General features: G+C 30.0%; 4 protein-coding genes across 4 annotated transcripts; 2 read left to right on the top strand and 2 right to left on the bottom strand.

The window, feature by feature from the left end:
- Positions 1-8,068: 8,068 nt before the first annotated feature.
- On the bottom strand, positions 8,069-9,211 carry LOC7462521 ((-)-isopiperitenol/(-)-carveol dehydrogenase, mitochondrial). Its single transcript, XM_002321495.4, has one exon. It carries the CDS (start codon positions 9,054-9,056, stop codon positions 8,262-8,264), a length of 795 nt encoding a protein of 264 aa, XP_002321531.2. The 5' UTR covers positions 9,057-9,211; the 3' UTR covers positions 8,069-8,261.
- Positions 9,212-15,844: 6,633 nt separating this feature from the next.
- Positions 15,845-16,810, top strand: LOC7462520 ((-)-isopiperitenol/(-)-carveol dehydrogenase, mitochondrial). Its single transcript, XM_002322090.4, has one exon. It carries the CDS (start codon positions 15,915-15,917, stop codon positions 16,710-16,712), a length of 798 nt encoding a protein of 265 aa, XP_002322126.1. The 5' UTR covers positions 15,845-15,914; the 3' UTR covers positions 16,713-16,810.
- Positions 16,811-20,043: 3,233 nt separating this feature from the next.
- LOC7474840 (uncharacterized) lies at positions 20,044-22,623 on the top strand. The gene is made up of 5 exons (XM_002322089.4): positions 20,044-20,499; positions 20,647-20,780; positions 21,264-21,411; positions 21,510-21,616; positions 22,072-22,623. Exons 1-5 carry the CDS (start codon positions 20,190-20,192, stop codon positions 22,111-22,113), a joined length of 741 nt encoding a protein of 246 aa, XP_002322125.2. The 5' UTR covers positions 20,044-20,189; the 3' UTR covers positions 22,114-22,623.
- Positions 22,624-32,439: 9,816 nt separating this feature from the next.
- Positions 32,440-34,830, bottom strand: LOC7474839 (homeobox-leucine zipper protein HAT5). The gene is made up of 3 exons (XM_002321494.4): positions 34,172-34,830; positions 33,329-33,723; positions 32,440-33,222 (listed from the first exon to the last, which is right to left on the bottom strand). Exons 1-3 carry the CDS (start codon positions 34,296-34,298, stop codon positions 32,800-32,802), a joined length of 945 nt encoding a protein of 314 aa, XP_002321530.2. The 5' UTR covers positions 34,299-34,830; the 3' UTR covers positions 32,440-32,799.
- Between the last annotated feature and the right edge of the window lie 34,518 nt (positions 34,831-69,348).

Genomic DNA, 69,348 nt, shown 5'->3' with positions numbered 1-69,348 from the left:
CTCAAAATAAGTTGATCCTGTCGCTTCCAACGAAGAAAGGAAGGGCCGATGGTAGAGGAAGAACCAGCAGAGCTGTCAAAAATATAAGATGGAGGACACGACACTGAGCCGTCAACGAAGTGAAAAACACATTGACCAAGGAGATATGGCTTCATCTGCATTCTCCAATAGAGATAATTTGTGTTCGTAAGTTTTAGCGAAACAACTTGGTGAGTGTTCGCTAAAGGAACAATAGTTGTAGTGTGGGCTCCCATGAGAGGCAAAGGAACGACAGGGACTTGGGAGGAAGAATCAGAGACAAACTCTGCAAGTGGAGGCTGCTGTGGGGGAGAAAAGGCACCAGCGGCAGCAACCTGGGGATGGCTGGCTGGCTGTGCTGCACCACCAGTGGAGAGGGAGAAGTCGGCGGTAACAATAGAATCCATGTAGAGAAAGTAAAGAGAGGGTCGGCTGCAAAGGGAGGAAGGGAGAAAAGAGTTCTGACGGCAGCAGGCTCAGATACCAAGTTGAGAATAATTGGGAGGCTTAACCTAATGGTTAGCAAACCTTTCTATATATATGTGTAGGGCAATATACAATAGCAATGGTGGAGGTTACCACACAAGAGTATGTAGACAATATTTCCTATACAATATTTTCGATATAAGTACATTCTATAATACCTTCCAACTAGCAATCAAAGAAAAGATCGATTTACTTGGGAAAATCTTAGCAACCATAGCCACAAAGAGGGGGGTCATTGACTTTCTTCTCCCTTTATTCTTCATAATAGGAATTTTTTTCTGTTGCACTTGTTTAATTTCCAAGCATATAAACCACAAATTTATTAGCCCTTATCAAGATCGTAGGCACCATTTGTTTGATGTGGTGCCATTAATCAATCAATTGTTCTTTTTATTTTTGAATAATGGCAATAGTTTCACTTTTGACTATGAAGATTGATCATATGACAGCCTGCATTATCAAAAATAGGCGTTGAGGAACTTTTCCTGGCAATGAAAAGTTTGAGGGTTTATTGTCTGCATAACCTTTTAGAAATAGTCTGCATCAAAATCTTTACAGTACACATTGTATGGGGATCTATGAAAACACTACAGTACACATGATCGTGGGTATATTGTGTTTTTTGCTAACTAGTTAATTATTTAGATGAATTTCTAGGCCAAATTGAGAAGAGGATATTGTTCTATATAGTAGAACTTTGGGTTAATATACTATTGTTTCTCAAGGAAACAAATCAAAGAGAGGATGTATTGCATTTGTTCATTAACAAAAACAGTAGGTTTTTCTTCAGGTATCACAGTGACAGTAGGAACAACAGATCCAAGTTGATGTATAAAAGTTTTCAAAGACAAATGTATTTGTATGCATCATGTTATAGTACTATGTATTTGTATGCTTGATCTTACACTAAAAAATACTGGTATTATGAACACCACTTTTGTGTGCTTCCAATTGTAATGCTTCAATGTTGTAGCACTGCATGTTGTTCTTCAAATTTTTTTTTTTTAGTAAAGTGAATTAGTGAAAGAGATTTACATTATTTATTTTTCTTGATCCTGAGAGGATATTAGAGTGATTTATAGTAAATTTTTTATTTATTTTTATATTTTCGAGTTATTCCATGTAATCTAAAATTTGGTTTTTTTTTTATTAAATCAGTTTTTGGATTGGGTTTAATAACTATATTTATATTTAGAGAAGGGTGTTTTCAGTTTTTTATTTTTTTTTATTTTTGTTCATGGAAACGTGGATCAATATCTGCCAAGTTTATTTTCGCTCTTGTCCTCTCCTTCTTTTCACCAGAGAGAGCGCGCTCAGAGAGAACAAATCTACAAAGAAGATAAAAGAAATCACAGAACAGATAGACGATATAGGAGAGGAGTGAGGCGTTTCTGAGGTATGGATTGGCTTAGCGAGAGATGGTTTTGTCGGAGATGATTTGAAGAGCTAAGCCTTTATTTTTCGCTCTCTGCTTATGTTCTCTCCATTCTTTTTTTACTATGAGTTTCTTTTATCTAAAAAAACCCCAATTACTATGATTTCTTTATGATTTGCTCTTCTGTTTTGATTTCTTTCGAGGTTTTAGATAAATGGGTTAGCCCAGGTTTACTTAAAAAATAACTGGACTGTTTAGGACAAGGGCCTGGTATTTGGTCTGTGGTTTTTCTAGGGGCTTCGAATCTTGATACGTTGGGAGTTTTGTCATGTCTGCTCTGTATTCGTGTGGCTGCAGCTATGTTTTTTATCAGGATACATGGTTTTGGTTGATTTTTCATTTATTTATAGAGGGTTGCGTTGATGTTGTTTGGTTTTGCTGTTCTGGGGTTGTGTATGTGGATGAGATTGGGTTTGTGTTTTGTGAAGTGATGTACTTAGCTATCCCACAAAAAAAATAGACATTTTGTTCCTTTAGAAGAAAATTCAATTTCATATAGTTGAGATTACTTTTGTTGATATTGATATTTATGAGTTAAATAATATTTTAAGAATCAACAAACATACACAAGTAAGTGAAGATGATGATAAAGACGACATTAATGTAGAAGATTGTGATAGATATGACAATGATGAAATTGAAGAAGAAAACAATGTTGATTAGTTTACACAACATGAATGTGTAATGCCATAAACTATAATGTAATATTTTTGAACGAAATTAACTTTAATGTAATGACAATGACATTTATTTATTATTAAATCACAATGAAACATTTATTTTATGTGATTTTATTATTATACAAAGAAGTGGTGTTATTGTGTTGTGTCACTTGTGTGTGCTGCTGTGATTTTAAGTATCTACAAGATGGATACATAAGGAAAACAAATACAATTTGGCAACATAAATTGTTTTTCACCAATGAAAATACCGACGACCCTAGAAAATACAAACAAACACGCCGATGAATTAAGGTCGTCGGTATATTCCTGAGAGCATTGGAGCTTTTTCCCTCTCAATTGCATTGTTCATTGTATTTAATGCATGCGAGGTTACCGACAACAAATATTTATTGGTATTTTCTTGTGAGTTAAGGTACAATTCATTTAACACTTGCAGTGTTTATTATTATTGAGTACAAAAGTAAGCGAAGATAATGATAGCGACGAAATCAACGTAGAAGATAGTGATGGATATAACGATGATGAAATTGAAGAAGAAAACAATTTTGATAAGTTTGCACAACACAAATGTGTAATGCAATAAACTATAATGTAATATTTCTAGATGAAATTAACTTTAATGTAATGACAATATTTATTATTAAATTACAATGAAACATTTATTTTATGTGATTTTATTATTCTACAAAGAAGTGATGTTATTGTGCCGTGTGCTGTTGTGATTTTAAGTATTCGTAGGATGGATATATAAGGAATACGAATACAATCTGGCAACATAAATTGTTTTTTATCAATGGAAATACCAACGACCCTAGAAAACACTAATAGACACATCGATGAATTAAGGTCACCAGTATATTCTTGAGAGTATTGGAGCTTTTCACCTCTCAATTGCATTGTTCATTGTGTTCAATGCATACAGGGTCACCGATAACAAATATTTGTCGGTATTTTCCCAAGAGTTAAGGTATAATTCACTTAACACTTGCACTATTTATTATTATTCAGTGCATACGGGATCACCGATGGTTAACATATGTTGGTATTTTTCTGAGAGTTAAGGTACTGTTCACTTTTCACTTGCATTGTTTATTATTGTTCTTTGCAGATAAAATCACTAAGAGACTGAAAAGTAGGCGGTGATAGTTGGTGGGTTTCTAAAAATTTTGGATTAAATTGAAAATTTCAATTAGACTTGACAGACATAATTGCAAGCAGAAGAATTAAAATATTAATTTTTAATTTACCATCAGTAACGGCATCGGTGATAGTTTATGTGTTTATGAAATTTTATAAATTAAATCAAAATTTTCAATTAGACTTTACAGACGATTACAAACAAATACACCTACAGAAAAATTAAAAATGTTAATATTTTAAAAAACTCTAAATTAAAGACCAGAATCTCTAAAATCAGAATAGACAGACACATCTCTTCTTCTTTCTTCCCTTGTAGCTTCTTTTCTTCTCCTCCCAAATCTTCATCTTTCTTTCTCTTCTCTCTCTCCTTCTCTCCTCAACCCATTCTCTTTTCTTCTGTTCCACACACAAGTATGTCTTCTCCCTCTTTTATTTCTCTTATTATTTAATGATTTGTTTAGATTTTTCTTCTTTTGGGCTTGGGAAAACTCAAAATTAAGGTAAGATTCTTCTTTTTCCTTTTATTTTTCTTGTGTTTTTTTTTACATTTTTTAGATTTTTTTGTTATTAATAATTGTATAAATGTCAATGGGAATTTTTTTATTTTTTATTTTTTCTGTTATAAATATTTTTTATAAATTTTGATGGCAATTTTTAATTTTTATCTAATAAATAATTGTATAAATGTTGATGGAAATTTTTATTTTATTTTATTTTTCTGTTATTAATAGTTGTATAAATGTTATTAGAAATTTTTTATTTTTTTTTATATTTTCTGCTCTTTAATGATTGTATATAGATTGTTAGAATGTTTTTAAATTTTATGCTATTAAATGATTGTATATAAATTGTTTTAATTTTTCATTAAATTTAATGATTGTATAAAAGTTGTTGGAATTGTTTTATTTTTTTTAATTTTTATGTTCTTTAATAATTGTATGTACATTGTTGGAATTTTTAATTTTTTTAATTGTTTGTTATTAATATGGTTAGCTAATTGATTTCCTTGTTACAAACTATTTTTAATTTCATGAAAAAAAACTTATTTAAAAATAAAAAAAATAACAAAATAGTAGTCATCATAAACATATATAAAAATAAAAATAGATAAGATAATAGCTAGGATAAATGAATAGTTTTTAATGTGAAATATTGATACTACAAATCCTATAATGTGTTTATATTAACCTCCTATGATCACTTCGTAAATGGTCATAACAAAGTTAATTGAAAATTTGATTAAATTAACATAATTGAAATTATTTGATTGACATAAATTGAAATAAAATAAATTTGTTTGTGGCAATCCAATTTAAATTATTGTATATTTGCAAGTTTAAAAAATTTGGGTAGTTTCTCATATATGGGAGGTGTTGTCGGATTTTCTTTTAATTATGAATGGTTTACGGTTCCTTAATCCTTTAATTTGTGTGGATGTTTAGGAAAAAGTCAATAACACATCGTACAAATATGATCGTTGTTAGTACTTCTAACTAGCAGCGCTTCTAACGACCATAAGTTGTGCGGTGTTGCCAAGAACAGGCACTTGACACATACGCAACCACACTTGACGCGTTCTCATCAAGTGCGATCCCGCCACGTCGAGGGGGGGTCTCTACACAGTAGGATATATTTACCCGGAAGCACTAAGCTCAGTGGAAGAACGACCTTTCAATGTAAGTTTGTTTTCGCTTCACAACAACATATTAATAATTTTTTTAAAAAATAATTTCAAGCAACATCATCAATTTTAGGTTTACAAACATTGAGGCTTCTAGAACCAAAACATCGACAATGAAATTGTCAATGAAAATTTCATTGTTTCAATAGAGTTAAGTTTCCAAACATCCTAAATGGAAACCTATGATTGATGCATTGTTCGAAAGGTTTAAGGTTAATATTAACTTAAATATTTTTTTATTATGTTAATTCATTTAATTTATTAATATTAATGAAATTTTCTCGTAAAAAATTTAACTGCAAGGAAAAAATTGAATGAGATAGAGTTGACAACGTTATTGCAATGAGGGTTTGAAAGAATCACGCTGCAACTAAATAAGATTGAGATCTAGATAATTTTTTAAAGCCTTTTATTCGGTTTTATTATTCATTTACTAACAAATAATTTATTTGTATCATATAGGTTGCATGCTTTTTAGTACAAGGCGCAAAAGAAAGCCAAGAAATATGTGAAAGAAAGAGAGCTTCTAGACTGTAAGGAGATGGCGGTTTTGGAAGGATTTCAGACCATCGTACGTCTTAGAGGCCGTGTGGGTGGAATATATTCAGCACCTGACATCCGATTGTTTTGTGCAACAATTACACTTCGGTGCAAAGAACTGGAACCAACATGTTCACAGTTTCGTTACCACGCATACCAATAACTCCATCCCATTCGATTTGCATGTGAAACGGATGATAAGATTGTTTTTTTAATTACATCTATTTTTTTATCTTCTTATAAATATATTTAACTAACAACAGTTTTCTGTTGCAGGCTACGGTTCTTGGACGTGAATCAAGCTTGATGAAGCTTTATGAGGAAACGCATGTGCGGATTGATAACCGCCAAAAAAAGGTGTAACAAATCATGGATAGCTGAGCTCAGCACTTTGTGGTGTGTTGTTTTTAATAATTTTTTTCTTAAGTTAATAATTTTTTGAATTTGCTGACTTTTTTTCTCATGATACATATAACACTTGGTTAAAGGAGAGATATGGTGACGATCCTTCAACCCATCCGGATCTCAATCTGGATTTATAGTTGGAGGCAGAATTGTCTGGTGGACCCGATAAAAATAGGATCTATTGTCTCTCTAACACTACATCCAAGGACTTGCGAATGGTCTGCAGTGTTTCAATCGTTGGATGCTTGCAATCAGTTCTAAGTACTCAGACTTCGAAGTTCGAGGTGATTTTAGACCAACAAGTTCAAGCTTGGATGACCCATCTTGCTGCTGATTATGAACGACTCAATGCTGAGACGGGTGAACTCTGTCGATTGGTAATGGAGATGAGATCATATATGGGTGGTACATGTGTTCCCTCTTATTCACCCCACGGTCCAGGCGAAGACCTGCCCCTCCTTGTCCTACAATGTCTTTATTCTAAATTAATTGTATTTGAACTTATAAATGTTTAAATTTGTAATAAATATTTGAATTTTATATTAATTTAATTTTTTAATTACTTTCTATTGAGGACAAAAATTAAGCAAGTTACTAATTTTTTAATTTAAAAAAAAACTCGCATGTTTATACAAAAATTAAGCAACTTATTAATTTTTTGAATTTGCTGACTTTTTTTCCTAGGATACATATAACACTTGGTTGAGGAGAGATACGGTGACGATCCTTCAACCCATCCAGATCTCAATCTGGATTTATAGTTGGAGGCATAATTGTTTGGTGGACCCGATAAAAATAGGATGTATTGTCTCTCTAGCACTACAACCGAGGACTTGCGAATGTTCTGCAATGTTTCAATCGTTGGATGCTTGCAATCAGTTCCGAGTACTCAGACTTTAGAGTTCAAGGCGATTTTAGACCAGCAAGTTCAAGCTTGGATGACCCATCTTGCTGCTGATTATAAACGACTCAATGCTGAGACGGGTGAACTCCGTCGATTGGTAATGGAGATGAGATCACATATGGATGGTACATGTGTTACCTCTTATTCACCCCACGGTCCAGGCGAAGACCCGCCTCCTCCTTGTCCTACAATGCCTTTATTCTAAATTAATTGTATTTGAACTTATAAATGCTTAAATTTGTAATAAATATTTGAATTTTATATTAATTTAATTTTTTAATTACTTTTTATTTATGTTTAATAGATTTTTAAAAAAAATATATTTCTAAATTATTACTGACGGGGTTATCGATGGACTTAGTTCGTTGGTAAATTACAAAAAGTTGGAAAAGAATTATTGCAAATATCACTACGACAGTTTACTCACTGACAAAATCATTAACAGTCTGATTGATGATTATATGTCAAATTTATTAATGGATACAAAAAATCACTGATGGAATGACATACGATTTTTCTATCGTATGTTATATTTAGCGATGAAAATACAAACGGAATAAAGCAAGTAATGTTTTTTGTGTGTTTTATCTGTTAGTAAATCCATCAATAAAATTATTATCGACAAACTACAAATCACCAACAAGAAATGGATTATTTCCGTTCATGAACTCATAGCTAAGTTTCATATCGACAAATTATGAGTAAATACTGACAGAAAATATTGTAATAAAATCTGAAAATTCTGGCAGTGTTTTCTTATAATTCGAACCGCGGCGTGAAGGGTAAACCACTAACACAGAATTTATTGCTCGTTCTCAATAATATTGTGGCAGTGAGGTGAGTCTTAAGCCCTTTGTTTTTCTACAAAATCGAAAAGAAAGCAACAAACGGACATGAACAGCCCCAGAACCATCTGGAAACAAAACGCATGGCTCTACCATTTGTCTATTTCCTTTTAATTTATTGTAGCTAAGAATTGAATTGGCTTGATTGAGGAAATGTAAATCCCCCATCTACAACCAAATTATGTCCTGTTACAAACTCAGAATCCTCAGAAGCAAGAAACAACACAGCATTAGCCACATGCTTCAGCTTCAACACCCCTTTCAAACACGAAGTCGACTCAAAAGTCTTCTCCACCTCCTCGACTCCCATGCCAAAGGCCTTACATATTAGAGGCGTCGCCACTGCCCCTGGCGACACACAATTCACTCGTATTCCATGCTCACCCAACTGATAACTGGCAGACTTTACCAGCCCCAGTACCGCACACTTGGACATTACATAATCTGTATGGATGCTTCCACCAGTATTGGCTGCGATGCTGGCTGTGCAAATGATGCTACCCTTTCTACCTCCTTCCACCATAGCACGCGCCGCATGCTTTACACTTGCTGCCACACCACGCACATTTACTGCAAAAAGTTTCTCGTACATGTCCAGGTCGAAGTCGACAACGGTCTGTTTATCGAAGCTGAGGGTTCCAGCGTTGCAAAACATGATGTCAAGGTGACCATAAAGCGCAACAGTGGATTCCACCAGGGATTTCACTTGCTTCTCATCGGTTACGTCGCAGTGGATAAAGGTGGAACGATCAGAACCAATTGATTCGGCAAGTTTTTTACCTCTTTCATCTTGGACATCGGCGATCACGACTGCGCGTGCACCGTTTTCAGCGAAAAGAAGTGCAGTGGCCTCGCCAATGCCACTAGCTCCTCCTGTGACTATGGCAACCTTGTCTTGAACTTTATGCTGGCATGCCATTTTAGCTGGAAATTAACGGTTTGTGAGTTGATTTATATAGAAACAGAAGGTCCATGATTATCATCAAACAATTAAACAGCATGGCTTTTTACGCTTTGGACTGCGCATTTTTCTGCAGATTCTTAAATGGCAGTCTTTGTCTTATTCATGTAGCCAAGTTGTTTTTGTGTTTGTTGTTATGGTTATTGACTTATTGTTGAATTTTATTTGAAAATTTATTAAAATAATATTTTTTTTAATATTAATATATTAAAATAATATAAAAATATAAAAAAATTAATTTAAATAAAAAATTAATTTTTTTTAAAATATTTTTAAATTACAAAAACAAACTAAAAGAATAATTAGAAGAGAATAAAAAATATCAAAATTAACTCTTCTACTTCACGGATGTTTTAATTCTACCAGGTGATAGGTCCCTAATATACAATAAATAAATAAACTAATTACAATGTTACATTTTTTTTATATCAAGTAACAATTTATTTAAATCTTCTAAAAATAATCAGAAGAATCTTTTTTTTTTCTTACAAGTTACCAATAAATCAATATTTTGAATCTTGTCATTGAATATAAATGTAACATTAATCCTTAAAAATAGAAAAATTTAATAATAAAAATTTTCTAAAATATTTGAAGTGATTAGCTATAAACATATTTTGAAATGAAATATTCTTTTTCCACTAAATTAAGTGAGTTATAATTAAGCAGATGTTTCTCATCGAGAAGATAGTTTATTAACAACATTTCATACAATATGTTTTCTAATTCTAAAACAGTTATGATATAATATATATTTGAAATATATATTATATCATAACGGTTTCAGAATTAAAAAAACATATATATTTATTATATCAATATTAAATATATATATATATATATATATATATATATATATATATATATATATATATATATATATATATATATATATAGGGTAAGTTCAGATCGAAGTTGACAATATCTATATTATATTTATTATTCATCGATAAGATAATTATCCAGAAAAAAAAATCAACTCATTTGGGTCTCTATTTAAATTAAATTTTTATTTTTATTTTTTATGTATCATGAAATGTATTTTCTCATCTTGTTTTTATATCCATTTTCTACTTTAAAATAGATTTAGAATTCCATTAATTACTCCATGTTAACTATAAAAATCCATAGAGTTTTAATGTATCAAGGAACCATCCCTAAAGTGATATGATTAAACTGTTAGATGAGGTCTCATAATATGATTTATATTATTCTCTAACACATCTCCTTAAGTGAAAGTCCTTTGGACTTGAAACTTACACAAACTTATATTATTTTGTGCTTAATTTTTATCAAATAAATAAAGATGGTGAGATTCGAACTCATGACCGCTTGGTTATCAAGGGTCTGATATCATGTCAAAAAACCATCTCAATTCAATAACTTCAATTATTAAATAAAATTTTAGAATATAATTTATATTATTCTCTAACAACATAATGATTCTTAACAAATGATTATGAACACTTGTGAGCAAAACCTAAAAATCAATGAAATTTGATATATATATATATTAATTAACATGAGTGTCCAGACTAGCTTGCATGTATCTCGACTAATCCTACAGGCTCTGAAGTTAATGATCATATAAGCCTCCAGTGACCATTATATTAGTAATTATAGGGTTCGAACCCGAGATCATAATGAAAAAAAATTCTTTAATTCCAAAATCTTACAACTTACCCCTAATTATGAAATTTGATATTATTAAATCTTACAAAAGTCATGACCATGTCAGCTGTTCTTCAGAATCTTAATGTCATGATGGTTAATTTCAAGGTCTGTGAGATTAGTTGAAGTACGTGTAAACTGACTCGGACATCCATATTAAACTAAAAAAAATAAAAAAAATCTTATATATTGCTGTCCAGCACGGTAGAAGCCATGCGTGATATGGTTGCCAAAGTAACCGGCCATGTCCTTTCAATTTTAAAATAGATTTTGACATTTTACCAACCTTGCCATACAATTTATTTCTCCTCCACGTAGACTTGTTCAACTTTACATGCATGCCGTATGGGCTTACGCCACTTTTAAGAATGCTTAAAAAATAGATAAGCATGCCGTCTTGTTCATTTGAATTTCCTTTTCAATTATTTTTAAATTGTCTTTCACGAGCTTCTTTTTTATCATTTCGAACTTGTTTTGAATTATTAGATGATGATTTGATATTTTAATAAATATAAATGTTTTTTTAAAATAAAAAATATAGGTGGACAATACTCATGCTTTTTGGGTGATGTGTGAAGTGTCGTTCCACCTTCAAACGCTACCTTTCATTACGGTGTTAGAAGCGTACCGTCATCATCTTTTAATGGTGTGACTCGTGTACTTGGCGATGCAATAATTAGGCTCTGTTGAACTTCTCATCTCTCTTTTCTCTATTTGTTTTCTTGCTAAAATATAAAAATATCATTGATTGCTATTTGTTTTGTTTTTCATCTTTTTTTTATTGATATTTTTCTTCAGATTCTTCTATCATCATTTGGTTTCATTTAATTCTTATATCAAATTTGGTCCTCATTCTTTTGATTTTTTTTTATTTTCTTAATTGAATTTTATTTTCAATTTCAACTCTCAACATTTAATTTTGAATAATTTTTATATCAAGTTTAGTCTCCATTATTTTAATTGTTATTTCATTTATTTTGGATCCTTTTTTTAATGTGTTTTTTTTTTCAGTTTCATCCCTAAATATTTTGTTAATTTAGAATTTTGGTTTGTTATTTTTAGGATTGCTTTTTATGAGATTAGTCTCGGACTCATTTCTCTCTTAGGTATTTTTTTTTAAATTGATTTTTTTCAACTTCATCCCTCAATATTTGAATTATTAGAAATTTATCTTCATAACTTTTTTTTAAATTTTTTTTTTATCTCTATTAGGTTATCCCAATCATGTGCTCATGGTTATAAGATTAGCAATTTAACCCAGATTGACTCAAATTTTTTTCTTTATTTTTTAATTAATTTCATTTTGTTTTCAATTTCGTCCTTCAACATTGAGTTGTTTGATAATTGAGTTTCATAGTTTTCTTCTATTTGCTTTCGATTGGGTAATCCTAGTGTCACGACCAGGTTGTAGATTTGGAATGCTAACTTGCATGGGCCTGGGTTGTTTTTTTTTTTAATTTTTTACACTGTTAATTTCTTTTGTCAGTTTATTTATTATTTCTGTATTTTTTTGTTCATACCATTTAAATTAATCAAACTTATTAAACATAGTTGAGTGAATGATCAAAGTCTCGAATTTTTTTAGGGTTTTTATAAACACTTACATCATTTTAACATATTTTTTTACATTGAAAAAAATTTGAGTTGGTCTGCTGGTAACTAGCTATAGATTGTTTCAAAGTTGTAGTTCCATTTGATTATTTGCTCTTTAATGGTAACTAGATGCAAAGCATAGTACAGTTTGAGTTTTCAAGCAGATTAAGAGTGTGTTTGGTATTGCGGTAGCTGTTGTGATTTGAAAAAAATTGTTTTTATAAAAAGTACTTTTAGTTGAGGTTAGTTTAAAAAAATAGGTGTTCGGTTAAAACTGTGGTTGAAATTGAGGTTGAAGAAAAAGTAGTTTTAATGTGTTTGGTTAAGAATGCTTTTGAAATTGAGGTTATAAAATAATTTAAAAATATATATATTAATATTGATGGTTTTTAATTTAAATATTGTGGATTTAACTATTGCTATTATATCATGAAATAAATCATACTTTATATAAAATATTTTTTATTATTCCATGAAACCATCTATAATTCCATTACGTACGAAATATATCCGACAAGAACTACAGTTTTCATAATTTTTTAGCGTGTAATAAAATTAGATAAAATATTATCATGTATAAAATTCACTCTAAACTAATTTTTTTTAAAATGTTAAAAAAATTAACACACTAAAAAAAAAGAACAAAAAATTAACACAATAAAAAAAGAAAAAAAAGTGTCCACGCAGTGCAAGTGAACAGTGCAAGAGAATTGCACTGTTCACTATTTTTTAAGTGAACAGTGCAATTCTCTTGCACTGTTCACATAAACAGTGCAAAAAAAAAAACAAGGAATTCTTGCTTTTCAAATACTGTGTTTCCAACGCAGAAAAGAGATGGGACCCAGTGAACAGTATGCCTCCTTTTTCTTTAACCAAACGGCTGCAACTACGTTTTAAATAAAACGCAGCCGCAGCCGCAGAGCCAAACGGGCTCAAGACAATGTAATTAATCGACATCATTTTTTTATTTATTTTATATATTTATACACTATAATTATTTTTCCGTGATGTATAAAATTAAACAATCACTTTACTAAGGTAGTAATTAATATAATATCATTGTTTGAATTTTTTACCCTCTATCTTTTATTTTTTTTATTTAAATAAATTATGGAGTATTTAATATAAATAAGAAAGGAAGTGGTTGGATAAAAAAAAAAATGTTAGCTATAAATCAGATAGTTTGACTCTATTATAATGGAGAATAGTGTTAGAGCATACCAACATGGAAAGATGAACAAATTATTTGGGACATAGAAAATATAATATAATTCTTTGGATAAAAAGTATAGCATAAATTTTATTTCAATTAAAACATATTTTTTATACCAAGGAGGATTTTTTTAAATAATTTTGGATGATTATATCCTTTTCGTTTACTAACAAACATAACTTTGTCGTTTAGGTAAAACACGTTCCAACGACTATTTAATGGACTTGAAAGACAATGTCTCCAAAATACAAAAATACAAAATAAAATAGACAAAATTACTAAAGTCAAAATACTCATAGGAAAAATAACCATAAAGTAAGGATATGATTCTCCGGTCCACATTTAGAAAATAATGGCCACATAATTTTTTTTTTCCCATAGCTATATATGTTGACCTATTAGAGGTGGAGATAGCCTTATCCTTTTACTATAAAACAGTGTTTGATATTGTGTTTCGGAAATATTTTTAAAAACATTTTATTTTTTTTACTTTAAATTAATATATTTTTAATATTTTTAAATTATTTTGATGTGTTGATGTTAAAAATAATTTTTTAAAAATAAAAAAAATTATTTTAATGTGTTTTGAAATAAAAATTATTTTAAAAAATAACCATTACCACACTTCCAATAATTCTTTTTTTTTGTTTAACGTGGGTGTCCGGATCAGCTTGCGCGCACCTCGACTAATCCCACGAACCCTGAAGTTAACGACCATGTAAGCCTCCAGTGGCCATCATATGAGCAATCACAGGGCTCGAACCTGAGATCACAGAAAGAGCAAACATCTTAGTCCCAAATTTTTACCACTAGACCACCATCTAGATGATTCAACCCTCCTAATCCTACTTGGAGTAGCACACGGAAAAACTAGTATACATGAGGGGGAAAGGTCTCTAGCTAGATCCTTAATTAGATCTTTGGAAGAGATATTATTAGTTTTTGTTGGTTAAGAAGTGGTCAGAAACCTAATATTAATTATTATAAAAAACTGATTAAATCCTCAAATTTATTAAAAAAACCAATGACATCGGAATATTTTATTCCTTAATTTTTAACCAATTAAGAACATTTAAATATTTCAACAAAACAATTATATTTTAATTGTCTGTGCAGTTGGGCTGTGATCTTCACATTAAAAATATGTGGTCAACATAGTGGTTGCAAGGCCGTACAATAAAACAGCAAGGAAAAAAGGGGCCAATATTGATTATTATTGATGCTTTGGAAACATCGGTGCCAGAGCAGATGAATCGATACCGTTCCGTTTTTTTTTTTTTTGGATTTTAAAATATTTTTAAAAAATTTAATTTTTTTTAATTTTAAATTAATATTTTTTTAATGGTTTTATATCATTTTAATGTTGATATCAAAAATAATTTTTAAAACATAAAAAAATATTATTTTAATATATTTTTAAATAAATTATTTTTAAAAAAATAACCATAATCACCGAATATATTTCTGAATGTAAGAAGTCCCAAACAACTGCGTGGATGCAAGAAGATGAATAAGAACAAATTAGCGGCTGAATTAACGTTTCTTTAATGTAATTAATTTGGATGCAAGAAGATTGCGCTATGATTTTGGGATAAAATAAAAAAGAAACACGAATTTTGTGTTTCTTTCACTTTTTTTTTTTTTCTGTCAAGAATGTCCGCTGAAATATAATTATTTTTGAGACTCCAATCATGTTTTTCACACAAGAAAACTGTAACATGAAGTCTCTAAATTTATTTACATGTATTTATTTTTACGTTTTAAAAATATTCTTAAAATATATTTGAAAAAAATAATTTTATTTTTAAATTAATTTTTTATTTTTAAATCTTTTTAATTTGTTAATCCCAAAAATAATTTTTTAAAAATATTATTTTAATTAATTTTTAAATAAAAATATTTTAAAAAGCAATCATTATTACATTCTCAAACATCCTTAACTAGATCTAAGTGTGATATCATTGGAAAATGACATTTCAATATTAAAATTAATTTAATTTATTGGATGAGATCTTATAATAATTTTATATTACGATATTAACCCATCTTTTTAAGCAAGAAATCCCTTGAATTTAAAATTTATATTAAGATTTGAATTTTTGAAAATCTATTTAACATTAATATTATATTTAAAATCCATATTACTTGTTTATACAAGGATTAAGAATAATTTTATATTAATGCCGTTATTCACAATTTACTTAGCATATACTGTATGGCATAATGATCTTTGAAGCATACCCCACTCTTGTTATATATGGAAGTACCTTCATCTTCTTGAAACAAATACAAACGAGTTGTTGCTTTCTTATCTCTATTGTGTGGCACATATATATTCAATGGCAGAAACCTCGTCGACACCGTCCGATAACAATAAGCTAGCAGGCAAAGTGGCAATAATCACAGGCGGCGCAAGTGGAATTGGCGAAGCCACTGCCCGTCTTTTTGCCCAGCACGGTGCTCTTATCGTGGTTATTGCTGATATCCAAGATGAATTAGGCCACCAAGTAGCTACATCAATTGGACAACAGAAGTGTAGCTACATGCACTGTGATGTTACTGATGAAGAGCAAGTGAAGTCATTAGTGGAGTGGACGGTCAAGAATTTTGGTCGGCTCGACATAATGTTCAGCAATGCCGGAATTCTTGGTAGCTCAGATCAGACCATCCTAAATCTTGATCTTTCAGGATTTGACCGTCTATTTGCAATCAATGCACGTGGAATGGCCACCTGCGTTAAGCATGCTGCTCGCGTAATGGTTGAGCACCGCCTGAGAGGAAGCATAGTGTGCACGGCTAGCGTGGCTGCTAGCAATGGAGGCAGAAGGCGAACTGACTACCACATGTCAAAGCACGCCGTGCTAGGGCTGGTAAGATCAGCAAGCATGCAGCTGGGGGTGCACGGCATTAGGGTGAACTGCGTCTCCCCATATGGGCTGGTGACGCCGATGACACTCCACGCGCACAGGAAGGGTGTGGAGGAGCTTGAGAACATGTATGAGACCAATATGAGCTTGAAAGGAGCGGCTTTGACAGCAAAACATGTGGCAGATGCTGTGCTTTTTCTTGCATGCAATGATTCAGAAATGGTCACTGGGCATGATCTTCTGGTTGATGGAGGATATCGAATTCAATGATTATATATATGTGTTCGCTGTTGATTGGCTGATGCAATCGAGTGTTCTCCTAGTCCAGCCAGTATTTTGTTTTAAGCATGGGTTGTGTTGGTGGTTAATTTGTTTTGGTAAGCATCGATTTAAATGGTTTAATTTAGAAGAAAAAAAAGTTCCAATCAAGCTGTTTTTTTTAAAAAAATTGAATCAAATAAAAAAGTTTGGTTTGGTTTAGTTTTGTTTTATATTTGTTAAAATCAAAAAATCTAATTTGAATTAATGAGCGTTTAGCTCTAGTACTATTCTTGAATGACTTTGAATTAATGCATCTTTAGTTTATAATTTATTTTTTCATTTTTGATCTGTTTAGTTTTTTTGTTTCTAAAATCTAAAACTAAAATCAAACCAAACTACATTTTAAAAATATTTTATAAGTTAATTCCCACTTGATTTAAATATTCATCACTTGGCAAAGTTCCACTTGATTTGAGTAGTTGTTAGCCAAATAAGTCTCTCTAGCACATGCTCGTTGTACATCCTTGTGTTTTATGCAGTTTATCTTTCTTAACAGACTAATGGAATACTTTTCTCGTCGTCTATGAGTCTGACCATAAATCCAATTCTTAATGTGACAATATCATTCAAGTATTACAATGCTATTAAGAGCTCACCATTCTTTCAAGAGCTTTCTCATCTAAGATGCCATGTTTATTTTTTGTTCCGACCTAAAAACTACATCTTATTACAGCATAAGTCATTTGCTCTTTGATCAAGAGTCCAACTAGTTATCCACTTTTACCATAGAGGCAACCCATGAACGTCTATCTGTATTTGTCTAATACTCTAAGAATTACAAAGTCATCATGAGCTCACTATTTTACAAGAGTTTGTTTACCTACGATCCTACGCATGCCCTCCACCCCTACTTAGGAGTCATGTCTTGTTACTCTATGAGTTATCTATTTTTCATCAAGAGTAGATGCTATTAATTCTTTACTTTATCATGGAGACAATATCTATAAAAATCAATTCGACATTTGTCTCCACACTCGTCCTAACCAATACTCCACCATTAGCTATACAAACATTGTTATATCCATTCATGTTAAGCCATAACATTGGTTATGGAGAGATTTTTGCTTGAGCTCACATCTGAGCCTTACACCTTTTTATTAAAGGTATCTACGTTCTTTATAATATAATGGTTGCATCCTTCTTCATCGAAGATATCTAAAAGTGACTCTAACACTCTCTCCAAACATGTGTATTATGAGAGAGATCATTGCCATTAATCACAAAGAAATAAAGAGTTGTGGTTTACACCCTTCATAACTTTTATCTTGATTTCTATATGTTCATAGCTTCTTTACCTTCCATTTTAGCACTTGTACCCTTTTACTCAGGATGCTTGGTGACTTTATTCATATTTTCAAACCAAGGTTTTTTCACTTTTTTTTATTAGGAAGTTGCAACTCTTTAACCAAGTGCTCTATAATATCTCATATTTTCATCTTTGCATATATTAGAAATGTCTTTGCTATCATCTTTATTTAGAGAGCATAAGATGCCCATGACTCATTAACTTAGTCTCTATTTTAAGCTTTTTTTGGGAACACATTCTTTTATTGTATTTTTCATGTCAAATGTACCTTTGACACACTTCTTACCTTGTTTTTCAAGTATTAATACTATATTGAATCCTATGAGTACTCCTGTACAATTTTCATGCCCTACAATAATCATAAAATGTCGCCTACTGGGATATGCAACCTATCAATCTAGTTAATTTTCCAATAATCTTTGGTGAATAGAAAATCAAAGCACAAGCTTTTGGATCTTAAAACCCCAATTTCAATTTATTTTTACTCGAAAACACCTCGAAAACATCATAGAAATCTTGATAAACCAATTGCCAACCCTAAAATCACTCCAAAAAACAAAACAAAAAATGAGTAAAAAAAAAACTAAAGGATCCTTATCTATTTTTCCAGTATGTTTATAGAAAAACACCATCTCCACTGAATTTGTCTTGAGAAGATGAACTCATTACACCAATATCAACATTTTAAGTGGTTGGAATGTGGTCATTCGATAATTTTCTTTCTCCTCGAAAATTTCTTGCGACTTTGTTTCTCCTCTCTCAACATTTAGAAATTTAAAAGTGAAGAAAATAAAATTTGATACTAGTATCGAAACGTGAATCTCCACAATAATAGGGACCAAATGATAGAAAATTTAAAATAAAGATTAAACTCAAGTTACATGCAACGAAATCGAAATAGAACATGTGTTTTTATTCTTTATCAAATATAATCCTTATTCTTTTAATTTGTATTTTCAACCCTACTTAAATTACAATTTTGCAAAATCAAAACAGAACCAGTTTTCGAATATCCCTCAAAACTTAGCACATGAGAGGTAATGCAAATTGAAAGGATTACACATAAAAGAAATCATGATACTATAATTAATGAGAATAAAATTGCAATAATTAAAAGTTAGAGGAGCAAAAGAAAAAATTCACATTGTTCATGTGAACAAATGAATCCACAATAAATTGTATCTAAGCGCAAATAGTGATTCATTGATTCATCTTAGTTTATATTCTTAGGAGGAATGGAATTGAATTCGTGTTGTTCTTTTTTGTTTTGTTTTGGAAGAATAAGTTATCATTAAGAACACATAGATAACAAAACTATAATTTAATATATTTATTAATGTAATTTCATAATAAATAAAACCAAATTATTCGCACATGTTATTATAAAAATAAATCTTAAAATAACATACATCTTTTTTAATTTTATTAATAAAGCAATATCAACCACACATGTTCATCAAACACGTATACTTGTAACCACTAGTACAATCATAATCACAACAACTTCAGTTAAAACACTAATTGCAAGGCAAGCTAGAAGCTGCCAGACCTCTTCCAATGGTGGATGTGAAGGCACAGGTCATAAAACAGCGATGGTGACGCTTTTGAACAGGGAATATGCTGCAATTTGCTTTGCGAAATGGACTCTCACTTGGCTTGAAAGTCGTCCAAGAAATTTAAACTGTTAAATGAGATAATAATATATAATTTATATTATTTTCTAATATCTTCTAAGAAATAATTTAATTAGGTAAATAAAAAAACTTGATATTCACTCCACAATAATGGTGTAATATGTCAGAGATTAAATTGTAATTACTTAAATGGAATTACATCGCACAAAGATTTAAATATAATTCCAATTCAATCATCCCATCAAAAGAAACTACTTGATTTCACTCACTGTCGTGAATATATATATATATATATAATCTCAAGTAGCTGGATGCCCCGCCCCTTATCTATTCGATGCCTTTTGGATGCCCCGAAAGGCAAAAGCCTAATATCTCAACGGGCAGCATTCGGCTCCTGAAAAATATAAAAAAGGAATAGTATCAATTTATTAAGGTAATCGGTGAGAGAACCCATCATCTAATCCAAGCAACATAGTACTAAAACAGATGGGAATGCAGGTCAGGGCTAGTTATCATCATCATCAAAATGCTTGTATGCCACCAACATTACCAGTACCATCAACAGCTTTGAGTTTGTGTTCTTCATCTCTCTCTCCCTTTATTCGAAGCAGCGGCAACAAGATTAATTTAGAGAGATTATCTCCTGGTTTAAGTTTTTTTAGTAGCAAAATCACAAGGACTAAACATGGGATTGCGGCATCTAGCAATGTGTCTGCACCACTTTGGGACTCCTGGAAACCTGACAACACCCCTGCGTCTTCACCGTCTTTCAGTGATATCTTTTGGCCCTCTGCAGGTCACTCGCTAATACCTCTTTCCTTTTCTATTTTCAGCCTACCTGATATGCTAATAACTATGTAGGTTTTTGCCCATTTCGTACATGTAATCTGCCAATGCTTCATCTTGTTTGTAAAAATGTACGTGTCTGTGTGAGCTTGAACAGGGGCATTTGCAGCCATGGCAATATTTGGAAAGATGGACCAAATACTGGCGCCAAAAGGGATTTCAATGACAATTGCACCCTTAGGAGCTGTTTCTGCTGTTCTATTTGTCACTCCCTCATCCCCTGGTGCACGGGTCTGTTTTATTTGTTCCTCATAATGCTGCTAATTTCTACTACATGTGTCTTATTTTTCCTGACCAGCAATTTTGCAACCCTAAGCTATACTGAATGAATGTAGGGAGTTCGAGTGACAATATTCTAAATTACCCTGCTTAAGATGATTAAGAAAGTTTGTGATTGAGCTTTAAGATCACCCAAAAGCTTCACCAACAAAAGCTCCATTTTTTACTTGTCCAAGATTGTGCTTTACTATCAATTTTGGAGGAGTCATGTTTTAGTTGTGTTCTTGGCAAATTCTTCAATTTTCCAAAAGATTCTAGAAATCCTTATAAACTAAACCTTCTTTTCTGTATCTATAGAATCAGATTAAAGCCAGAAAGTAGCCTAGCCATTCCATCGAAGATTTTGTAGTGCTGGCTTTATAACTGCTGTGAATGGCAGGGTTTTATGTCTTGAAATGAAAATTTCTAATTCACTTGTTCCTCTACAACTTGCAGAAGTATAATATGTTCATGGCTCAGATAGGTTGCGCAGCCATTGGTGTCATTGCATTCTCACTATTTGGGCCCAGTTGGCTAGCTAGAAGTGTTGCCCTTGCTGCTTCCATTGCTTTCATGGTCTATACACGTTCCACCCATCCACCAGGTAGAGTATAAACTCCATTGTTTTTGTTTTTTTTCATGGACCAAGTTTTCATTCCTTTGCCTGATACTAAAATGCAAGTAATACAAATTGATTTACAGCTGCAAGTTTGCCACTTTTGTTCATTGATGGAGCTAGGTTTCACCACTTGAATTTTTGGTATGCTTTGTTCCCTGGTGCTGCTGGATGCATCATCCTTTGTTTGATTGTAAGTTGCTCTCTTTACTACTCTTCCTCAAACACCGTGTTCTTGCATAAAATCCGGGAAAGAAAACAAAGGAAACAGAGAGAAAAGGGTGTTTGAAAATACTGCGATTACTCTTACAATCACTTACTCTTTAGATTCAAAACTTTCATCTTTTTGCTATTTTCTCCTGGCTATTAAAGCAACATAAATTTGCCATCTCTTGGAGAGCTATGCTTAAGTTTGACTGCACTGAAATACTGTGCCTTAGTTTGAAGGATATTTTAAAATAGATTATAGCTTGAAGGTTTTATCATCGCAATCTTCTTAGAGGCGTTTACAGCAGTAATATTTCTGACTTGAGAAAATATCCGTCATAAATCAATATGCCGATGCCAGTGTCGATTCCTAGTTCTTAATTTGCTGGTAGCTGATGACTTACAGTCCTCGATTTCTTCTGTTTTCATCAAATGTTACAGCAAGAGATTGTGTGCTATTTGAAGGACAACCTCAAATTTTAATCTCCGTATGTGCAACTTCAGTAAGATTCGAGGTGATTGATGATCTTTATCAGCAAAATCAATTCTTGAGAAGAGAGCTCTACACCCTTATGACCTCAAGCTCCAGCTTCTTGATGTCAAAGATTGACACAAGAGTGTGTAGTAAGCAACATCAGAACAGCTATCAGAACAACTTCTGAGAAAGATCAAGTGGGGAAAAAATTGGGAGATTAGCTCTTACAATGGTAATGGATTACACAACGAAGCATATAATTTAATTGCTCTCTTTTTAAGCTAACAAGAGCATAGTTTACAATGAACTGCTTGCTAGAAATGGTCAGCACACAGACATTTCCCTAAGATTTGTGTATGTCAGCATTCCTTCCCATTAAGTTCTATAGCCCTTTGGCCCCTACTAAATAACAGAAGAAAAGTTCCATCATTGGATCAAAACTATACTCAATTGAAGTTGATAACATGTAAAACGCAGTCTTGATCTTAAAAATAGAAGATTCCTTCTTGTTATATTCATTCCTTGCATGCCCGTTTTAGTTGAATGCTTGTCGATATTGTATAAAAAACAATCCATTTTAATTTCCCTCAAATTTTACTAGGTGTGCTAATTTTTGTTGTCACAATACAAGTTTTAAAAATTTCTAAATTCATTTTTCTGTTGTTTTGAGAAAAAAATGTAAAAATAAATGTAAAGGGAAAAAAGAAGAAGAGAAATAACTACAACTATTACTTCGTTTGGTATTGCGTTCCAATAGAGTTCGGGTAAAATTTAAATTTTTTTTGTTTTAATTTTTGTTTTAATATTTTTAGATTGTTTTGATATGCTAATATTAAAAAATAAAAAAATATATTATTATGATGTATTTTCAAGTAAAAAACACTTGAAAAAGCAAACGTTATCAAATTCTCAAACACCTCCATTGCTAAAATAAAATAAAATTCCTGCATTTGTTGAAATGTATTATTGAACTTTTTTTCTAAATTTGATTATTATGCACACATGCACATAACAAGTTATAAATAAATAGATTTATGTACCTTTAAAATGGTTGACTCTGTTGATGACCATTCACAATCAATTCTAACATAGCAAACATGGCATGTGCTTCTAAGCCCACTAGAACCACTGCTAAATGATTGTCATGCAACACATGGCTATAATAGATTGTCGGATGATCGGAGGTCAAACTACCACTTGCTGCAGATTTTGTTGGATAACATTTTCGAATTAAACTTTTTGAGAAATTAGAAGAAAAAACCACAGCATTAATAATAATAATAATAATAATAATACTATACGCTCACAATAGCATGACATATTCATGAAAATTGCTAATCTTGAATTTAAAAGGAAAAGATAATCAGTACAAGTTGGGTTTTTATTTGATTTGTTTGGCAAACCAAAGAATAATCATAAATTAATGTTACTCTTAGTTTTAAAATCCAGCTTGAATCATGATTGAACAAATCAATTGTTTTTAATTTTTTTTCAATTTAAAATAGCATCATTTTAGATATATATAAAAAAACAATATCATTTAAAAAAAATTAATTGAATCTCACATAAGTTTTGATCAGGTCACCTGGATCACGGGTTAACCTAATAGGTCTTTTAAGTTTGATAAGGTCAACTTCATGGATAGTTTTATAGTAAACTATGTCTAGTTCATGTCTTAAGTTTGTAGGTCAGCAAATTGATTTGCTAGGCCCTTTCTCGTCTTACAACTATAGTTTTACCAAGATCTAGTGTGAAGGCAATGAGGGGTTCATCCACCTCATCATCTTATCCAATATTTTCATTTGTAAAAGGGATTTCTATATATTTAGAAACCTTAAAATACAAATTTATTGTCATTCTCAAACACACTTAGTATTTTGTAATTATATTTTTCAATTTAATTCATATATTGAAATTTTAGGCTTTATTTTATGATTGCTATGGTTTTATTTAAGGAATTTATTTTATGATATTATGTTAGGGAATTTAGGACTAAGATTCAACACGCACTATCACGAACAATCCAATTCACTAAAAAAAAATAACAAAGATTAATAAAGAGATGACAAGATTTAACATAGTTTAACAATATTTTACCTATATCCACAACACGAGAGTAATTATTCCTTTCAACGAGAGAAATTAGTACATGAAAATGATAGTGATTTTAATATTCAAAATTCAATCCCAAATTCCCTTGTACACCAACCATAACACTCAAATAAAACATCTTATCCCTTGAGGTTTTTTATATCCTAAAACCATCCATTTATAATAGCAAAAACACTTGGTGAGCAAAAAAGGAACAATCTTGGTGAACAAATCTACAAAGCTCGGAGGCTACTCCACTCTTCCTTAGTCCTCATTCTATTTATTTGGCCATTACTCCGAGGAAAGAAAGATCTACATCACCAATAAATCTCCACCGTGGTGAAGTTTTAGCCTTGTAACTTCACCTACTTCCTTAGTCCTCATTATATTTATTTGAAAGATTTAGTGAGTTCACCTACTAGCTACACATTACTTGAATCAGTAAATAATCTTGAAAAAATATGGCCAATGCTTGTGTAAAATTATCACTAGTTAACTTTACCTTTTAACTTCATAAAGAGATCTCAATCAATCATATCTCTCAGTAGGAACTTTCTCCTCACACTATCCTGAAACCTAAGAATGCAAAATTCTTGTCTCTTTATCAATCATGAAATAACAAAGATGATTGTTAGGGAATACGAAACTAAGATTCAATACACACTACCATGAACAATCCAATTTAATGGAAAGAAAATTAACGAATATGAATAAAGAGTTGACATACAAGATTTTAACATAGTTCGGCAAAACTATATCTATATCCACAACCCAAATGTAATCCTTCTTTTCTCTCAGATAAATTAGTACAAGAATATAATTATGATCTTTATGTCTAATATTTATTCCCAAAATCCCTTATACATCCACTTTTATACTAAAAAGAACTCTCGATTTTTATATTTTTTACACCCTAAAACTACTCGTCTTCCCACTTATTTATAATGGCAAAAACACTTGGTGAGCAACGAAGTAACTACCTTGATGAACAAATTTAGAAAGCTTGAAGGCTACTCCACTCTTCATTGGTGTTTATTTTATTTACTTGGACATTACTTCAAGGAAGAAAAATGAGCCAAGTCACCAATAAATCTCTATCTTGGTGAGTTTTTAGCTTTTTAGAAATTTATTAACTCTACCAACTTGCAAATCTTGTAAAACAAAAAATAAAAATAACCATTGGTGTATTTTATTTACTCTCACCTCATTAAGTATACATCTAATCATTTGATATTTCATTTGAAAATGCATCAAAATAATTTTTTTTATTTTTTAAAATTTATTTTGATATCAGCACATTAAAATTATATAAAAAAATTAATTTAAAGCAAAAAATATCAAAATGTTTCAAAAATTTGATTCAACTACGAGGCCAAACACCCCTTTCATCTTCAAAAGTATAAACAGACTTATAAGTATGTGAAGTTTTTAGGTAAAAGGACTACTAAGAAATAACTTCTCATGATAGAATTAAAAGAAGTCGCCACTTAAATTTAAGGAAAAAGTTTCTTTAAGAAAATAGTTTCTCATATATATATATATATATATATATATATATATATATATATATATATATTGTTTATTGCAAGATTATAAAATACATTACTATAATTTATTTTTAAAAAAAAGTTTGTTTTATAGAAAAAGAAAACAATCGCAAAACCAAATCATTGTAAAAAAAAAAATACATAATTCATCAAAAAGTAGAAAATAATAATTAATGTTTATTTCTCATCCTATATATTTGAAGTTCTTAAGAGTATTTAACTAGAAAATACATACCTTTTATTCTATTATAATTTACAATCTTACCACTAATTATTTGGGAAAGGAAAATTTAAGAAAAAAGACATAAGAAGATATGAAAATAATTATTTGAGGATCGTGACCTTGTTCTCCCACTCTTTCTTCAAGGGGAAGGTTCTAGGCCACTAATTATTTGGTGGAGGTGGTCGGCTAGTAGTCATGCTGGTGGCTTATGGTGGAGTTGTCAGTGGAGAAGCTGCGACGAGGTGGTTGGTGGCTGTAGAAGCCGAGGTTGCGATGGTAAAGGAAGTGGCAGAAAAACTGGGGGAGAATGCTAGTTTTTCTCAAAGTTTGGCCTCTGATTTCTTGATGCTCATTGTCTGGAATCCACCCTTATTTATAGGAGGTGGAAGAGAGATATTTTGTCTTTATTGAGGACAAATCATGACCCTTGATTCAAACAGAAAGGATCTCAACCGTTGGCTTAAAGGTGTCATCATGACCTGTAAAAATTGTTGCAGAAAGGCATTTTGAGGCGGCGTCGTGGCGGCTGTAAGGGCAATCAACCAGTGAGATTTACATTGGGGTGTAGTACAATATTAGGTCATCATGGTGGTATATGGGTTGTTTGGTTTGGTTGAGAGATGAAGCATTAAATGCCCTTAAAAAGTAGCTACTCGAGCAGTTTTTTCAAGCAAAAAGAAAAAGATAAACAGTAACAGACGACACATCATCTAGTTTTTTTTTAATCTTCAAAACGACGCCATTTTAGTTTTATTTTAGGAATTTGATCAAAGTTCAATTTAGTTCTTTGACTCTTAAATGCGTATCTAATTGGCCTAAAACTTTTAATTTCATGCAATTTTGCCCCTGCTGAACTTCAATATCAACTCTGAATTTCAGCATCTTTTTCAAAAAGATCCCTGATTTTGGATATATGCAAATTGACCCTCAATTAACCATCAAACTTTCAATTTTTTTTTAATTTTACTCTTGCCTTCAATCAAATTAAGTCCCTAGAATTCGACACCTTTTCCAAAAAGGTTCTTGACTGTGAATTTTTTTCAATTTAACTCCTAATTGACCTTAAACTTTGAATTTCTTATAATTTTACCCTTTATTTGAACCAATTAAGTTTGATCTTCTAAAATTTTAATCTTCTCAATTAAATCAAAGTTAGACTCCCAAACTTAATTTTTCACCAATTAAGTCCTTAATAAAATTAATTTGACCCATTTAAAGTATAATTAAGTCTTTACACTTAATTAAATTCCTTAATTTTAACCCAAATTAATTCTTAAACATAATTAAACTTTTAATTTGGCCCATGATTAAATCAAATTTGTCCAATAATCATTTAATTTGACCTTGAATCTATATTGTCTCTCTAGTTTTTGGTACAATAAGGTAATTAAGCTTCTAATTCCATCCAAAATTGCATCTTGATTTTTTTGTATGTTTGAAATCCTCTTTAGCCTCCTTTTTTCAAATCACCAATCTTCTTTCTATTATCATTTTATTTTTTATTTTAAAAGAAAAAAGGGTCTTGGATGAGTGCTAAGATAATTCAGAAATTTTTTTAATACTCTTTGTTTTTGCTCGTAGATTCTTTTTACTCTAAAATATTAAGTGTTATTATCCTAAATTTATTGGACCTCGTTTAAAAGTGTAACTAGCCATGAAAAAGTTATTTAATTTCTATTAGCATCCTTCATTTTTATTTTAAACCTTTTTATTTCTAACCAAATGACTACTAAAATGAAATGAATTGTTGAATTACCATCTCCATCCGAATCACAACACAACACAACACAACGGAACGGAGTAGTGTAGACTGTGTAGCAGTAATTCATCGATCACCGGCGAATAAGTAACATTTTTATTCGATTTTTTATTTTTTAATTCACAAGTCTGAAATCGTCACACACAATGAGACAGCAACACCTGGTAGGCACGTGTGGTGTGGCCCCCAAAAAAGGAGGAGCTGTAATGTAACGTGTGGCGTTATCGTGGTAGTTAGAAAGAAAGGAGGAAAGAAAACCATAGACAGATGCGTGCTGTCACTGTCATGGACGCTTCTCCTCTCTCTCTGCCCCCATTAACCCAAGGGTCCCACTTCACATACATCCCTCCATGCACTCCCTGCTTATCTGTATTGTACTATTGCTATAACGTGCCTGGAGATCGGTATTATTTTCTTATATTAAAAATGTTCTTATTTAGTTTACATGTTAATTAATACAAAGTCTTTTTTAATTATTTTAAAGTTACATTATTCATTATTTATATCAATTTTATATAATTTAGAAGTCTATTTAAAAATATAATTATTATTACTTTTCACATAAAAATATATTAAAATAATATTTTTTTTATTTTTTAAAAATTATTATTAATATTAGAGAATCAAAATGATTTAAAAACATTAAAAAAATATTAATTTAAATAAAAAAATAAAATAAAAATTAAATTTTTTTAAAAATACTTTTAAAACATAAAATACAAAGAGAAACTCTCAAACATTAACCATGATTTTTGCACTAAATAAACTATAAAAAGTCCTTTAATTGCCGGAAAAATCAATAAAATTACCTGCCGAACAAAACTTTAGAAAAAAATATCAGTGATGGGTTCCTTTATTCTTTTGACCCTGATCATCAGCCAGTAGATCACACGCCACGTGTCCCCAAGATGTCCACGTCTGTGGGGACCAGCAGAGGGATGGTTCCAAACGCCAAATGGGGTTGTTGCTTAGTGGACGCTGTCTTTGATAGTGATGCTCCTGCTCAACGGCATCACAACCGTACATGTGGATGGAATCTGTCGAAAGCCCACCGGTGGGGGTCGTAGATGGTCGGTAGGAAACCTGGAAGGGGGGCCCACTCTTCGAGAGAATATAATAAATACACCTGGCAATCTGAAAGCTTTCGATAATGTTTTGAGATTTGGTTTTAAATATTTTATTTTCACTTTGTAATATAGAATTAATAAGTGCAATCTGTTGTATTGTATCCATGCCAAATTGACATTAAATTAACAACAGAAGTAAATAAATTTATCTGATTGGTTGGATTGCTGTTTATATATAATTTAATAAAACAAAAGCAAGTGGAACAAGCACCAATGCTTTGACTTTTCTAAACAAAGAAGTTGACGTCCAAAATCTGCCAACTCCTTGCTATCACTAGTGACTTTAAAGAAAACAAATTAATAATTTAATAAGTCACTAGTAATAAAAACTTGAAATTAGAAGATTTGTTTTTTTTTATAATTCCAAGTTTGAGCTTTATAATTACTAATATAATGGCTACTGAAAATTTACATAATCGTTAATTTTAAGACCTGTAAAATTAATTAAGATGCGCACAAACTAACCCAAACACTCACAATAATAATAATAATAATAATAATAATAATAATAATAAAGAAAAGTCAAGAGACTCATTTGCTATTTACAATTTGCATAGAAAATCCATTAACCCGTTTCTCATGTGGATAGAAAGATAAATACCTTAATCATTTTTTTATATAAATAAATAAATAGTGTATTTCAAGTAAGCTTACACGCATCATTAAATTAGAATTTTATATTTTAAATAAAATTTATACCCTGTATTTTGTGGCTATCAGTATTAATAAACAAAGAAAATTAAACTGAAAATTAAAATCACGTAAATAACATACCTTTTGATCCTAATTAATCTTTTGTTCTACCCCTATTATTTTCTCATCTCTCACCTCACAAATTGTTGCATACAAACTCACTCACTTTTTTCAAATATTCGAATATATCCTTTTATTTTAGATTAAAGATATTCCGGTTTTTATATAATAAATTTAATCTAATTATTCTATTGGATTTAAAACAGCTATCTTTATCAAAAAATTTTAAAAAATCATTGTATATATATATGCACAACTCGTCAAGAAATTTAAAATTCAAATAGTTAAAATGAAAATGCATCCTTTAATTATATTAAAATATGAATTAGTTCCTCTGTGATCTCATGTTCGAGTCATGTGGTTGCTCATATGATGGCCATTAGAGACTTACATGGTCGTTAACTTCAGGACCCGTGGAATTAATTGATGTGCACACAAACTGGTCTGGATACCCACATTAAACTAAAAAAAAATATGAATTAGTTGGTTGGAAAATAGTAGTAAAACACGTGCGCACTAAGTCCTTCCTCTCAAGAAATTTGAAGAAAAGTCTCGCTTTCTATGGATTCGACTTTAGTTGGTATCAAATTTTAAGGTGCTCAGCCCGAAGATAAGCGTGGATAAATAAATAAATAAATAAATAAAATATTGTTGAGTGACGCTGTTGAATTTCTCAATGAGGTGGCACGAAATTCTCCACCATGAAACTTAGACCTCCACGCAACTACTCCTCTACAGAAACTTTTCCGTTACTGATTCTCAAATAAAGATGCTCCGAATTTACGAAATTATATCATAGAGGTTACTTTTCCCTCAATTACGATCATGACCCGATCTTTAACGTCCTTTTTTTCTGACTAGAAAAAACAGGTAGGGCACTTTACACGTGCTAATGGCAAAGGTGAGACAAGCTATTTAGACCAGCACTCGTGTGAGTAGTCCCAAATCCACATGCCCTTATTTTCTTCCTCCATGCCCAAAGCCCTAGCCATTAAAATTAACCTGAAGAGTGTTGAGTTAGCTAGCAATTAATATACTTTTATTAATAGTTTAAATCTCTAAATTAAAATTAATAATAAAATGGTAGAGAATTCGATTTCTGCCACTTTATCGGGTAAAGCCTAAAGGTAAATAATTTCCATTCCTTTTACAAACACAATATCCATCCATGAAGACTTGGAAGTTTGTTAAAGATGATTTTTTTTAATTTTTTTTTATTTAGAAATGTATTAAAATAATATTTTTTATTTTTAAAAATTATTTTTTATATTAGTACATTAAAACGATCTAAAAATATATAAAAAAACACGTGTTTCTAATTGCTCAATCATCCAAGTTAAAAAGTTTTAGAACGTGTTTCAAAAGTGTTTTTGAAAAAAAATAATTTTTTTATTTACTTCAAATTATTTTTTTATATTTCTAAATCGTTTTAATATAATGATATTAAAAATAATTTTTTAAAAATAAAAAATATTATTTTAATAAATTTTTAAATAAAAAACACTTTAAATACCATACACATGAATATTTTTAAATAACAAACATTTTAAAGACCACACTATGAGGCATTACAGCTCTGATTAAGAGGGTGTTTGTTTACGCGATATTTTTATCTTTTAAAGCAAACCGCGTAAACTATGTGTTTGGTAACATGAAAAAAACAATTTACTGTTTGGTTGGACCCATAATTTTTTTTCTCAAACCGCCATTTCGCACACAGCAGCTGAGAGCTGCTTCTCGTGTAATTCACCTAGGCACTATTCACAGCAGCGCCCATTCCAGGTGAATTAATTCACCTGGCAACGCGAGAAGCATTTACCTGGCATTGTTCACGTGAACAGTGCCAGGTGAAAAAAAATTAATTTTTTTAAAATTCTGTTTTACTCGAAAAACTAGTGTTTAATATTATTTAATAACACTACATAAATTAGAAAAATATCGCATGATGACGTAACATTTGTGGAATTTGATTGCAATTCCAATTTTGTTTCTGATGATATTTTACCTAATTTTGTTGCACGCTCAAAAAACCATGAAAACTATAGTTATTATCAGATGAATTTCATATGAGATGAAATTGTAGATAAGTTAATGGAATAATAAAAAATATTTGATAAAAAATATTATTTATTTAATGATATAATAATGGTAGTTCAATCTACAATATTTAAATAAAAACCATCAATATTAATATATATCTTTTTTAGTTATTTTATAACCTCAATTTGAAAAGCATGTTTAACCAAATACATTAAACTACTTTTTATTCAACCTCAATTCCAACCACAGTTTTAACTAAACATATATAAATATCAAACCAACCTCAACCAAAAGTATTTTTTTATAAAATAATTTTTTTCAAACTACAACCACAAAAGCTATATTGCAGTTACTTTTCAAAGTACTTTTCACTCAAAAAATATTAAAAAAATATTTTTTTTATTTTTTAAAAATTATTTTTAATATCAGTGAATCAAAATATGTAAAAACACTAAAATAATATTAATTTAAAATAAAAAAATAAAAAAAATTAATTTTTTTTTAAATATTTTTAAAACATAAAAACAAATAATTCCTTAAACATGATGTCTTGATGCGGCAATAACTAAGATTTAATTAGAGTCTCGCGGGAACAGTATAAGCAGAGTTCAGGACGGGGAACAAGTACCGTATCCACTGACAGATTTGATTTGTTTTTCTGTTCATATCTTTTTGTGCATAAGATTTATATCCAAAAGAGAACAGAACAAAATAAAAAATAAAAATAAAAATCTTGCCAATTAAAGAGAATCATGTCTCTCTGCTGACTTGAACATGAACACAACACATTTAAGTTCTGTAAGGTCACCAGGAGTGGATTAATCAACGAGCTAAGCGTGGAAATCAAGGAACAGTTTTCGAATACAAGAGATGACCTTCCCATACAAACTTTTTAAGGAAATTTAGTTACAACAGGTTCTGAAAGTTCCATCTAGTTTAGGGGAAAAAAAAAAGGAAAAAAAAAAGGGACCCCAGACACAGCCAAGATTACAAACGGGGCAAAGATCATCATCATTTCCAATTACAACCAGGAGAACCCACCCCAGCACCACAGATCTGGGCTGGGGTGCCGTGAGTGGATTTATTGCTTTAATGCATAAGAAGCTGCAAGTAAACAAGAAGAATAACAAACGATGATATATACCAAGTGTAACTTAGTATGACCAGGACCAAAAGGCATGATCTTCAAAACTTGCAGGCGGGTCAGAGTAATCGTCATCTTCAAGCTTCGGAAAGACGTATGGAGGCAATAAGCTCTTGCTAAAGTTATCTTCTTCATCTTGTGACAAATCTGATTGATCGGGTTCGAAAACATATGAAGAATCTCCTGCCTCTAAGAGTGAGGAATGCACCCCATCAGCGTAATGTGGGCTGTCTGAATCAAATATGTCGCTTTTGGCTGAGCTGATATCTTCCTGCTTACAGGCCACTGTTGAGATTTTCGACACTTCACCCTCGGAAGCTGAATCAGCTATAGCCCTTTTAGGTGGCTCTTGCGATAATGCATCTTTATCAGACAATTCTGAGATTCCCTTCTCTTTCTCTTTGAGGAGCAACTTGTCGGTGAGAAGATTAACCTGAAAACAATTAAACCATTGCTCGATCTTATTTCCCTTCTATACTAGAGATACGTATGGCAGCAAGGATGTTGAATTCTCTAAAAAAAGGATGGTGTTTATTTACCTCAGCTTTTAGTTTCTCCTTCTCCTTGAGGAGGTTGTCATAGTCAGCCTTAAGGCTATTGTAGCTAGATTGCAAAACGTCATAATCCTTTTCCAGCTGTTTAGTCTTCCATCTTGCTCGGCGGTTTTGAAACCATATAGCAACCTGACGCGGCTGAAGGCCAAGATCCTTTGCAAGCTGGATTTTCCTTTCAGGTTCAAGCTTGTTCTCAAGCTCAAAACTCTTTTCAAGAAACTGAACTTGATCAACAGTAAGTCTCCTCTTCTTTTCAGGTTGATGAAAATATTCATCCAGATCATCGTCTCCATTGTCTTCGTGATCAAACGAGCGGAAAAAAGGCCTGGTTGATCCGTTTGCTTGATGAACATCTTCAAAACTCATCATGGATCTTGAACCTAAATTATTGACACACGATAATTAGAAGATCGTATTTCAATCAATCACAATAACAACACACACCAATTAGCAATCATTTCTGCGGCAGTATCACTTGCTTTCGATCTTACGGTTTGGTTGTTTTCATTTCGCTCTTATTGATCGATATTGAATAATTGCGACACATGGTTGAATGTGTTCTTATCTGATAATTTCTCAGGAAAAAGAAGAAGAAGAAGAAAGGTTCCATTGAATATATGTATATAGGAGATAAATTAGAGAAATCTGATTTGATAATTTGAGCAAATACAAAATTATCCTAGATAAAGAAAACCAATAATCAAATTACAAGTATAGACAGGATGGTTCAAAAGACCAGATTTTTTTACTTCACTAATTGTGTGATGATTTTTCCATTGAAAACAACTCAGCAGGAAAAAGAGATAGAACCAGGGTTAGAAAGAATACCAAGAAAAGAAGGAGAAGAGCCAGAAAGGAAAAAAGATTCAAGAGGTTGTGAAGCAGCACAAGGGCCTCTTTGGCTTTGAAGCAAAACAGACAAATTGGAATTAGAACCACCGGTACCACCCGCCATGCTTTTGTAAAACTGTTTCCTGCTGATACAGATTTGATCAAGCTGCCATCACAGCTATATGCTTATATATCTGGTCAAAAAAAGAAAAAACGAAAGACCCAGATTCCAGAACTGAATGATCTCTATCTCTTTTTTTCTTGTCTTTATATATCAGTCTTACGATTTGTGGCGAAAGAAACTGGTGATGATGATTTCTGTGATGTGGGAAGTGTGGGAGCACCGGGAGCAGCTCACACCCATCACTCAGAAGAAGGAAGTTTTGCTTCAGAAGGAGAGAGAGGGGGAGATATATCTATGTATATGTATGTATATATATAGAGAGAGAAAGAGAGAGGTTTGGGGTGTTTTTCAGAAGGAGAGGTGGTGACAGAGAGTGAAGAAGGAGAAGAAACGATCTGATGGGTTTTCTGTTTTAGGGAGGAGAACGAGAGCTCTGAGAAGAAGGAGAAATGAAATCTGAAAGAAATTCTTCTTTCTGTGCAGAGTTCGATGGGATTATAATAGTCCAGAGACAGGCACGGTGCGATTTTGTACTTACATGTTTGCCCCTCCTCCTTTGTCCAGTAAGCTACTGTTTGATTCAAGGTTGTGAATTCTATACTCTTACGCCTAAAAAAACCAGTATATCTTGTATTATTTTAAAAAATAAAACAATCTTGGAATAAATTTTATCTTATTTTAAATATTCTGAATTTCTTATCAAAATTATATCCCAGATATTCCAGTTTCATTTAATATGTTTTGTTATGTGAATAATATTTTTTGTTTATTTTAAATTGATATATTTTTTTAATTTTATCATTCAACACTTGATTTATTTAAAATTAAATTTTATAATTTATTGCGGTTATCTTAGTCTTATTATATAATTCACTAGTTGATAGGGATTTTTTATTTTTTAATTGATTTTTTTTCAAATTTTATTATTCAACATCTTCAACATTTGGTTAATTATGAATGAGGTTTTGTCATTTGTTTCGATTTGTTTTTTTATTAAGTTATCTCAATCTCATGATCCAGGTCATGAATTTTACGAGTTAATCCGAATAGACTTAGGTCGTTTTATTGTGTCCTTTTTTTAAATTGAATTTTTTATAATTTTATTATTCAAAAATGAGTTTATTAGAAATTGAGTTTTATAATTTATTTTTATTTGTTTTATACGGGGTTATCATGTTTTCATGACTTGGGTCATGGATTTGGAAGGTTAATCTTGGTTGATTTGGTTTAATCCAATATGTTGTCATCTCAATATTTGTTTTTTTTTTAAAAGGGATGTTGTCTTGAGTTTTTTTAGTTAAACTATATTTTTACCAATTGTCCAGGTTGTTTTTGGACCCGTAAAGTCAATCAGATCATATCAAGTCAACTCTCACACGGTTAAAGTTTTTTTTATACTAGAAAAATATTAGCTACACCTGGATTTTTTTTATATTAAAAAAATTGATCTTACTCGCAGCATAGCACGAGCTAATGATCTAGTAGTTACTAAATAAGAATGTTTAAATTTTGAAATTATGTTTAGATACTTGACATTATGTTTGGAATTTAAATTGTATAATTTCAAGTTAATTTATCTCTGGATTTAAATTTAAATTATATATGTTGAATTAATATTTTGAATTATATATATATAAAAACACTACAACCCTGAAATGACACACAAAAATGCTTTGAAACCAAAATGTATCATTTCAACTATTTATAAAAGCTAAAAGGACTTTGAAAAAACATTATAACTCCAGATTCATTTACAATGTTCATTGGAATAATATAATGATAATTTTGTTTCTCCACTAAAAAACCTTAACACTAGCTATCAAGAATATTAAAGTTTTTTTACATCACTCATTAGTTATTATCAAATTGACTAGGAACAAATAAGTCTTTTCACATATTAATTGCATGGTAAAACAATAAAAATACCATTGGAAACAAAAATATTAAAATTGGTGTCAACATGCATTTTTATATTTTCATAATGGTTTTTTTATTATTATAATATCAGCCGAGGGACAATTTGATAGTTGACCTAATATATAAATAATTAAAAAGCACAATGAAACTATTAAAATACCCTTAAAAACAAAATTTTTAAAATTAGAGTCAATAGGCCTTCTCTTCTTTTCACAATGTTTTTTTTTCCTGTTATTACCATGTTAGCTTATGGACAATTTGATATTTGACTATATATATATTCCAAAAAAAGATCAAGCACGTGTACACCACGAAGAGGTGTGTGGGCGATGCTTGAGCACTTCCGACGGTGCTTGTAGCGCCTCTTAGCATCCAAAAATACCCTTTTATCATGTCATTAGAAGCGACGCTGTGTTCTTGTCCATGTAAAGCGGCACATGTCAGCATTGATAGTCTGGTTTGTCACCGGTAGGCCTTTTTTTCTTCTTTTCTATCTCCTCCCTAAAAAATTACAACTTGATCATCTTTGTTGTTGATATTATAACTTCAGTTTTTATTTTTTTTATTTTTTTTAGTTTTTGTTCTTGACCTTTTTTGTAGAAGTTTAATTTGTTTTTGATTTCATAATTCAATTCCAATTTACCAAATATCATATTTTTTAATTTTATCTTTATTCTTTTTATTTCTATTTATTTCTTACTCCTTTTATAAAGGTTTTATTTGGTTTAATTTCATCCTTCAATTTAAATTGATGGTATTAAGTTTTTCAATTTGGTCATTGTTTTGATTTCTAATTATTTTTCTTGGTCCTTTTATAAAAGTTATTATTCTTTTCAATTTCACTCTTCAATCAATTTTTTTATATGAATTTTGATTCTCATTCTTTTGATTTCTTTGAGTCTTTTAGCTAAATTGATTTCTTTTTTCAATTTCACCCTTCAATCAAACATAAAATTACTACTTTTCTTTCAATTTTTATCCTTATTCTTTTATTTCTATTTTTTTTTAATTCTTTTATATAATTGAAATTTTTTTTTCAATTTTATCTTTCAATATTTGATTGATTAGAAATTGAACTTTATAGTTTTTTGAGATAGGGTGCCTTAGGTAATGACCCAATTACGAGTTTAAAAGGTAAACATTTTTTTAAAAAAGAGCTTTCTAATTCTCTTTATTTTTTAATGGGTTTTCAAAACTCATGATCTGGATCGCGGGTTCGGCGGGATATCCCAGGATGGCTCAACCCTGATTACTGTTAATATAGGTTTGTTATGCTAACTTGGATTGACCAATACCAATTTGTTTCTGTCCTTTTCTACCCCATTTTATTATTTTATATTTACTGGGATGTGAATTGAGATATATTGTTTGTATTTTTTTTGAAAAAAAATATTTTTTTTTCCGGATTATTCTAATCACTTTTTTTTTTAAACTTGATTTATCTATTATAGTTTTTTTTTCTTTTTATTTTTTTATCTAATTAAAATAAAATCAGTTTGTTCGACCTAATAAGATTTATGACCTAAGTCACATATTATTATTTTTTTAAATTACACTTGTGATACCTAAATATTATTTTTTTATACAAAAAAAAAAAAATAGTTCGTCACGGGCACCAACGATATTACACAACAAAAGATGAAGACAAAGTTTTGTATGATAATTTTATATGTTACAGAAGAAATATTTATGTATTATATTTAATTGACTAGAGACAAGACAAAATAAATTGTAGAAAAATTTATTTTACTCTTTATATTTATCATCAAATTTAAAATGTTCCAAACAATAAATAAACATTATTATTGTCACTTTAGTTTATAACAAATATTACTTTTTTATTAACTAACTTAAAATAGTAATCTCTCAACTCATCAAAATAATGTTGTAAAAAGATTTGTAATCATCTTAAAAAACATAATCCATTTTTAACATGATAATATAATTAAATTATGATTTACTCCTTCATTAAATTTTTTTTTAATATATTTAATAATAAAATAAATAAACCAATCATATATAAAATAAAATATTTTCAGCAATACAAAGTTAAAATTTAACATATTTGAAAATACAAGATAATAATTTCATCATAAATACACATTTTTTTATTATTATAAAGTTATTTTTTTATGTAATTGATTTTTTATATTAATTTGATTAAATAAAAAAAAACCAAACTTTTAATACAATTACATTCTTAAAAAGTGTATTTAAAAATTAAAGTATTGATGTATATGAGAGAGAGAGGAAACATATTTGAAATTTAGTAAACCAAGAAAAAAAATTGAAATTATGAAATGTTTAAAGGGATTTTTATTGAAAAAATAAATTAACTTGGTTTTGCAACGTAACTATCAAATGATTTTTTTTCTTGAGATAATAATCAAATATTATCTAAATCTTGTCAAACTTTTGAATTTGTTCTTAGTAACAATATTTTAAAGGCACAACTCATGGTTAGAAGTTGGGATTCTTTCTATTAAATCTTTGATTTAAATTAAAGAAATTTCAAATATTAAGTTTAACAAAAACTAATTAATGCTCAAATGGTAAAATGAAGATACATAATCTAGAAAAGCTATATTTGTAGAAGTATTATGATGTAGTTTCTTCTAAATATAAGTGGATGAAAAAATAATATTTTTCTTATAGGATATATAAAGTAGTGTTTGGTTACTATTATGAGATAAAAAACATAGAAACAGTGGTGATAAAAAATAAATTGTCTTTGAAATAATTTTACAATGAATTTTGATACTTTCAAAACATGAGATATAGCGAGGACATGTCTCTAAAGATAATTTTTATTTTTATTTTTTTATTTTTTGTGTTTTAAGATAGTAATCAAACACTATCTAATAAGCCTACATTTACATATTTTTTATGTTTTAAGATAGTAATCAAACACTATTTAATAAGCCTACATTTACATCTACTTTATACACTGAAAAACCTTTGAGATTAACAAAAATAATTAATTAACCTTTGTGATTTAAAAAATAACAAGTTAATGACCTACACTGATAATTGTTAATTACCATCTTCTTTTTAAAACATCCAAAATTCTTCTTTTATTTTTCTTATTAGCCTCTCTTTTTGTCTCTTTCCTTTTATTTATTTCTCTCATATATTTCATGTTTTCTCTTCCTGCAATTTGGACTCCTAGCTCTTCAAAGGAAAGAGCATTAACTAGTTTTTGTTAATTAGAGGATTTCTAGTCGGCAAGACTTGAGTAACGGGTCAAAATGGTCCTAACTTTTGATCCCACCATTGGATCGCGTTTTTTTTTATGCACGAGTTTCCGTAGGTCCTATTCCTTGGGGTAGCTATGAAATCGCTACTCGAAGACGAGGAGTTCTGGTCGGCAAGACTTAAGTAACGGGTCAAAAGGGCCATAACTTTTGATCCGACCGTTGGATCGTGCTTTTTTTTTTGCACGAGTTTTCGTAGGTCGTTTTCCTTGGGGTAGCTATGAAATCATTACTCGAAGACGAGGAGTTCTGGTCGGCAAGACTTAAGTAACGGGTCAAAAGGGCCATAACTTTTGATCCGACCGTTGGATCGCGCTTCGTTTTTTTTGCATGAGTTTCTATAGGTCCTATTCCTTGGGGTAGCTATGAAATCTCTACTCAAAGATGAGGAGTTCTGGTGGCCAAGATTTCAGTAACGGGTCAAAAGGGCCAAAACTTTTGATCCGACCGTTGGATCGCGCTTACACTTCAATATCTAATATACCTACTTGTATGGTCACATATAGATCTTCTTCCTTTTCTGAGAGAACACCCATTATTAATTTCAAATCTTTGCAACATTTCTGTGTAAATCCCAAGATTTGATGAGTAATTGGACGGGGATTTGATGCCTTGATATATAAGAATTTTTAAACCAACAATCAGAGTCATTAATTATAGTCAATAAAAAAAATCTATAGGCCACTGTAAGTTTATATGGTCATTAATTTCAGGATCTGTGGGATTAGTTGAGGTACGTGCAAACTAACCCGGATATCTACTTTAATAAAAAAAAAACTGTACTCCTTTCTCTTAGAAAAATATTATAAATCCTATATTTTTACAAGAGAGAGTATAATTCCAGTATATCAAATAATTTCTTCTACGATCGAAAATAAGAAAAGGATAAGATACTAATAGAAGAGTGTTAAGATGGAGGCGTCGTAGATGACGAGGCAGATGAAGGCGAAGGTAAAAAACAAAGGAATCCTGTCCAAATCAAAGTCGCTTTCCAGTGGAGGTGGACTTGTCCTCTACTTCGTGATGTCGTTGGGCATGCGAAAATAGATGATTTTGAGTAGTCTTTTACAACTAAATAAAAATTTATTTTTAATATATTATTATATTGATAATTTAATAGATATATTTATGGATAAAAAAGGTAAATAAAGATTTAAAAAGAGATCAAGTGGTCAATAAAATAATAATTGATTATAGTTTTTGATGTTAGATCACATTTAAATTTTTATAAGATTTCAGACGTTATTTTTCGTATAATAACAATTACATCGTTATATGAACCATTGGATTTATAAATATCAAAAATCTTGTTGAGACTCCTAGGTTTTGACAATATTTGTGCCTTTTCTTTTTCTTTTCAGATTTCTTACTTATTTTAGATTTATATTTTTTTTCTTTATAATTTCAAGTTTTTGTTTTTTTCTAGCATATTTAAGGTTTTGCAAAAAGACAAATTTCATTATAAATATTTTTATAGAAAATAAATTTATGAATTTAAAGTTTTTTTTACTCATTTAAAATAATTTATATTTTTATTTAATTATTATCTTTAGCATTCGCTTGCATCACCTTCTATTAACCTGGTTCGGCTGCTCCAATCTTTCATTTCTCTAGCATTGGAACACATATTGCGATAAGATAAAATTTTAATTTTTTGGGCTGTGATTGGAAATAAAATTGGCCAAATTTATATAAAATTGGAAACAAAAAGGAGATGGGATAAAGATTAAGATTAAGGGAATTAGCTAAGCTTATCTCTTTTTTATTTTTTAAAACCAACTCTCCATGTATTCCAACAAATCTTCTTGTTTCAAATTCATGGATATAAAATTATTCTCTAATTTATCATTTCATCATATTTTTGTATACGAGAAATTTAAATCCATTTAATTTATTAAAAAAATAAATAAAGAAGAAAAATTTTAATTTTAATTCGGACAATTTTTTCAAATATTTTTATAATAAATTATGTCTGACTTAAGTTTGTCATGTGGAAGTGTTTCCAACAATTTAAATAAAAATATTTACAAGAAGAATAGATTAGAAAATTTTATGAATAAAAAAATAAATTATAAATAATTAAATTTCTATAAACATATTACAAGAATTTAAAATAAAGATACAAATTGAGTTATTTCTCTGATATTATAAAATTATAGAATGGTTCCGTTTTCTTATCATTTATTAAGTAATAAGTTAAAGGGTATGGAGAATTCACTGTTCACCCACACCCAATGCACTATCAATTACAATAGTAATCCATAGTGCATTCCTTTTTTTTTTTACTTTTTTGTTTTTTATTTCATTTTTTTTCACTTTTTTTTTCCATTTATTGTTTTTTCCAAAATTACTTTTCTTTTTTTCAAACTTTTCCCCTTTTTTTTGTTTTTTTTTTTTCAAAATTATCTTTGTCGATTTTACTTTTTTAATATTAAGCTGGTTAAAAATTTCACTTTGTAATTTTTTTCCTTTAAAATACTGTGGATTGCTACGGTGTTTTCCCACATGATTTTTCTATTTTATGTTTTTATTTTTCAAAATTATATTTGTTGATTTTATTTTTTTAATATTGAGCTGATTGAGAATTTAGTTTTATAATTTTTTTATTTAAAACATTGTTGATTGCTACAGTGTTTCTCCGCAAGGTTTTTTTTTGATGATTTTCTCCGAAATTATCTTTTTTGATTTTATTTTTTAATATTGAGCTGGTTAAAAATTACAGTTACAATAAGTGAGAAAACACTGTAACTTTTCTCGCAAATTACTGTGAATTGCCATAGTGTTTTTTTTCACATGATGTTTTTCCAGTTTCTTTTGTGTTTTCTTTTTTTGTAATATTTTTTTCCAAAATTATCTTTGTCGATTTTATTTTTTTAATATTGAGCTGATTAGAATTTAACTTTGTAATAAAGCTTAATTATGTGGGGAAAACATTGTAGCTGTCCTCACAAAACACTGTGGATTGCTAGAGTGTCTCTCAACATGATTTTTTTTTCTTATGAATTTTTCAAAATTATCTTTGTCAATTTTTTTTTTTTATATTGAGCTAGTTGAGAATTACAATTACAAGTCATTACAAATAAGGCTAAATCATGTGGGGAAGCACTGTAGCTTTCATCACAAAACACTGTGAATTGCTACAGTGTTTCCAACATGGTTATTTTTCCTGTTTTTTTTTTCTAAAATTGCCTCTGTCGATTTTAATTTTTTTTAATATTGAGCTTATTGAGAATTTAGTTTTGTAATGTTTTTTCTTTAAAACACTGTGAATTGTTGCAGTGTTTTCCCATATGATTTTTTTATGATTTTTTTCAAAATTATCTTTGTTGATTTTTTTTTAATATTGAGTTGGTTAAGAATTCTAATTACAATAAATCTAAATCATATGGGGAAAGCGTTGTAGTTTTTCTCATAAAACACTGTAAATTGCTACAGTATTTCTCTAAATGGTTTTTTTTATGATTTTTTTTGAAAATTATCTTTGTCGATTTTATTGGAGAAAGCACTGTAGTTTTCCATACAAAACATTGTCAATTACTACAACGTTTTTCCTCATGAGTTTTTTTTACTTCCAAAATTATATCTTTTTTTTTTTAATATTAAGTTGGTAAAGAATTTAGCTTTGTAATTTTTTTTGCTTTTTATTAATAGAAAAGTTAAATCATGTGGCGAAAGGACTGTATCTTTCCTCACAAAATATTATGGATTGCTACAAATTATTTTGTTTAGTTTCTAAGTTTTTGATCAATATAATTTTTTTTTTTCGTTATGAAATATTAGCTTCATCATATCTTTAGTGTTTATTACTTATCTAATGCTGATTCACAATTATAATATTATCAAGTATATTTATTTTATACTGACGCCGGCATGCCATGACGTATATATATAGAATAATCTAATACAATATATTATGTTTGCATGTGGCTCTCTATTACACCAGATGGGTCCCACATTCAAATGCTGCAGGGCCATTCATTATTGCCTCCGTTGAATTTCGTTTTTTGTTTTATTTTATATATTACCACCCTTCTTATCGGGTTGTATTAATTTTTTTAGAAAAGATTTTAAAAACTTTAAATGCAAATTAAATTTTTTTAATGTAATTATCTAATTAAATAAATTAATAATTATTTATGTAAATAAATTAAAAAATATTAATAATAACTAAAAAATTAAAAAAATAAATATAGATTAAAATATTTGATCTTATAAAATGAAATATTTACCTGGCTTATTTTTTAAAACCAATAAAAAATAAAAAAAATAGACATACATGAAACTATTTAAATAAAATAAAATAAAAAAATATTATGCTTGACTGAACATACTAGAAATATTATCTAAAAATAAATATTTTTTATTTTTAAAAATAAATTCCATCTATATTAAATTAAAAAGAATTATAGATGAATTTTCACTTTAGGGGTAAATAAGTCATTTAATTATTTAAGATTTTTGAAAAAAACTTGTACATCCACTGATAATTTTTTCCCATTAAAAAAATATAAAATCACCCCAACACAAAGGCTTTCGTTTTTTAATTGAAAGATAAAATGATAATTTAACTGTAATAATAAAAAATAATTTCTTTCTAGTGCTATAACTCATGCCTTATATATTTTTGTTAAATTGGCTTTTAGCTATAGGCAATGGATTTGAATTGGATGGGATATATTTGATATGTTTTTTGAACTATTATTTTTCATTTTAAGTTATAATTTAAAAGTTATTTTTTTTAAAATAATTTATGAAAACATTGAGTTAAAATGACTTTGAGTACAAACATGATTATTAAAAATAACCCAAATAAAATTTTATATTTTGAAGGAGTATGATATAATTTATAATCTATAATTTAAAAGTTAAAAATTTTAACTTTCAATTAAATCAAAATTTGAACTGATTTTTATAATGAAAATTTGATTTAAGTCTAAAATTATTTCTAATAAAATATACTTATAAATTTTCTTTAAATAAAATAAAAAAACACATCAAACATGAAAAAATAAAGATGGGAAACATATTATCATCTGTGCAAGGGTTTTAACAATATAATCACAGTGACATATATATGTGATCTCATATTATCATCTTTGCTCATGGATTTTTCCCTGAGAAAAGGCAAATTCCTTCTGTTTTAGAACAGATTTGGCATTATGGTATTGAAAACATATTAATTAACATGAAAAAAAAAAACTGAAAGCCATATAAAAAACATTGTAGCCCTAGATACAAAACACTATGAAAGACAACAATATCTTTCTCTCTCTTCCCCCACTCCCCCCTTTTTTTGGGTCCCTAAGATTATTTATGCTTTGGTCCCTTAATTTTATTTTCTTTATATTTGATCCTTTGACATTGCTTTGATTTGCAATTGATCATGATTTATTTTCTATGCATGTGTATAGGGGTCTCGAGGAGTTGAGGAAATGTTTTGTCACTCGAGTGAATGTCAATTTTACAAAACAAAAAACAATTTATTTGATTTAGAATAATTATAGCTTTAGGAATTGAATTTGAAGGTCAAAGAAATATTTAGCCCCTTTAATTTTTTCAAATTCAAGGATTGATTTGTATGGTCAATTGGAAGTTCATGTCTCTTTTTTTTTTTAATTTCAATCCCTTAATTTTTATTTTTTTTTTCAATTTGATCCCTTTATATTTGCTTTATTTGGGACTTGACTTGGTATTGTTTTTTTAGTTTTCTTGATACGAAGATCTTGCGATGTTGAGAGAAATTTTTGGAGCTTGGTTGATGCTCAATTTTCCAAAATAAAAACAAAATTCAACACATTTAAAATATTTAAATATTGAAGGACCAAAATTGAAACGGAGAAAAGTATGGTGATTGGGGATGGGGACTAGGGTAACCAAGCATGGAAAACTAGCTAGCGCACGAGAGGCATCCGTGTTCCTCAAGCAATGCATGCGATAGTTTCTGATAATATAATGATGGCTTTTGCGATGAGGTTTGAAGCCTCACGCCTCGATCTTCATAGTGGTCTGATGTGTGTTGATGGAGGCGCCGCCATTGGGATCCGAAAAGATATTCTTCTCTCTCCTCTCCTCAAGAATCGTGTGGCTTGGCAAAATATAAAGGTGTCCTTCATTTGTTTTTTTGTATCAAATTTAGTCCCAATTCGTTTGATTGTTATTTATTTTGATTTGAATCCCTTTTTCGATTGATTTTGTTTTTCAATTTCATCCTTAGCATTTGTTTTCATTTAATTCTAATATTAGATTTGGTCATCATTTTTTTATTGCTATTTATTTATTTATCCTTTTTTTAATTGATTTTTTTTTAATTTCATCTCTCAATATTTTGTTTCATTTGTTGTTTATTTCAAATTTTTCCCTCATTCTTATGATTTCTATTTATTTTATTTTTAATCCTTTTTTGATTGAATTTTTTAGGTTTTCCTTCTATGGGGGTTACTTTTGGCCTCTAACTTGAGTTGACTTCGGTCTTTTTTATGTTTCTTTTTAAAATTGATTTTTCTTACATTTTATTTTTTAACATAGAGTTGGTTGGAGATTGAGCGTAATGATTATTTTCACTTTCCTTTCTAAAGGGTTATCCTGATATCATATCTAGGGTTATAGGCTTAGCAATTTAACCTGAGTTGACTCAGGTTTTTTTGTTCCGTTTTTTTACATTGTTTTTTTTTTCTATTTCACCCTTCAACATTGAGTTGTTTAGGATTTAAGCTTCATTGTTTTATTCAATTTGCTTTGTATGAAGATATCTTAATCTCACGACTAGATACTATATTTGGCAAACTGACTTGAGCATACTCAAGTAAGTTTTTTTATCCTTGTTTTTAATTTGATTCTTTTTCTTCAAATTCATCACTTGACATTTGATTTGTTACGAATTGAGATTTGAATTTTTCTCATTTTGCTTTTATGTGGGGTTATCACGTTCTCATTTTATTTTTTGTTTGATATCAAATATTGGGGTGATATCTTTCTATAATATTGGCAAGTGTTCATTTTTTAAGTTGATCATTGCATATTATTTTTAGTTTGATTTATTTATTTTTGTTGCCTATCTTTTAAAAGCATATTGTTAGATTAACCGCAGTTATTAAGTCAAGTCAAGTCAATAACCCGAGTCTCGTATTTTTCTTACTTATTTAAAAATATCAGCATCGCCTCAACATCTTTTTTTTTACATTAAGAGAAACTTGGCCCAACATGTGGTATAGTAAGAGCCACCAATCTAGTAAACCTAAGAGGTATGGGAAATCCATTATATAAACACTATAGTTTGTGTGTGTAATCATTGTGGATTATAATTGTAACTCTTTTTTTTTATTGATCAACTTTTTTTCTTTCAATTTCATCCTTTCACGATTCATTTGCTAGGAATTGAACTTGGTGATTTATTTCTATTTTCTTTCTATTGGGTTATTGCTATGTTAAAAAAAAGTATCGCATTGAGTTTATGCTTAATTTTACAAAAAAGCTTTCGATTTTATTATTTAAATAAAATTGGAAATAATAAGTCTAAGATTGAAAGTATATGAAAAATATAGGTTTTTTCTTTATCTATGTACAATTCATCCAATGCATTTTTTGACAAAATATATATTGAGATTTTTCTTAAATCTTATTTTGGTCCTTTTAGTTTGATAATCATGAGGTTTAGTTCTAAACTTCATTTTGTTTGTGTTTAAGTCCATGGTTTTGAGAGAGGAGAGACGAAGTAGTAGGAAAATGAGAGAGAAGATAGAAAGTCATCCATATTCCAACAAAAATAAATAACTAAATTTGTTCTTGATGTCAATGAGTTTCATTTAATGAGAGAAGTTCTGTTAAAGTGTTTTTCTACCCTTAATCTTATTGGAAAAAAATAGATCGAGATTGAGAAAGATTTTTTTTTGTTTATTCTTTGTTTTTGTACCAATTTAAAGGTTTTTTGGGTTGAGAATTTGGTTCATTTAGGTTTTAATGGTGTTTTTTATATATATAAGTTTTACAGGTTACAATAGGTTGAAAATTGTTTTTTGGATTCAAAAACCTAGTGCTTGATTTTATAATAACCTCTTCAGTGGTCAAAATCTTGAAATACAAACAACAAGTCATCTATTTAAAAAGAAAAGAATAATGGGTAGATAACCCTTAATATAAAATAGAGAGGGATGTCATCCTTCTTCATGGCCCCCACCTTTTAAATATTTAAAAATCAACGTTAGAATAACGTCGCCTAGATTTTTTTTTAAGCCAAATCGAGTTTTTGTTGAGTTGATCAAGTCATGCTTGGAATCGCTTGGTTGACCAGCCATAGTCATTTCCAAATCGCTTTAGTTCTATGCATGAGCTAGACAAGGGCCAACTCAATGTGTTTTCAGTTTTAGTTGAAATTTAATAAAACATTAATAATGCACACAAAGTTTTTTTTCCAGAAAAAATTAACTTTTGATTTGATCTGTGCATGAGCTAGGCAAGTTAAATATGGATTGTAATAGTACTTCACTCTTTTTTTTTTTATCTTTTTTTTTTTCTATATAGGCCATCTAATTTATTTTTTCAATTACATCATTTCATATAAATATTCTAGCATTCACAGTTAATGCTTGATTTTGTAAAAACAAAATATTTGGTTTTATTGCTTAAAAAAATTGAGAATAAAGATGCTAAAATTTAAAGTGAGTGAAAAATGAAGGTTTTTTTAGTCACTGTTTGTTATGTGCCTTTTTGGAAAGGAACTCCTTGAGAGTTTTCTCAAATTCTATTTTGGTCCCTTTGGTTTGAAAATTATAAGTTTGATAAAAAACTTCATTTTGTTCGCATTTACGTCTTGAGTTTGAGAGAGAAAAGAGAAAGTAATTGGTATCCACATTACGATAACAAAAAAACTCATTCTTAGTGTTAATGAGTTCCATTTGATGAGATGAATTCTATTGAGGTGTTTTTTACCCTTTATTTTGCTGGAAAAGAAAGATTAGGTTTGAGAAATAAAGTTTTTTGGGTTTAATTTTGTATTTTTGAGTCGAACTAAGAGTGTTTTGAGTTGAGAAATGGATTTATTGATGTTCTAAGAGTGTTTTTCTAGGGTATAATAGGTTTGGAAATGGTTTCTTGGGTTGAAAAAGCAGCATTTCAGCCTTATTTTCTGACCGCTTATCCATAAATATTAGACTTCTAAATCTGTATCTGTTTCACATCTTCATGACTTATTCTTTAGTTATTTTTAACAATTATTTTTAATATTTATGGAAGCATACAATCCTCAACTTATTTCATTGTATATATGCATCTAAATTTCCCTTTGCAATTAATTTTGTTTTTCACATTTTAGAATACATATGAGCAATGTTTGCACATTCTTTTTTAAGTCCATTTTTTTAGTCTGATTTGTATTAAAATTTAGATTTTAGACGAGGCCAAATGAAGTCAATATTCACGTGATTTTCTAGTTTTAATATAGATGTTTTGTTTTTTACTAGACATAATTATAGAAGTTCGTTTGAAACTCAGTGCATCAACCATTAACTAGTTGACGAAAAACATGGGAAAACCATTGTACAAATACTATGGCTTATAAGTGTTTTTATTGTGGATTCGCATATTTGTTTTTTTGTTTTGGTTAATTTTTTTACATGATCCTTCCAAATTTAATTTATTTGAGATTGGTAACAATAATTTGTTTTGGTTAACTTTGCAAGAGTTTCTCACAAAGTTGAAAAAGATTTCGACTTTGAATCGATGCTTGATTTGAAAAGATTAAGATTAAATTTTTTTATTAAACATAATCAAAACCCTGAAGGTCAAAATTGACATTAGATCAAATTCCCAAACACTTTCTCTTTTTGTTGAAGTAGTTGAGACGAGTTTTAGGGTTTTTGGTCCCCAAAGTTTTTTTTAAATCCCTGCTTTTTTAGGTTCTTACATTTTAGTCTATGAATTCATTTATTTTGCATTTTAATCTCTAAGTTAGAGAGATGAGATTGGGTGTCACTGAAAAATAGGAGAGGAAAGAAAAAAACATTGGTTGGTCATGATCTGATGACTAAAATGGTCATTCTTAGTGTTAATAAGTTTCATCTCATAAGAGAAGTTTCATTGGAGTATATTTTTTTTTGTACCTAATCTTGCATAAAAAAATAGACCAGCAATGAGAAAGAAATCTTTTTGGCTTAATTATGTATTTTTTGGACTGATTTAGGATGTATTAGGTTTGTAGAGTATTGGTTTATTGACATTCTAAAAGTGTTTCTCATGTCTTTTTGAGTGAAAACATGTTGAAAAATGAGTTTTTAGAGTCCCTAAAGGCAAACCTTGATTTTTCAATCACTGAGTGTGATTAGAGAAGATTGTGAACTATGACAAGGTGTCTGCCACAATGGATGACTTGTTTGTCCAGCTTTAAAAAAAAAAAAGTTTCTAACATTTGGACTCTTGAATAGCTAGTCAGGCATGCAGGTATGGGTTGCTAGGCCCAATGATGCAAAGCTTTTTTTGTTTTTTTATTACTAATATTACTGCCACCACCATCACCCTTCACACACACTCACACACTTTTTTTTTAAAAAAATTTCCCTAAATATTTTATTTATATTTAAATTAATATCATATCTCTCTGATTTTTTAAATTGTTTAGTTTATATTTTTAAAATAGTAGTTTTTTTAATTATTTTCTATTTTATAATATTTCAAAGAGATTATTGTGATTAATTTTCAAATTTCTTTCTTTTATATTTGATATAAATAAATTTTATTTGCATGATGTATTTATAAAAACAAAAAATCATTTGTTCTTGATAAGAAAAAATAACCTCGAAGATAAAAAATAAAAAGCATATGAATTGAAAAGAAAAGTTAATATTTGCATACTTATCTTTCTTTCATTTTAATATTTAATTAGCTTTGACAACTCTTTTCTAGTTCAGTGGTTTATGCATTTTTAAATTTATTTTACTAAACATAAACAATGCCTTTATTTTTCTCAATAAAAAAATCATTCTATATTTAGACTTTAACTAGTTTTGTAACCCGCACTACACTACCGACACACTACGAGTTTAATAAAAGTTTTAGTATTACTATTAAACTAAGTTTGTCACAAATCGATAAATTTCGGTTGTTAAACTTCTAAAAATAAGTACTGGTTTCAAAGATTCAAGTAACGAGTTAGTTATGTTTAAGGGAAGAATGACATAACTCTTATTACATCCTTTCTTATAAAAGATTACATTTATTATGTGTTTTCTCCTAAATTTATCTTTTTTATTGTCATTAATTATCCTAATTATTTTTTAGCTTATTCTCAATTTATTCTTTATTTAAAAATAGGAATGATGTTGGTTTCTAAAGAGAACTCTCATGAATTTGATTATTCATAAAAATCATGCAATTTTGATCAATCTAACTCCCGACTTTGATTTTCTTCTTCAATTAAGCCCTTCATTGATTTCTAATTTGACTATTTGTTTTAAAATCATCCTTGAACTTCAAATATCTTTCACTCTTAGCCAAATCAAATCAAATTAAGCCGTTTTCTCAATTTCCTCTTCAATTCAAACCCTTAATTGTAACCCAAAAATTCTCAAACTTTATTTTTGCATGTGAAGCTCAATTATTGGCCTAATTTCAACCCCAACTATTTTTTTTATTTTCATTTCTTTTTGTATTTGTTTTATGATTTTTCATGATTTTAGAAATTAAATAAAAATAACAAGACGATTGAAATTAACTAAATTTATTAAAAAGACATTTTTTTCATTTGAAAATGAGAGGTCAAAATTAGGTTACAATAAGGTTCAACAAGTCAATTTTGAAAGTTCCTGATCCGACTTTTTGCCTAGCATGTATTTAAAATTAACTAATTGGGTAGTTGACTCGATGTAATCTAGTTGACTTAGAGCCTGTTTGGCAGTGTGGTAGTGGTTGCTTTTCAAATAACTTTTCGTGCCGAAATACATGTCAATGATGTTTTTTTATTTTTTAAAAATCATTTTTGACATCAGCACATCAAAACGATCCAAAAAGTACAAACCGCACTCAATTTTAGCAAAAAAAAAAAAAAATTTGAAATTCGGTCAAAAACAGGTTCAACCGCAGAGCCAAACAGGCTCTTAGTAGATCAAAGATAATCTGGATAACTGGTAAAAATATAGTTTGATTTTAAAAAAATATTCAAGATTATATATGTTTTTTTATGAGTATTAAGATGATGATATATTGAATCGGCTCGGGTTTTGCGGCTTAACTCGCAAAACCCATGCACAGTTCAACGACTCCATTTGGTTTAAAAATGCTTGTAAAAATAAAACATCAACTAAATGTTGAGATACGTATTTAAGATTGTGATAATCTCATAGGAAAAAAACTGAAATAAATTATGATGATAAATTCAAAATTAATAAGTATTGAAAGGTGAAATTGAAATAAAATTTAAAGCTAAAATAAAAAAAAGGGAAAAAAATTAAAAAATTAAGAAAAAAAAGGCACCATGAAAAGAGAGAATAATTTGTGGGAATCTCCAGTCCCAACAAAAATTAAATAATATAAGTAGGCATCTAATGTACAGCACTACTTCAATAAACTTGTTAAAACATATATATTTATAAAGGAAAGGATTAAATCTAAGCTAAGTGGACCACGACACGAGCATCTGTTACTAGTGCGGTCCCAGCATGCAGTTTTTCTTGGACCATCGCTCGTTCTCTGCCTACTGCCTACGCAGAGTTTTGGAGGGTGGTGGTTATTTTTTAAATAATATTTTATTTAAAAATATATTAAAATAATATTTTTTTATTTTTAATTTTTTTTAATATTAAAATATCAAAATAATCTGAAAATATTAAAAAAATATTAATTTAAACTAAAAAAATAAAAATATTTAAATTTTTTTTAAAATTCTTTTAAAATACAAAAATAAATAAAGACTAAAGCGGAGGTCATGTAAACATTTTTAGACAACCCATTTTGCGATGTTTTATTTACCATTCCAATTTTGTTTTTTTGTTTTTTTTTTTTAAAAAAGAAAACACTTCAAGCCGCTTGTTCGAGTGCTTGTTTAAATGAGGAGAGAGCTGCACTTTTAATTTTCTTTTTTCTTTTTCTTTCTATTTAAGTGCATTCCATTATCTCTGAACATGCTAAATACTAATATATAGGCTGATATCAATTAAAACGTTTACTTTCCATTATCTTTGTATAAAAAACTTTTAGATGCTAAGGTGATGCAATATTGATATCAATTTTAAAACTTTTATTGTTTCCGTTTTTTTTTCTATCACCTTTATATATATATATATTGTTTCCGTATTTTTTTCTATCACCTTTATATATATATATAATTAATTTTGTTTTTCTCAATAATTTTAAATGATACTCTTTGCAAAGTGTCATTACAAAATGGTCACATGTTAGTTGATTTCAGTCATGTTAGTGTTTATTATTTTTATTTGTTTTTGATTAACATGGGTGTTCGAACTAACTTGCGTGTATTTCAACTAATCTCATGAGTTTTGAAGTTAACGACCATGTAAACCTCCAGTGACCATCATATTAGCAACCACATGACTCGAACCTGAGATAACACAAAGAGTAAATTTCTTGGTCTCAAACTCTTACAACTGAACCGATGTTTTTTGCTAGTGTTTATTAATATTAGTTGATGAAATGCACTCAAATATATATAAAATCAGAGGTTTATCGCTCAAATACGTAAAAATAAAAGGTTTTGACACTGAAATTGCAATTGCGATTTATCTTTAAACAAGGGACATGCTAGCAATGCTCTAGGAGTCTTTGTTCCATCTCATAGACGTGTGGCTAATTCGTAGGAAGATCTTTTAAAATTATTGCATATTTTTATTTACACCTATATGTATATTTTTTTCATTTGATTGTCATACTTCAATTATTGGATTTTAGAATCGAGACCCCTCTATCAAGATCCTATTATTAATGGTGAAGAGGTCATATCATTAAATGAAATGAAAGATTTTGCTGCCACAAGTTCTTTCATGCAAATCTTGGACCCAATCACTACTTAGATTTGAGTGTTTAAAGACTTGATTATTTTTTTTAAATCTAAAAACTAAAATCCATAATGTTGTATTCCATTTGAGCTCTACAATCAATTTTTTATTTTGAAATGTTGTTTGTTGTTTGTGAGATTACTTTTGTATAATTCGGATGCTGAAATGATAAGTTTTAGTAATATATTAGTTTGATGACACGCATTACGCTGTTGATTAGATTATTTTTTCTCTGACATGAAAAAATATATTCATTCGACATTAATATTTTAAAAAACTTAAGAAAAATCTAAGTTTTAAGTAATTAAAAGAGATTGTCAGAACAACAACATGAGAAGTAAACAAAACAAAATACCATGAAGTGAGTCTTCTATGCTTATATCTTTTAAATTAATTAAAAAAAGCTAAATTCAACAAAGCTGGAAAAAACTCGAGGCAACCATGTTATTTTCAAAACGACTAAAAAATTCCATAGAAAGTGAAAAAATAATTGGAGGATGAAAATAAAAATAAAAGCTTAAAAAAACCCCAAAAAAACCAAGCGAGCTCTAGCAAACTTCTTAAACCCGAGTTAATCTCTTAACATTTGACTAGTTTAATGTTGAAAGATAAAATTAATTAATTTTATTAAAAAATAAATTTTCTTTTTAAAAAGTTAAATTTAACAAAGACAAAAAAAAAAAAAAAACCCGAGGCCATCCATGTTATTTTCGAAATGACTGAAAAATCTTATAGAAAAAAAATAAAAAATACGAAAGGATGAAACATGAAAAAACAAAGAGCTTAAGAAAAGGGAAAAAACAAAGCAAACCTGAGTGAACCTTATAAACATCAGTTAATCTCTCAAACCCACAACCCATTAAATTCTAGACTCAGGCACACTTAACAAGCCAAACATCCGATCGATAAAATGTTGAAGATTGAAATTGTAAGAAAAAAAATCAATTTTTTAAAAATTTCAAGGTAAAAAAATAAGAATAAAAAAAATCAGATTTATTAGAAAAAAAAACTCAAGAAGAACAAAATTGATTTTAAAAACCATCTTAAATAGGACAAAGAACAATTAAAAAAATAATGACCAAATCTGACAGATAAAAACATACACAAGGGATGAAATTGAAATAAATTAATAATTTCATAAATTATTCAAAATAAAACAAATAGTAACCAAAAGAATAGGGACTGAATCTTAAGAAAATAAAATTGAAGGGTTTCTTTGAACATTTGAAAATCAAGCATGAAAATTAAGGAGGATAGAGGGAAAAAGAAAAAAAAGAACATAAAAGGTAAAACACACCAAACTAGAGATTATTAGACCACACGCGCCACCTAGGCATGGAGGGGTCACTTAGATGTTTTGGTTGCCATACCAAAAATAGGCTTTCAATCATTAGATGGTGCCGCACGTGCCGTCTGAAGCCTATAACCATTGTTCACGCATCTTTAATTTTTTTTTTAAAATTTTTTATTTAGAAAATGACCCTATCTCCTCTAATGAAACCTGAGAATTACAAAATAACCAAAGGTAAAAGACCAAAGTACCTTCTTTCCCCTGTGTTGAATAAATATGAAAAGACCTTCTTGCCCTTATCCAGTTCATAAATGACTTTTTGACCATTTAAAAAAGACTCTTTTAAAATTTAGCTAGTTATAAATGTTGAGAGGTAAGAGTTACCTTTTGATCCAGCAAACACTTCAAGTTGATATGGTCTGTCTTGATTTTGAAATGTCTGTCTCATAAATAATGCCTCAATTTGGTTACATCATACAATATTGCTAGAATCTCCCTATCATATATAGACAAAACTTGTTACTTGGGACCTAGAGGCTTGTTAATAAAGTCTATAGGATGACCTTCTTGGACCATTGACACGACCAAAAGATTGATGTCTTCTCCCAAGTGCAGGAGTGTCGAAGTAATAAATAACCCGGCAAGACCGGGGTCGAACCACAGGGAGGTTAATTGTATAAATTATAGATAACAATAATACAACAACAACAATAACAACAATAATAATAATAGTGAAGAAGAAGAGGAAGAAGTTGATGAGGACTTTGAGATGGAAGATTAACGTAAGGATTAAACAATGATAACAACAAATGTCAAGGTTAGAGGATCCACTAATGGTATTTCAAACAAGTATAGTATAAACTCTTTTTATTCAATTGGAAACCACACATAAAGGAGGTTCCAATCAGATTATAAATTGTTAACATTATTACATTAGTTATCTTATTCGAATAATGCTAATACTTGTAAATGTTGTCAGGCATTCATGATTATAACTTATGTTAACAACAAATCAAGTTCCTTTCATAGCTCAGGTGTCGGTTATACCATACAGTATGGGCTATGAAAGTGCCAAGTATTTGTTGTACCAAGTGTTATACAACATAAATCTAGATTAACCATTTAACAAGCAAAGTATTAAAAGTGAACAAGATAACAAATATAGACCATGTTAGTATCCAACATTAAGGTCCATGTTAAGTTTATATTATACTTATTCTTACACCATTAGTGTACCCTTTTCACCTTGACATAATTAACTTAGCAACACATAATGAAAGAAAGAAACATAAATAAACAAGGAAAGGAAATGAAAAGCATAAGCAAGAAATTAATATAAGCAAAACTTAAGCATTACAAAATATAAAGAGAGAGCAAGAGCATGATCTTGATCTGAACACCAAGATGCCTAAATACATGGCAAATGCCTCCTTTTATAGGCCAAAATTCGGAACTATTGATTTGTTGACTAATTGATGAATGGGTGGCCACATCTTGACTTGATGACAATTCTTATCTTCTTGTCTGCCAAAAACGTCATTGATAACGTCATAATTTGAACAGACTTCAATCATGAAAGTTCTAGGCAATTGTCTCATCTTTCCAGGGTAAAAATTTGAGATCATTTGGACTTCTAGAACTCGAGATATGGGCTGAACACTGAACAGTGTCTGGGCTGCAGGACAGATTCGGACTTCTTCGTTGTTGCTGCCATTTGGACTTGAAAACGGCCTTTTTAAATCTTGGGCTCCACATGAAAGTTGTAGGTCTATGTCTTATCTTTCCATCCATATAAAATGGACCTAAATCCAAGATCTACAACTCCAGATATGACCCGATTACCGAACAGTGTTCAAGTTTGGACTGCACCAATCATCTCTTTTCTAAATTTGCCCATCTCTTTGTCCTTTCAATTTCAGTACTTCAACTCATCAATCAATTCTTTCATTTATGTGATAGGCCTGCATTTAAGATGAACATTTATCATAAATTAAAGGTATCTTATATTATTAGATATGTTATTATAAAACATGCTTTAGTTAAGGAGTTATTGATACTTCAAGTGCAAAATAATGATATAAAACCTTGATAAAAATGCAATTTTAAGTACTAATCAACCATGACTGCCACTATACCCATACTTGAAGCATCAATCTTTACCATAAATAATTTATCCAAATCTGGCAATACTAGAGCATGTGGTATAGTCATGACTTCCTTAGAAAATCTAAAGGTTGTAGTAGCTTCCTCAATCCACCCCAACCTATCTTTCCTAAGTAACCTGGTTAAGGGTCTGTATATAGAACCATTTCCTTTTACAGATTCTCTATAGTAACTAGTTAGCCCTAAGAAGCCTCTGAGTTGTTTGATGGTTTTAGAAATTAGCTAGTTTACTATTGCTTGTATTTTTCTGGGGGTGGTAGCCACTCCTGTCTTAGAAATAATATGTCTCAAGAACTCCACTGAATCACTATAGAAAATACATTTATTGACTTTAGCAACCAATTTATAGGATCTTGACAATTCAAACATAGCCTGCAGAAGTCTTGGGTGGTCATTAAATTTTTGGTTGTAGATTAGAATATTATCAAAGAATACTAAGATAAACTTTCTGTCTGAGATATTCATAAAAGACTTCATTCATTAGATTATGTAAAGTGGATGAGGGCATTAGTTAAGCAAAAAGGCATAACTAATGGCCACTATAGGCTCTAAATGTAGTCTTAGAAATGTCTCCTGCTTCATTTTAATATGGTGGTAGCCAGCCTTTAAGTCAATTTTTTAGAAAATAGTTGCACCCACTAATGTTTTTAGTTATTCATCAATAAGAGGCATATGATATTTGTTTTTGATTGTGAGTTTATTTAGTGCCTTGTAATCTACACAAGTCTTTATAAGTTATCTTTCTTTTTTCACTAAGAAAATTAGGAAGACAAAAAGAATATGACTTGGTTGTATAACCCCAGACTATAGCATTTTAGACACTATAATCTTGACCACATCTTTTTGGAGTCCAAAGTGTCTATTGAGCCTTAGATTAACAAGTTGGGCTTCATCTTTCAAAGGAATTGAGTGATCTTATAACATGGGTGATTGTAAGCCTTTAGGTTCTTTAAATAAGTTCTAATATATTTTCAATAATAGTTTTAAAGAACGGTTCCTTTTAGAGTTAGGTGAGATGGTAACATACATCGATTGTAACTTACCATCCATTTCTGAAACTAGCCTCAGGCTACATAAGCTAACCTCTGATATTTAAGCAGGATTGTTCAGTAAACTACTGAACTGTTCAAATCTAATAGTCTATAATTTAATGGGATTATCTCCCCTAATCACCACTTTCTACCCCATGCCAATTGAAGGACATCCATATATCTTTGTAATTTGATACAATATCTTTCAAGGTAGCCAACCATTGTATACGTAGTACCATTTCACAACTACTTAATTCAACAATGAATACATTAGCTATAAAATCATTCCGTTGTGTTTTCCACTTAAAATTCCTTCAAATAGTTGTACATAACATTGTACCCCCATTAGTTGCCTCCACTATTCATAACTTGATTGTTGTAAGATTACATTATAATTTGCTTGCTATTTTGGAGTCAATGAAGTTAGGAGCACTTGAGTCCACAATGATGAAAAATGGATGTAACTAGCAACTCATTCCAATGTATTGATAGATATGTAAGGTGTCACTTGTTCAGGGCTAGGTTTTTCCTCAACAATACTGTTGTTATCCTCTACTTCCTCACAATCATTATCCATTATACACAAGTAATATAGTTTTCTATTTTTACATTTATAGCCTGGCACAAAACTTTCATTGTACTAAAAACACAATCCTTTGGCTCTCCTTTCATATAACTCCTTATTCCTTACAAATTTAGTGGATCTTAAGGTAGGTTCATATTGGGGATATGAGTTAGGATTTTTAACAATCAATGTGGGTGAGATTTTGTAAGTTGTTTGGCTATGGCTAGGCCTAGATTAAGCTATTTGGCTATGGCTAGGCCTAGATTAAGCTATTTGGCTAGTGTTTATTGATGCAGTTCTGGTGTAATTCTGGTGGGATCTTTTATAGGCTAAAATGTTGTCTCGATAAGCATGCCAGATTGTAGGGTTGATTTAAAGTGTTAGGTTCAAACATCTCAACTAAGTTCTTGACTTCCATTTCCAACCCTCCTAAGAAAAATATCAAGGCTTGTTTCTCAGTGATTTCAACCCTGTTCCATAGTATATCAAAATCCCTAATGTAACCTTTTAAGTATTCCATTTGTCTAAGATCCTTAGGCTATTTTAGTGGATCATTTTGACCCCTTTAATAAATTACCTCTACATATTTATCTCATGTCACAACTTGATTACTTCTACTTTTCATGAAGTTTTAGAGCCAATACAAAGTCATTCTATCTAGATAATACGAAGCTAACCTAAGTTTTTTAGCCTCAACAATATATTCTATATCAAAATATTGATTACATTTATATAACAACGTATACACATCATCACCATCAAAATTAAAAAAGTTTCTTTTGGGTTTGTGTACCTTGTAAAGGAAATAACCACCATCATAAGCTTTATATGGTCTTGTAGCAAAATTGTTTCCACTAAATGCTTGATAACCACTTTTAGTATTATGAGTATGTAGTAACTTTTATAGAAGAGTGTTTTATTGGTGAGATAACCTACTGATGAGTTCTTTGAGCTTTACAAAATTAGTTTCATGAACAAATTTAGTAACTTCTAGTGATTTTAGAACTTGCTCATATTTATGTGATTGGTCCTTGTTTACAACTTCCAATGATTCCTTCAGTCTTTTAAGATCTTGGGACCTAATGTCAAGAGCCATAGCTTGCATCTTAAGATCAATGATTTTGAAACCACTTGGTGGAAGAAACAATATAAAGGAACCAACCTAAATATGAAGTAAATAAGAAAAAGAGGAAATTGGTTTCTTGCCACACACATGGCATTACTATAAACCAAGACATTAAGAAAACAATGCGTAGTGAGTGAGTGAGTGAGTGAGGTGTAATATTTCATTCAAACTAAATGGGGAGTTTTATTTAGTAAAGAGTAATAACGATTATCTTCTTCTTCTTCTTCGTCTCTTGACAAATTCAGTATGTTTCCCTCTTCTTTATTTTTTAAACTCTTGATCGTAAGGTATCGATAAATAGCGACTCTCAAGTATCCTATGCTTTTTATGGGAAGACCATATCGTATCGGAGACGAACCAGAACCTAGAGCTGGTTCGTTTGAGGATGTCTTACACACTACAATTCACATATGGATTAGTGACACAGACCAACCAAATCCTCATACATGGGTTCTTTCTATGTAATAGTGAGAGATCCTATCATTTTGCTCATCGTGGGAACATTGTGGGATCGAAGTATAGGGGAAATTACATGGTAGAAGACGAGAGAATTTTGCTAATCTTGATTGGCTTGACACATCATTTCTTTTCTATGATGAGAACACAAATATAGTCCGAGATAAAATCAAAGATTGTATTAACATTACAAAGTTGAGATATGTAAGGAATCTTCTAGTTAGATATTTTTTTGTAGTGGTCAATCTTCGTTGGAAATCAATTTCTTGAATTTTCGCTCTTAGGAATATTCTTTTATTCTTGAAGCAAATTTAAGATCTAACACTAAATTCTATTCCTAGAAAGATTGAAAGCAATTCAAAAGAAAAGGAAGAAGAAAAAGGTGATGACTGGGTTTCTTTAAAAAAAATAAAAAAGTTATGATATTTAGCATAAGGGTTTTTAGTCATTAAATAAAAAATAGCAATCTTGTAAATAATCAAATATTTTTTGTTGATAATTTTTGGCATGCCACCACGAGGATGATGGCTATGGCTGCCATTGATCAAGAGCGTTATATTTTTTGGTAATTCCACAAGCAGTGTTGTGTGGTAGAGACGACACCTTTATATATTCTCTTATTCCTCTTTAGCTCTATCCAATTGCATAATCATTTAGTGGAAAGACAAAAAGGATATTTAAATACACAATGCGTATCTCTGTCTCATTGTATTATTATAATATTTATTTCTTTTAATTTAATGAGAGATCCTAAAAATTTCGAAATAAATACACAATATAATTAAATAATCTTGTTGAATCGAGACAATCCTACTCCTTTAACTCATCAACCGCGATATTAAATCTAATTAAAAATAATAATAATAAAATAATTATTATAGAAATTGAGACAATCCTACACCATATAATTAAATACAATATTAACATTATAACATATTTTTATCACTACCATATAAATCCCACCAGACCTCTAATTTTTTTTAATTTATATCTATACTCTATATAAATCACTCTTAACCTATATAATATATTATTAGCACTTTATTTTGCCTATAAAATATAAATAATTATGATGATTTACAAAAAAGTTATTAAAATAAAGGCTCATAAAATCTTTATTTACATCTATACTCTATATAAGTCCTATCATATCACATATAATCTTTCAAGCAAAAAGATACATTCCAATGTCCTTCGCCTTTCGGCCCCAAGTCATCTCTAATAAGACAAAACTACTTTTAACTCCATCTTTCTTGTTTCCTTTTTCAAAAAAGAAAAAGAAAAATAATGTAATATTAATCTGTAGGTGCGATTGTAAAACAACTGATTTAATTAAAAAAATTAAAATTTTTAAAATATAATTTATATTATTTTTAATATATTTTTTCAAATGAAAGTTATTTAAGTTTGAAATTTACTTATTTTTTTTTAAATAAATAAAAATAATAAGATTTAAAGTTATAACTGTTTAGTTATAAAATCTCTGATATCATAATAAAAAACTATCTTAATTTAATAATTTAAACTGAAATTTTAAGATATAAATTTATATCAGGGAAATCTCTTCTTAGAAAGGTCAGATGAGGGGAAACTACAGCAAGGTGGAAATACATGGGAGTTGAAGGGAAAGCCATGGATGCTTGTTGGACCCACCCACTTTGGGTAGCTTACAGGCTGTTTGAGAAATTGCATCTACAAATTCCAAAGACGACGGGAACAAAGAATAATGAGAGGTGGCCCTGAAAGAAAACATATTCGACTGGGCATGGACTGGCCATTACTCGGATGACTCCGGCAGCAAGGAGAACCAATTCGAAAGAAAGTTGACGATAGCGCTACGAGAGCATGAAGAAAAGACAGGCACATGAAGAAGACGTAGCTCTTTTTACTTGCAGAAATGGCGAAAATAGAAATCATGCAGTCACCAGTTTCTGCTATCATTCACGATTGCATTCAGAAAGCATTTATGCCATTAAAAAATAATAAAATAATATTATAATGTATTTATATATATATATATAAAAACCACTAGAAAGACAAATGATTCGTTTAAAACACACGGTGGTCTTGCCACTTAAGTAGCTTGTGACTGTGAGTGGGGATGTGGCACATCAGACATTGACTCTTGACTTCTACCTTGAAAGAGCAGAACCAGCCCCCATGACCTTGTTTAAGCTGACTCACCAACATGTTTGTGATCTTTCATTCGCATATGCTGAAGGATGTCCGACAGGTACATGCTGCATATGCTCTGGTTCGGGCAATCATCTAACGCCACATTTTATTCCAAGCTAGACATCATATCCACCTTTAGAATTACCTCCCACAACTTCAGAATCTGATCTTAATATAAAGCTGACAAGACTCTGGACCAATAAAAAACAATTAGCCGGACAAAGGTTGCATTGCTGAGAGGATTTGATTCTTCAATTTAATTACTTTTCATTACGGGATTTAATAGTTTTACAAATATAAATTTATGTTGATATTTATACTCATGGTCCGTCGGTACATATATTATTGATGGGCTCACGGATAGAAACAGTGATGCAAGCAATGAGTCGTTCATATTTTTCATTAAGATGGGTTGTCCGAGTTTATACACGGATATATTTATACAAAACAATAAATAAAAAAATAGATGTAATAAAAACATAATGGAGTCGTCGGTGTGTATGGTAACGAAACCATGAACATACCAGTTTTGATTTTCCACACCGGAATATGACTGTCGCGTGAAACACGCAAATATCACGTGCTGAAAGTATCCCGTCCATACAACTTCTGAGATGTATGACGATTTGAAATCCTTCCAAACCACCACGTCATTCCAGCTTGGAAGTTCTCTTTCTTTCATATATTTTTTGGCAACATATATGGTACAAATTAATTATCTGTTAGTAAATGAAAAATAAAACTTTAATATTTGGAATAAAAAAATATATCTTGAATTCGATCTTACCTGATTGCAGTGTGATTCTCCTTAATCCTCCTTGCAACATTATTACCAGCGCTCTCTCATTCAAATCTTCCCTTGAAGTAAAAATTTATAAAAGGTAAATTTTAGTAATTTCAATAAAGTAACCAAATTAACATAAAAAATATTTAAGTTAATACTAACCTTGAACCTTGAAAACTATGCACTGACCTACGTTTTCCATTCAGGATGTTTGAAAACTTGGCTCCATAGAAACAATGGAATTTCCATCGTTAAATGTTATTGTTCTTGCAGCCTCAATGTTTGTAAACTTGAAATTGCATTCGTTAAATGAAATTATTTTTCAAAAATTATTAAACATGTCATTGTGAAAGCAAAACAAACTTATATTGAAAGTTCATCCTTCCACTAGGCCTCGTACTTGCAGGTAAATAGATCACGTTGTGAAGGGACATCCCTCGGCGTTTCAGCATCGCACTCGACGAACCTGCATCCTGAGTCAATATTTGTGCCTCAAGTGCCTATTCTTGATCGACACCTAATGACTTGTGGTTGTTAGCATATTTTTTAGAAGAATTAGCAGTGATCTTATCCTCGCGAAGTGTAGTAGACTTTGCCCTAGAAATCTACACAAATTAACAGATAAAGAAATATAAAAAAATTCCTATTTTTTTAATATAAAAAAAAGATAAAGCTACACTTCGCGAGGTGACAAGAATTAGCAGTGATCTTATCCTCGCGAAGTGCAGTAGACTTTGCCATAATCAGGATACTCAAACTTCAGAATCTGATCTTAATATAAAACTGACAAGACTCTGGACCAATAAAAACAATTAGCCGGACAAAGGTTGCATTGCTAAGAGGATTTGATTCTTCATTTTAATTACTTCACACTACCGAATGTAATAGTTTTATCGACAAAAATTCTTGTCGGTATTAATACTCACAGTCCGTCGGTATGTATATTACTGACAGGCTCATGAATGGAAACAGTGGTGTAAGCAGTGAGTCGTTTACATTTTTATAAAGATGGGTCGTCCGAGCCTATACTCGTTGGTCTAACACTGCCGTGAACTTCGGAGTTTGAGTGCTCAAAATTGATTGCAAACATCTAATGGTAGAAAAACTACGATCTGTCCATAAGTTCTTGGTAGTAGTGTTAGAGAGTCCGTACACCTGATTTCTATCGAGTCTACCAAACAATTCAGCCTTCAATCACAAACCTGGATTGATATTCGGATGAGTTGAAGGATCATTCTCGTATCTCTCCTTCAACCTGATGAGTTTAAAGAAATATTAACTTAAGAAAAAAAAAAAATTGAGAACCAACATACCATAAAGTGCTGAGCTCAGCTATCTATGAACGCTGCATCCCTTTTTGGCGGTCATCACTTCGCACTTGTGTTTCAATAAAAAGCTTCATCAAGCTTGGTTCGCATCCAAGAACCATAGCCTACAAGATATAAATGTTATCAGTTAAATATATTTATAAAAAAACAAAAAATAAAAAATGGATGTAATAAAAAAATCCTACCATCCGCTTCGCATACGAAATAAACAGAATGGAGTCGTCGGTGTGTATGGTAACTGAACCATGAACATACCAGTTTTGATTTTCCACACCGGAATATGATTGTCGCGTGAAACACACAAATATCATGTGCTGAATGTATCCCGCCCATACAACCTCTAAGACGTACGACGGTTTGAAATCCTTCCAAACCACTACGCCATTCCAGCCTGAAAGTTCTCTTTCTTTCATATATTTTTTGGCAACCTATATGGTACAAATTAATAATCTCTTAGTAAATGAAAAATAAAAGTTTAATCTTTGGAATAAAAAAAATAGATCTTGAATTCGATCTTACCTAATTGCAACATGATTCTCCCAAACCCTCATCGCAACATTATTACAAGCGCTCTCCCATTCAAATTTTCCCTTGAAGTAAAAATTTATAAAAGGTAAATTTCAGTAATTTCAATAAACTAACCAAATTAACATAAAAAAATATTTAAGTTAATACTAACCTTGAACCTTGAAAACAATGCATCGACCTTCGTTTTCCATTCTGCATGTTTGAAAACCTGGTTCCATTGAAATAATAGAATTTTCATTGACGGTTTAAAGGCTGATGTTATTGTTCTTGCAACCTTAATGTTTGTAAATCTAAAATTGTATTCGTTAAATAAAATTAATTTTCAAACATTATTAAATATGTCGCTATGAAAGCAAAATAAACTTACATTGAAAGTTCTTCCTTCCACTAGGCCTCGTACTTGTAGGTAAATGGATCCCACTGTGAAGGGAACCCCCTCGACGTTGTGGTATCTCATTCGATGAGCCCGCATCGTGAGTCGATATTTGTGCCTCAAGTGCCAATTCTTGGTCGGCACCTAATGACTGGTGGTCCTCAGAATATTTTCTACAAGAATTAGAAGTGATCATATCCTTGCGAAGTGCAATAGACTTTCCCCTAGGAATTTACATAAATTAACAGATAAAAAATATTAAACAATTCCTATTTTTTTTATAAAAAAATAAGTAGCACCTCCAATAAACAGGAGACTACCTAAAAATTTTAAACCTGCAAATACACAACATATATGCCACAAACCAGTTGATTTTATTCAATTTCTTCTAACAATTTAACATAATTCATTTTCAACGTAATATATTTTTAATCCTAAATTTACAAAAAATATTCTAAATTTATGAAAATTCCAAATAATAATTAAATTTAATCCTACATATTTAATTGAAGTTGAACAACAAAATAAAAAAAAAACAACAAAAATTCAACAAAATAATGCAAAAAGTATTACAATAACAACTAAAATCCATCACAGTTATTTTTAAGTGATAATATTTTTCAACCTAAATTTTTTAAAAATTCTTCTAAATGGAACAAAGACAAAATAGTAATTAAAATTAATCCTACACATTTAATTGAATTGAACAACAAATTTGAAAACAATAACTAAAATTCAACAAAATAATGCAAAAATTATTTCAACAACAACTAATATTCAACACAATTATTAATTCATAAAATTATTAAGAACATAAAATTGAACAAAAATAATGACAAAAACAAAAATAATGCAAAAAAAAAAAACACAAAAAGGAAGAAAAACGATGAAAAATTCTTAGCTTAATAGCGTGCTTAATTTCGACAAATAATTAAAAAAAGAAAAAAAAAACATATTGTTAATAAACTCAAAAAAAGAAAGAAAAAAGTAAAATGAAGAAAGACAACATAGTTGAGGATGAGAAGAGAAAAGAATGCTTGATTTCAGTTGAGAAGAAGTGAGAGAAGAGGAGAAAAAGATAGAGAAATGACTCTGTGAGAGAAGAAGAGAGAAGAAGAAAGAAGAAGATGAAACCCTGTTTGTTCTGATTCAGGTATTTTAATTTAGTGTTACCGATGAAATATTTAATATTAATATTTTAATATTTCTGTTGGTGATTCCATTTGTAAATTCAAATTGAAATTTAATGGTCTTGGTATTTGGGTGCATTTTACCAATGAAATTACTAATGAAAAATTAATTATTAATATTTTTAATATTTTCATAGTTGATTTCATCTGTAAAGTCAAATGGAAATTTTTAACTTGAATAAAATTTTTTAGAAAGCCCTTCAAATATTACCGATGACTTTTCATTCTGTTAGTGATGATGTTGAGAAAAAAGTGAATAGTCAAAAGAACATTGATTATCAGCGCATTGAGAAATGAATAATTTTCGTTGTCTCTGAAATATATTGTCACACACATTCTATCGAAGCCTTAACATCCGTCTAATTTTTTACTTTTTTCTTAAGGTTGAACAAGTACCTACATGAAATTAAATGAATGTTTTGAAATATGCAAAGAAAGAAAATAAAATTTTAATTATGATGCATGTGGAATCCCTAACCTCTCGAATGAGTACATCCATCTATATTGGATTAGGCCTCCAACTTTTGTCTCAAATAGTAAATGTATGGGTAGATGCTCCATGAAAAATGATGGAGTATGGACATGCTAGTTTTCCATGCGTGCTCCAATCAGAAACCAATCTATAAGCTAGGAAATCAATGATAGTTTACATCAAAGATGCCTTCATTAGAAAATTATGCTTCCTTGATTTATCATAAGTCAAAGTCCCAAATGACCACAACTACTTCAAGTCATTAATCAACGGTTGAAAACAAACATCTATATTCCAACCCGGACTATTAGGATCGAGTATGACCGTAGATAAAAACACAAACTCTAGCCTCATACACATCCTCGGTGGTAAGTTATAAACTGTGAGTATCACTGGCCAATAAGAATAAGAAGCAACAAATAACCTAAATGGATTGAATTTATCTGTATATAACCCAAGACGCATGTTCCTTGTCTCAACTAAAAACTAAGGATGCATACTGTGAAAGTGTTTTCAGGCTTCACCACCGAAAGGGTGCACCTTCACTCCATCCACTACATTAAATGATTGGTGTCATGTCATGTGCTTAACAGTATTTGGTGACATGAATAACCTCTACAGTCTATGTGTGATTGGAAAGTATCTAAGTTTTTTTGTGTTCGATAAGAGTCTTTCCCCTGTCAATTCTGAGTTTATAACGAGAATGTCCATATGTTCTGCACTCTGTAAACTCTGCATTTTTAAAGTAGTACAACATGTAGAATTTTGAACACATGTCAATTTTCTGGTATACTAGACTGAGGGGTTTCGTCATGGACTTAGCAGCATAAAAATTCTCTTTCATGTAAAATGCTTCTCACCTTTTTGACAATTCTATCATAACCAACCTTACTCAACCCATGATTCATGTAACCATCCCGATTGGACATTAATCATCAAAAGATAAAAAAACTTGGTCGTAACTGCATTAGATTCTTCATCTACGATTGAACATTAACTATCATGACCCTAATTCATTCTCATCGCATCCATAACCATATTCCTATAAGAATTACTATTGTCATCTACAACTCTATGCACGTTGTTAGAACTAGAAGTAGACCCAACCATCCTTTTTACCATGGTATAGTATGTAACATATGGTTCTCTGTGTGCATACCAATACAGATATTTCTCTATGAACCCTTTTTGTAAAAAATGCATCGTTACAACATCTGGATCAAAACATTTTTTTATTTTTACACCTCTTGCATAGACATCTAATACCCCATTCACTAATATTTCTTAGATTGGATATTGTGTAATTAATAAAACCCTAAACCCCATTACATTAATAATCTATCCTCTGCAACCCTTGGGATGAATCTAGCTCGGGTCATTTAGGTGTGCATGTCTTTTGTAATTCTCTAGATGGGATCTTTGACTACATCCATGAATGATCATCCATTACTTCATCAAATCTATATAAAATAATGATGACAACATGTATTAATTAACTACGTTAACTAAATAAATTTGCAAAAAGATTGATTTTGCTCAAACTTATTCAATATATTTTAGTAGTATTCTTAATTCATTATCAATTATCTACATAAATTCAAATTTCTACACATTTACCGAAAATTTCAACTTGGCAATAAAATTAACAAAATATAAAACGGACCCGTTAATAAGCCATCATTTATTTCATTACAAAACACCCAAGTCAAAAATTCGATATAACTTTCATCAATTTACAAACAAATAAAATTTTACAAAACCTAAAACAAACCCTAACATTTACAAATTATAAATCCATACAACAAATTTGTATGAGAAAAAGTTATAAAACAAGTAAACACCCAAACAAAATACATATACTACAAAAATATGTAAAAACAATTAACATTTTAAAATTGAGTTCAAATAAAGAAATGTTATATTTGCTTACTTAAAGTGGAGAATCCTTAATAAAATTTGAAATAGAACACGAATGCTGACAAACTGAGTGTTGTGGTGACCGAATTTGTTGTGGAAGGTTTAATTGTGTTGAGATTAGGGGGGTGGCGACTGTTTGTTGCAGAAAAAAATGCACAAGGAAGAAGAAGAAATGAGGGAGGGGGAGAGGAGGGTCGATCGTGAGGTCATAAATTAAATATTACCGGCGGCATTACCGACAAAATTATTTTGTTAGGAACTTCATCTGTCATTTTGTCGGTAAAAATATCACATCACCATACAATTTGTTTTTTTTTAATCCCATTGTGATATCCTCCATAATTCCCTCGGTATATAACAAAGAAATTTTTCCATCGGCATATTTATGGATGTATTTACTGTCGAGTTAATTTTGTCAGTAATGTCGTCTGTAAAAGTTACACGTCATCGTACTGTTTGATTTTTTTTTATTTTTCTATTACA

Source organism: Populus trichocarpa, chromosome 15 (genome assembly GCF_000002775.5).
Source record: "Populus trichocarpa isolate Nisqually-1 chromosome 15, P.trichocarpa_v4.1, whole genome shotgun sequence".
NCBI lineage: Eukaryota > Viridiplantae > Streptophyta > Magnoliopsida > Malpighiales > Salicaceae > Populus > Populus trichocarpa.
The sequence above is the reverse complement of the archived record's forward strand: the minus strand, read 5'-3'. Positions and strand labels throughout refer to the sequence as shown.

Excerpts from the sequence above, each read along its gene's own strand:
- LOC7462520 (XM_002322090.4), top strand. The coding sequence starts at position 15,915 with ATGGCAGAAACCTCGTCGACACCGTCCGATAACAATAAGCTAGCAGGC.
- LOC7474839 (XM_002321494.4), bottom strand. The coding sequence starts at position 34,298 with ATGGCGGGTGGTACCGGTGGTTCTAATTCCAATTTGTCTGTTTTGCTT. Across the intron at positions 33,724-34,171 it reads CTCTTCTCCTTCTTTTCTTG|GTTCAAGATCCATGATGAGT; the intron begins GTATTCTTTCTA and ends TCAATAATTTAG. Across the intron at positions 33,223-33,328 it reads AGGAGAAACTAAAAGCTGAG|GTTAATCTTCTCACCGACAA; the intron begins GTAAATAAACAC and ends AATTGTTTTCAG.
- LOC7474840 (XM_002322089.4), top strand. The coding sequence starts at position 20,190 with ATGGGAATGCAGGTCAGGGCTAGTTATCATCATCATCAAAATGCTTGT. Across the intron at positions 21,412-21,509 it reads ACGTTCCACCCATCCACCAG|CTGCAAGTTTGCCACTTTTG; the intron begins GTAGAGTATAAA and ends ATTGATTTACAG. Across the intron at positions 21,617-22,071 it reads GCATCATCCTTTGTTTGATT|CAAGAGATTGTGTGCTATTT; the intron begins GTAAGTTGCTCT and ends CAAATGTTACAG.
- LOC7462521 (XM_002321495.4), bottom strand. The coding sequence starts at position 9,056 with ATGGCATGCCAGCATAAAGTTCAAGACAAGGTTGCCATAGTCACAGGA.